Here is a 67,100-nt window from a genome sequence, read left to right on the forward strand (position 1 = left end):
TCTGAGTCCTGTTTCACAGTGAGGAACAGGAGGCCCCTAGAGCATGGCGTCATGTCTCAGGCTACCCATTGAGTTTGGCTGCGGGGGGGGGGAGTTGATTCAACTGGAGCTCACCACCACCTGGCCCCATGACAGCCCCGGGACGTCCCCTTGGCTGACTGGCTCAGAGATATTTTCCACCCTCGGGGTGGTGACGCACCTGCTGCTCCTGTCCCGGGCGGGGGCAGGAGGCAGGAAGCCCTGAGCCGAGGTGCAGGGTGCGGGGAGGGACCTGGGCTTGATTCCAGGAAACCAGGACGCAGCGAGGAACAGGCGGCCAGGACCCCGCATCCTGCACTCCTCTGTGCACCTGGCTGGCTGGGCCCTGGCGCTGCCCTGTCCACAGTCTCAGCCTCATGAGGGGAGGAAGTGACTGAGGGCGCTGCCTAGTGAGCAAGTGGACAGTCACAAACCCCCTCCGCTGTGTGACAGCAAACCAATGGGGTCCCGTCAGGATGAAGCTTTCTTAGCAAATTCTGTGTCCTTTGGACATTTTTAAAAATCTGCTTTGAGAATTTATTTTTGGACAGCACACTGGGAATCAGGTCACTGGGAATCAGGTCGCTTGGGTTCCAGTCCTAACCCTGCCTCGGCCTTGCTGAGTGACCTTGGGCAGGCCCCACCCCTCTCTGAGGTCAGGCTGAGGGACACAGGCAGAGTTTCATTCTGGGTCCCCTGGAGGATTGCGTCAGCACCTCTCCAACCTCTATCCCCCGATCAGCAGCTGCTGCCCTGACCACACAGCCTGGTCAGACAGAGGCCCGAGCCAAGACCCCCGAGTGGTGGCGTGGGATGGGGAAGGGACACAGAGACGGGAGAGCAACGGGCTGGTTAGTGGGGCCTCAGGGCCCTCAGGGACCATGAGTCCTGTGCAGATGGAGAAGGTGGCCTCCCTCCAGGTCTTCTTCCTGATCTGTCCCTCAGAGCAACCACAGAACGTCCCCAGGTTTTGCTGGGTCCCCTGCCGTCCGTGTCCAGTGTGGAGGCAGGGCCACCTGCATCTGTCCCCAGGCTCTGTGCTCCTCGGGGTGGGAGTGTGCCTTGCCCCTCAGTGGCCTGGGAGCTGCCCGGTGGGTGGCACCGCCTAGAGACTCAACACCTGTGGCATGGATGAGTAAGTGGGTCTCAATGGGTGCACCAGGCGCTGGACAGAGGTGACAGAGGTGGCCTCTGGGGACTTGGGGGAAAGGCACATCCAGGAAATGGCTCATTTCCCTTCCCGGTCGCAGCAGAGTGGCTCCCTCCCATGTCCCAGCGCTGGTCACACCTGCATTTCTGTGGGAGGGCTGTGGGGTGGCAGAGAGAGCAGGCTTCTGAAGTGACGAGGACCCAGGGTCCCAGGGGACCCCCAGAGCACCCAGCAGCCGCCGGCTCCTGTCCCCACCCTGCCTGTTACTGGGCTGAACCGTCCCCCAAAGTACACACAAGTCCTAACCCTCAGCCATGAGTGTGGCCTCATTTGGAAACGGTGTCTTTGCAAATGTGAGCAGGTTAAGATGGGGTCACCCTGGATGAGGGGCGACCCCGGGGCACCTTGACGGGGGAGAAGTTGGACAGGAGACGCTGCCTCCCAGGGAGAAGGCCATGTGACCGGAGCCACCAGGAACTGGGAAGAGACAAAGGGGGGCTTCAGAAGAACAACGGACGCTGCCAATTTGACTTCAGCTTCTGGCCTCCGGAACTTTGCGGAATAAACTGTGGCTCTTGTGGACACGCAGCTGGTGGCCGTTCGCAGGCCGCGGCAGCCCTAGGAGACAGCTCTGCTCCCACCCATGGGTAGAGGACCCACAGGTCAGCTTCTCCTAGAACCTCAGGCTCCTCTTCGGCTGAGTGGAGACGCCGTTCCCCTCCCGAGCCTGGCGGCCTGGCTGTGAGCTGTGCAGGGCGGCCCTAGGAGCTTCCTGCGTGTCCTCGAAGGAGTTGACAGCAAAGTCCTTCCTTCACTCCCCCATTGCTGGCCCCTCCCGGGTGCCAGGCGCTGTCCCCCTGCCTCCAGGGTGCCCGAGAGGCCACGAGTCCATCCCTGGCTTACGTCCTTACGCTGGAAGGCCCTGATGGAGAGGGTGCAGACTTCTCGGCTGTGCGCCCTCTTTGGTGGATGACAAGTATGCACCTGCTGTGTGCAGGGCTCCAGGGAGAAGCTGGGGTGTGGCATTGCCCAGCACCTGCTCATGCGGCCACGCGAGCGCTCACTCAGGCTGCAGAGAGGAGCGCCCGCAGGGTGGCCTGGCCAGCACAGCCTGGCCTCCAGTCCCGGAGCCTGGCAGCTTACGGGCCGGGGGCTCCTGCGGTGACTGTGAGCAAGCTCCTGTCCCAGGCCCCCTCCGGTGGCTCCTTGGCTCCGGAGCTGCTGCGCGAGCTGCCACCATCTTGACACGGCATCCTTGTGTGCAGGGTCCCAGGTCCAAGTCCCCATTTTATAAGAACACAAGTCCCAGTGGACTGAAGGTCCACGTTACACCCTCTGCCTCCAACCATCTGGCTGTCACCCCCTTCCTGAGGCCATGAGATGGCAGCCTGGGGAGGTGACATTTCTTGCTGGGTCACAGCCCGTGGAGGGACTGGGATGTCAGCCAGGTCCTCTGGCTCCCCAACCCTCAGATCTGTCACCTGAGTGTGGCACTACATCAGGTGGAGGCCTGTCCCTGTCCCATTAGGCCAGGCCTGCTGTGTCCCCTGCTGGCCACCAACCCACACTGACCAGGCCTCTAAGAAGCTTCTCTGGTCCTTGGGACAAGAGGGCTGCAGAGGCTGAGGGTCAGCATCCGTGTGAAACACAGGTGCCCAGGGAGCCGTGAGGCCTTCACCCCGCTGTGTGTGAGCGCGTCCCTCTGCTGTGGGGACAGCTGTCTGTCTAGACCCGTGGCAGCCCTTGTTGGGCAGGCTGCCCGAGCCCACGGCTCACTGGGACCCCTGGGCTGGGACCCCCGTGCTCCCCGAGCCTCCTCAGCATTTGCTGCCCTCCCCGGGGCCTGGCGCCACCCCTTCCCAGGCTGGGCGGGTCGATGGCTGGGCGGCCACCAGGCGCAGAGGACATCGATTGTGCAAGAGCTGCTTTCCAGACCGCCTAGCTGCCAGCCTGCGGGGCCAGGGGCCTGGGCCACTTGACCTTCTAGAGGACAGGGTGGACACACAGGCGGGGCTCGGGGTGTCCTGCAACCACACATGTCCCTGCTCCTGTCCCCTGGGAAGTCTGAGGTGGGGGCTGGGCCTGGGGAGGGGGTTTGCAGGGAGGAGGGAGAAACCCCCGGGCAGGGACGGTGGGGACAGTGAGGTAAGGCGAGGCAGGGCCTGGGCAGGAGTCAAGGGCGGTGCCCTCCCCATCCTGTGTCCGCCGGCCACGCCCACCTCACACTCCCGCCTCACGCTCCCCACAGCCACGCGAGCTCCACACTCACGCACGTGCCCCTTGCCCTCGCCCCTCACTCCGCACCCCAGATCCACCTTAATCCATGTGCCTTGCACACTCATTGTGCACCCCACAGCCTACACACCACCCACACGCACACCCCGCGCTGCACACGCACCCTGAGCCCATGTGTCCACAGCATGTGGGTCCCAGGTGGGGACGCCACATGCTTGGACACACCCGAAAGTCCTTGTGCACAGCCGGAGCCCTGGTGTCCACTCAAGGGACGCTCAGCTCTGCGGTGTCCCGTTCCCTGGAATCGCGAGTGAGCGGCACCTGGCATTTAAGTGTCCCCTGAAGTCACATTTAAAAGCACAGGTCCTTTGGATCAGACAGAGGGGAGTGGAGGGAGGGCAGGGGGCACAGGGGTAGGAAGGACAGCAGAACGGATGGGACGCCGTGACCCTGCGTGCGCCTGTGACTCGGCACCGGTGTGACTCAGGTCGCGTGCAGCCAGGAGGAGGCGCTGTGCCTTCTGCCGTCTGAGGTGCCCCGTGCCTCCTCCGCCGCGGGCCTCCTCCGATCGGAACAGAAGGACACAATGCAGGAAGGCAGGTGACACTGATTCAATAATAAATTTGATTTCTCCCGAGAGTGAGAATGTGATTTCAAGATGTGGTGGACAGACACTCGAGGGTGGGGCGTCGTCTTCTTTGTTATGCGTCTTGCAAATCTGGTGCCCGTCTTCTCCGTGAGCCCGTCTCAGTTCACACCGGCCACATCCCAGGCACTCCAGAGCCACATGTGGCCACCATCACGGACAGCGGGGCTCCCTAAATAATGTATTGATTCACAGAAAGCCCAGCTTGGCGGAGAGGGCATCCAGCCCACCCCTCCCTTCCTCCTCCCTGTGCCCGGGGCCGCGGGACCGGCCTCCTTTTCTGTTTGGCCGGTGGCTTCTCTGGTCTCACTGTCCAGGTGAGTGGACTGGTATGAACTCCTGTGCCTCCCTGCCTGGGTCTCTGCACAGCCCCCAGTCCTCAGCCCCCACCCCCATTCTTGCTCTTGGGGACAGGGCTGCAGGCAGGGAGGAGTGTCACCAGGCAACGGTCCCCGGGGAGAGCTCCGTCCCCTGCACCTGCCTGCCAGCCTCCGGGCGCCTGGGGGCGGGCCTGGGCGGCGGGGCGGGCGGTGTGTCTCCAGCCTGCTGCCTGATCACCTGTGCGCAGTCACGGCGCTGTCCCACACCAGCAGGAGCCCTATGGAGCCTGGGGCCACAGGCCACAGGGGACAAGGGCCAGGCACCCCAGCCATGGCTCGGGGCCATTGATCCACCCCAGGCTGGCCAGGAGGGGGAGGAGAGACCTTGGCCTGGACAAACAGAGGAGCCTGCGGCCTGAGTGCGGGCCCAGCACCCACCTGCCCCGCCTGAAGGTAAGGGGCCTCGGGCTGGGAGCCAGGATTCATGAATGGCCTGGGGAGCAGGTGCCCCCCGAGAGCCACGACCCGCTTCCCGGGGCTGGAGCCACGGCTCTGCTCCGAGGCTGGGCCTGCAGGGCCTCCGGGCTGCGGCGACCTGCGAGCAGAGGCCAGGGGTGCTCGGAGCTGGGCAGCCCGGGAAGCGAGCCCGGCGGGCGGAAGCCTCAGGGCCGTGCAGGCCCCAGGGCTGGCTGGCCCGGACCAGGTGGGCAGGGGCAGGGAGAGGCCCGACTTCTCGGGTGCCCACTCTCCCCACCCTGCCGTCTGCACACGCTGCCCCCTCCACGTCCGGCTGCCCTGGGGCTTTCCTGAGTGTCACCCGGATCCAGAGCCCTGCTGCCCCTGTGGCTGAGCACAGTCCAGGCCCTGCACGGCTCCAAGCTGGCCTCAGCCGCTGCGTGCGAGAGGCCAGGCTGCGCGTCTCAGTCTGCGTGCCGTGGACAGGTGGGGCCCGCGTGCCTCCACTGTGCCCGTGTGGGTGTGGGCGGCTGACGCGTGGCAGTGTGGCAGTCTGTGCCCTGCACGCAGCACAGGAGCTCCCGCAGGGGTTTCCTCCAGGCCCTGTGGCCCCGACCACGCCTCCTGGATGCAGGGCAGAGCGCCCGCTGGGCCCTTCTCTGTGCTGTCCTGGCTGGTGAGTCCACTCCCGTGCCTTGGTGTCCCCAGCCATCAAGTAGCGACAGCAGGCCACAGAGCTGGAACAGAGTGTGCCGGGTGACACACTGCTGGTGTGCAGTCAGCCCGCGGGTGGGGGTCGATCCAGGTCAGCCCCGCCTGCTGGGGGAGGCGCTGCCCCACCCCAGTGGGCACGGTGTCCAGTGGGCAGACAGTGGGCCTTCTCCTGGTCAGGAGGGAGGAGAGAGTGAGGAGCGGAGCCAGGGTGGGGTCCAGGTGCTCCTGCAGGGAGAAGGTTGCCATGGCAACCAGGATCCGGTCCCTCCTTCCAGTGTCAGGGGAAAGAGGGGCCCATCGGGTGACTGTGCAGGGAAGAGGTGGTTCCCCTCTTGTGATTCCTGGGGGAGCGGCCAGCAGGAGAGGCGGCCGGGTCGGCAGGTGGGGGCGCAGGCGGAAGGTGGAGGGAGAGGGCAGCTCAGCAGCAGAGGAGAAGTTTGGGGGCTGCAGAGCCACCCCTGGTCCTGCCCAGGGCTTGCCCCTCCTCGTCCATAAATACAATTCGTAAACAAGATAAGGCCGATGTCATGGGGATGGGAAGGTGGCAGGGAACAAGGAGGAGGGAGGAGTGGGCTGGCCACACGGCACCTGGGGGCTGTGTGGGAGGGAACTGGGATCCCACCTTCACTCCTTTGAAAACAACTGAGGCTGGGTGTGTTGGCGCATGACGTGGGAGGCTGAGGTAGGAGGATCGCAAGTTTGAGGCCAGCCTCAGCAACTTAGCAAGACTAAAACAAAAAAGGGTTTGGGGCATGGCTTAGTGATGGGGCGCCTGCCTAGCATGCACGAGGCCCTGGGTGCTGTCCCCAGGGCTGCAGAGCAAAACCAAACACCCACATTGAGTGTCCGCTCCCTGCCCAGTCCTGCATGGGACGGGCCATGCAGCTGGACCAAAGCCCTGCTCTTACGAAGCCTGCAGCCGGGATGGGACACGGGACACAGAGCCCACCCGCGATTCAGGTCTCAAGTGCTGTAACAGTCAGTGAGAGAAGGGAGTGGGCAGGGACGGTGGCCCTGGAGAGGTGGCCTTGAGCAAAGACCTGAGGAGGGAGAGTCGCGGCCCGGGCAGGCTGAGGGGAGAGGAGATGGCGGGGGCCAGGCCTGGGGCCGGGTGGCTGTGGCCGCTGCTGTGGGAACAGGAGGGAGGACAGGCAGGGCCCCCGCAGAACGTGCTCCGGGCGGGTGGGGGACGTGAGGCTCGTGAGCTTGGGTGTGTGGGGAGGACACTTTGGCGGTTTGTGTGAATTTGTGGTCAGGTAACTGGCTGCTATAGGAGTCATAGTGACAGATGAGGTGACCAGGGTGACATGAGGTGAAAGCCTAGTGGTCTGGACGGTCCATGAGGTGTCAGGGGAGGGTTCTGGGGGCATTTGGAAAGGTGAGCCATGGACTCTGCTGGTGGGTGGCCCCTGGGAACTGCGGGGTGCTGCTGTGTGACAGTGGGGGACTGCGTGGTCACCCTCCCAACTGACCGTCACCCCTGGAGCGTGGGGATGGGGTCTCCCTGTTCACCATGAGCCCCTGGTGCCCGGCACAGTCTGGCTCCAAGCAGGTGCTCAGTAAAACCCAAGTGACCAGGACTGAACCGAGGGCTGCGCAGACCAGCCTGTCCCCAGGCCTGGCTCGGAGCTGCCCCTGCCTGTTCCTGGCGCAGTGAGGTGCAGGGGCGCGCCCGGCGCTGGGCTGCTCCGTCCATTCTTCCTTCTGTCCATCCTCCACCCGGAGGCAGGCCCTGTGTGGGTTCCCCCGCGGTGACCGCGGTGACCGTGACCTAGGCCCTGCCTTTCTCTCTGAGGAGCTATGGGGGGAAGCAGGGCCTCACGCAGACCTGAGCCACCCCCACCTGTCCCTGCGTTCCTTCCCAGGGACGGGGCCGGCCCAAGCCTCACAGGCTGTTGGTCTGATCCAGGGCTGCCCAGGGAGGGGGTGCCCAAGGGAGCCAGGGCCCCGGAGCCCTGGGACATGGCCAGTGGGTGACCCAGGAAGGGCTCCCCAAGGTCCAGCACGGGGAGTGGTGGCACTAAGCCAGACTCCACGGCCCGAGAGGTGACGCATACGGTGGGCGTTTGGGCCGTGAGAGAGGAGGGCAGGAACCAGGCCCAGCGGGCCCTGGACGTCCCGGCGAGGGGGTGGATTGTAGGAGGTTGGGGGCCATGCAAGGGTCTGAGCAGGCGAGTGATTGTCACCTTGTCTGGTGACAAGGTGCAGGATGCGCTGGAGGACAGGCTGAGCGGCAGGGAGACCTCTGGGCCTCTCCAGGAGGCCGCTGCTGACCGGTGGGAGGTGACGGGAACGTGGGTGAGTCCACGCAGCCTCTGCCAACGCTGATTCTGAGGGTGCATTTGAAAGTCACAGTGGCATTTATGGGGCCCTAAGAGGAGACCCACGCTCCAGGGTCTGGCACTGATAGACGGCCAAGGGTCTTCGCTGGACCACAGGAAAACCTGCCTGGGAAGCCAAACAGTCAGCACTTTGCTTTGGAGCATCTGAAGATAGATAGAGCCGCAGCCTGGGGCACCGAGGGGCGACACACCATTGTTGATCATGATTCGTTGATTAACAGCTCATTTACAGAGTAGGGAAAGGAGCGGAGCGGTGGACACCTGGGCTCAACCCCTGCTTGCCTGCTGTGTGACTTTGGGCCATGGGCTCAGCCTCTCTGGGCTTTTTTTTCCCAAATGTCAGATATTCAAATCACAATGAGAAAACCCTGGACTGAATTGTTGACAGGTGACACTGGGTGTCAGTTTCCTCATCTGTACAATGGGTGCAGAATATCGAGTGTCATTTGGAGGTTTAAATGAGAAACCTATGTGAGAGGCCCATGCAGAGTGGGCCTGGTGGGGGGAGAGCACACCGGGACCACGGTCCCATATCCAAGGTGACCCCAGGATTAAGTGAGGTGACGGGAGATGTCTCCTGTGGACACTCGATGGGTTCTAGCTTTTGTTCCCTTCCTCGGCCCCGAGGCTGGGAGTGAGGGGACAGAGATGGTGCTCCCTGGAGGAGGTGGGTCCCCGTCCAGCACAGCGCTGGCTCGGGCTGCGGGGACCCCACTGCACGGGGGTTTTGGGGAGCTCTGCCGCAGGACCAGGAGGCAGGGAGCGCGTGGGTTCCCCTCTGGGGCACTGACACTTCCACCTCCGACCATCGGGACGCGGTGCGTTGCAAGGGTGGCTAGGCCAGGCCCAGTCCAGCTGTGCCACTCGTCCTCTGAGGCTCGCCTTCCTCCCGCGAGCTGCCCAGCACCCACCTTGGGTGACGGTCACAGGGAAACCTGGGGTCGTTTCCCTTCTGCTCAGGAGGCAGGGGCACCGCCCTTCTGGGGCTCCCTGGAGAATGCCAGTCTGTGTCCAGCTCTGCTCTGTCCCCTCAGGATGCCGGTGGCCGAGGCCCCCCAGGCAGCGGGTGGCCAGGGCGATGGAGGTGACGGTGAGGACGCGGAGCCAGAGGGGACGTTCCAGGGCCCTGAGGACTCCAAGAGGAAGGTCCGGGACTCCCTCCGCCTGGCGCCCCTGTGGCTGGCCCTGGTGGCGCTGGCCTCCGTGGGGGTGATGCTCTGGTATTTCCTAGGTAACGGCGTGGGCCCCGTGGGCGGCACACCCGGGAGGACGCGGGGTGGCCGGGGAGACCGCAGGACAGACCAGGGCTCCAGGCTCAGCAGTGCCACTCCCTGTGTGACCTTGGGCAGGCATTTCTCTCTGGATCCCCTGAGTCCTGCACGGGGGTCCTGCCGGCCGGCCCTTGGCTGGTCCTGGGGCTGGGTCTGCAGCCCCCTCCTACCAGCCGGGAAAGGGGGCTCCCCAGCTCCCGGTCCTTGGGAACCCGCAGACCTGGCTGTAAACACGCCTTCCCTTGCCCTGGCCTCCTGGGTGGCCCTGAGCCTGGCAGCCGGCCGGACTCCCAGTGCAGGAGGCCCAGAGGGGCTCGTGGTGGCTGCCACCAATTAGTGCCTCTGCTCACTTGAGCCCGGCCATGGTGTCCTTCAGGGAGGGGACCATGGTTCTGTGACCTCTGGGACTCCAGGCCCCAGCGTGTGGGTGCAGTGAGGGGGCAGCAGAGAGGCCAGGTTGGGGACGCCATCCTCATCCCTGCCTGACAGCGTGGCCCTCAGTCGTCCCCCCAGGAGCCTGGGGCCCTGCTCTGGGTGCAGCTCTCCACCCTCCACCACCACACGGTGCCCCTGAGCATCCTCCGGGTCTTTCCCTGAAACTGGTGGGGATCGAATCAGCTTCCAGCTCTTGACGGCAGGAAGAAGCCGGTTCGCTGCAGTCGAGCCGCTGGGCAGCCCCGGGACGCGCAGGAGACGCGTCCCCCCATCTACCCACTCAGTGAGGGCGCCTCCCTCGTGGGGGCTAGGGGCCAGCTTCTGGGGACAGATCTGGTGATCATGCTGTGGAGCCGATAGGACAGTGCAGGCAGCGTGTGCCAGGGTAGCGGAAGCTGGGGGGCCCAGAAGCCCTAGTAGAGGGGTCAGCCTGGCCTGCCTGAGTGACCATGACACAGTCCGCAGAGGTCGCATGGTGTGGCTGCATCCCAGGGTGGAATTTCAGGCCCATTGAGAGGAACTGGGCCCACTTTGGAGCAGCCGTCGGGGAGACGGGTATACCTGGGCCCTGCTCGGCGAGGCCTGGGTGACGGTGGTCTGGAACCAGCTCCCGGGGGGCCCTGCGTCCCTGGGTCTGACTCATAGATTCTGCTCAGAGCTGAGCAGCGGGAGGGAGCCTCAGGGTGGGCAGGAAGCCAGCGCCCCACAGAGCCCAGGGCTGGGAGGCCTCTTGGGCGGCGGGTAATTAGTCCTTGGGGTAAACCGGAGTCCGGGGCTGGGGACAGGAGCTCACCTGCCAGTCGTCCTCTCTGCAGAGGAGCCCATTCCTCCAGCCCCTGGTGCTGGCCGGGAGGACCCAGGGCTGAGAGGTGGAGTGGGAGGGTTAGGGTGCAGGAGCCGTTGGGGTGCTCCTCCCCTGGACCGGAGGCCCCACAGACAGGGCACCAGCCAGGGAGGTGGGTCACGGTGGTGCCCTGACATCTGGAAGTGGCCAGTGGCCAGGGACCCAGAGCAGGACCAGCTCTGAGGAGCCAAGGGCCGACCCAGAGCCAGGGGAGGCAGAGCTGGCTCCCGGGCTCCCCGCTGCCCCCGGGTCGCCTGGCTCTCAGCGCAGCAGCCCATTCCCCGGCCTCTCCCTCTCAGGGCAGCCCACGCCCGCTCCCCAGACACCGGCCCCAACTGCCCACCGGCCGCTGCTTTGGTGGGAGCACAAACCCCCAGAAGGGAAGCCCTCAGGTGACGGCGGCCCTCAGGTGACGGCGGCCCTCAGGTGACGGCGGCCCTGAGGGGACGGCGGCCCTCTGGCTGCAGGTGCTCTGCCTCCTCCTGGCCCTGCACCCAGAGGCCAACCCTCCCTGCCCTGTCCAAGGCCAGCTCTCCTAGGGGCCCCTGAGCCCACACAGTGGCCCCAGAGGAGGTCCACCAGAGCCCCCACCCCATTTCTCCACTCCCTCCAACCTCATTACGGCAAAGTCCTGGGAGGGGCTGCTGCGGGGCCCCGGGCTCCACTCCCCTCTATCTGGCTCCACCCTCCCCAGCTCCAACCACTGTCCCTGACAGAGTGTGGCCTCGGTGCCCTGGTTTATACCCCTATGCAGGGACTCCGGGAACGTTTACTGAGCACCTATTATGTGCAGAAATGGGTCTAAAGAGTTGCTAAATCCAGGGTCCAGGTCTCGGTCCTCGGTGTGCGTTGCTGTGCCCAAGGCTCATGCCCTCCTCTGGACCCGGCTCCTTCCCCTCAGCCCCCTCCTCTCTGGGCCCTCTGCTCTGGGGCCTCTCCTCCCACCCTCACCCACTTTCCCACTCTCGCCCCCTGTCCTGACCGTCAATGTCCTTCTTAACAGTGACCCCCGTTTGCCTGTGCAGGTCTCCTTTGGGCTTGACTCTTACGGGGGTCCTCGCCTCCTCCTGGAGGTCCAGGGGCCTCGCAGCCCCTCACTGCAGAATGCACACATTCCCCCAACCTGGTCCGCGTCCACCTGCCAGGTTCTGACTCTCCCCTCACCCCCCCCCCCCAGCACCAATGTCCCAGAAACCGGACAAGCCCCAAAACAAGCCCCCAGGCAGCCCATGTCCCACTCTCCACCGCCACAGCGGGGTCCAGCTGCCCTCACCTGGAGGACTCCCTCCTGGGCCCTCGGAGCGGCCTCTGGGGTCTCCCTGCTTGGCCGGCCACTCCACAGAGCCCCTCCCAACAGCAAAGCAGAGGGACCCTTGCAGATGGCAAATCAAATCACCTCACTTCTCTGCTTTACCCGCCTCGGCCCCCGCCCTACTCAGAGCCAAACCCAATCCTCCCGGGCTTGCAAGCCCTCGGTGCCTCTCCTCTCCCCAGCTCACCTCCTGCCCCGCCCTCAGTCCCTGGGAAGCTCCTGCCTCGGGGCCTTTGCACCTGCTGGCCCCTCTCTGGGCTGCTCTGGGCACATACGTGCATCCTGGCCCACCCTGCCAGCGTCTCCCCTGGTCTCTGCATTGCAACACGAGCCCCCGAGTGTTCTAGGTGGCTCATTGTCCTCATTGCCAGGTGACTCCTTCTTAGGGGCAGGATGTGTCCTTCATTGTTTTGTTAATTGTTATAGTGACATATTCACAAGTGCTTTAGGCCAGTTTCTAGTAGGTTCTCAGTAAATATTTGTTGAGCCAACGAACAGGAGTACAGACCAGGGCTGTGAACAGCACCCGACACCAGTCAAAACAGTCTGTGCAAAATGGAAACTTGCTGTCATCACCTTGATTGAAGGCTTTCATGGTTTCCTCTGTTTGTGGGCTGACTCCAGCCTGCCCGCTGACGGCGCAGCCTCCTGCTGATCTCCCCCCAATTGCTCAGCCAAAAGGGCTCTGAGCCTGGCCCTTACCGGGACCCTCTGCCTTAGGGCCTTTGCACATGCTGTGACCCCACCCCCGCCACGCTGTACTTCTTCCCAGTTCACGTTACCCAGTCCTCACAGCTCAGCCAGAGGGTCACTGTGGCCCTGTGTCACGTTGCCCATGTGCTTATTGGTGGGACACCGTTTTGGGCAGCTCCTGCCTGCTGGGCGGTCCTGGGGCCGTGTCTGTCTTTCCCAGAGCTGTCAGTCAGGGGAGGTGCGCCTGTCTGGGTTCCCCGAGTGCCCAGGAGGTGGGGGCTTAGCACAGACCTGCGGAATCCAGGACAGCTGGTGCGCGGAGGATGCCCAGGGGCGCTAAACATGACCTTGACCTCTTGCCCACGAGGGTTTCCTGGCCTTCTCGCTGTCCAGGGTCAGTCCCTGGGTCATCCTGTCATGGGGAGCCTTTGGGACAGCATCCGTCTGTGGGCCTTGTCCTCCCTGGCACCTGGGAGCTAGTTTGTCATCAGATAAGCTCTGGAGGACTGGGATGACAGTGATAAAGGCCACACTGATGATGCTGACGACATCTCAGACGGAGCCCAGGACCCTGGGGCTGGGCGGACAGGCCTCCGAGGTCACGCTGCTGGCTTCCCCGGGCAGGGTACCGGGCGGAGGTGACGGTCAGCCAGGTGTACTCGGGCAGCTTCCGCGTGCTCAATCGCCACTTCTCCCAGGACCTCGCCCGCAGGGAGTCCAGTGTCTTCCGCAGTGAGACCGCCAGAGCCCAGAGGATGGTAGGGAGGGCCGCGGGGGCTGTGGGCGCGGGTGGCGGGGCCTGGCCGGCTGGCGGACCACTCAGGGCACAGCCCCGGCCTGTGAGGGACCCGCTGCAGACGGGCGAGTTAGTGGCTCCTGGGTCAAATGCCCGAGGACTGGACCCTGACTGGGCCTCTTCCCAGGGTCGGTGGCTCTCACTGCCCCTGCCCAGCAGGGCTGTGGAGTGTGCCTGCCTCAGCCAGGACAGCTGGACGGGACGAGGGAGTCCCAGCGTCCTTGGCCTGGTGGGGACAGTCCCCAGGCTGCTCACACCATGTCCCATCATCCCTGGTGGGAGGGCCCAGGAGCCGAGGGGGCTTTTCAGTGTGGAGGGGTGGCTTGCAGAGGGGCAGAGGGTCCCTCGGTGCAGGTGGGGTGACAGCCGGGCGTGGGGAGGGCAGCAGGTGGAGCGTGGTGAGGTGGTGCCCGGGCAGGGCCCTGGCCGCTGTGTGATCACAGCAAAGTCCCTCCCGGAGGCCCCCAGGAAGCAGGGCTGGGAGGAGAAGGGGTGCCCAGGCTGTGTCTCCCCACAGCTCGCGGAGCTCATCACCAGCACCCAGCTGGGCGCCTACTACAACGCCAGCTCCGTCTACTCCTTTGGGTGAGTGGCCTCCGCCCCGCAGCCCCTGCCGGGACCTCAGACCCAAAGAATGGGCAGGAGCACCCCGGGTTTCTCATGCCTTTAATGGGGACACCAAGGCCCTGGGAACCCGGCCCCCTGCTCGCGACCCCCCTTCCCCCAGCGCATGACCCCAGCCCTGCCCACCTGGCTCCGTCCGGGGCTGCTGCCTGCCCCTGGTCTGTGCCATGCAGCTCAGCCCCCGCCCGTGTCCTCGCCTGCCGGGGGGTGGTGGCCGAGGACCTCCCTCACTGGCAGGTAGGTGGCTCCCAGGCGAGATCGGGAGGTAGCGGGCGCTCGGGGTCCCTGGGCCACCGCTGGCGCAGGGGGCTGGGGTCAGACCCGCCTCTCACGCCCGCCTCTCCTAGGGAGGGACCCCTCACCTGCTTCTTCTGGTTCATCCTCCAAGTCCCCGAGCGCCGCCGGCCGTCCCTGAGCCCCGAGGTGGTGCGGGCACTGCTGGTGGAGGAGCTGCTCTCCAATGGCTCGGCGCTGGCCCCCTACAGGGCGGAGTACGAGGTGGACCCCGAGGGCCTGGTCATCCTGGGTCAGTAGGGCAGGGGAGACGGGGGTCCAGGCGGGGCCCCGCTGAGGCTGGGCTGCTGTTGGCCGGGCCCCCGGGGGACCCGGGAGCCAGGACAGCGGGCGGGTAGGGCACTGAGGACACTCAGCAGAGGCACCAGCTGTCGTCCCCGGGCTGGTCCTGAACCCGCCGCGCTCTGCTTCACTCCCCCGCTGCTGACTGTCCATTTCCTTTAACAGAAGCCAGCGTGAAAGACGTGGTCGCCCTGAACGCCACGCTCGGTACGGCCTCTGCCCGTCGGTCCCTCCTGCTCTCCTGGGGACTCGGTTTTTCTTGGTCCAGTGCTGGGCACATGGCGTCTCTCGTGGGTGCAGGGAGCCCTGGCCTGGCCACCCAGGGTGCCGTGGGGGGAGGGAGGGTCCCCGCGTGGCCTGTGGGGAGGGGGCTCTGGCCGTGTGGGCAGTGCCACAGCTGCCTGCAGGGGGGCGCACAGTGCGTGACTCTGCTTCTCTGTCCCGGAGTTGGACCCACCGGCCGTGTTCCCAGGAGGCGGCTGTGCCAGGGCAGGGGCGTGGGGCTAAACTTGGTCTTCTGGAGGCAAGAGTTCTGCTGGGTCACCCTCCCCTCCCGTCCTGCCCGGTGCTGCGATGTCACAGTCGCCTGTCTCTCTCCCCCAGTCTTCCTGCCCAGTCCTGAGAAGCCCCGTGCCAGCTGGGCCACCCTGTGGCACAGGGCTGGGGCACTGTCCCCACTGTTGTCCGTGGACGGGTTGCTCCTGGGGTCGTGCAATGCACTACCTGGGCCACCGTACCCTGAATTCTCAGATTCCTCCTCCACTGTCCAGAGTGTCCACCAGCTCGGACGTCGAGGTGCGCGCCTCAGCCCCTTCTCAGAGAGGGAGCAGAGCTGAAATCCCAGTCACACCTTACCTGACCCTCCCTTGTCCTGCTGCTCAGCTGCTTAGTGGGTGGGCTGGAGGCCAAGCACGATTTTCAAAAAGTTTAAATTATGATTCCCACACGGAGACATAGTGAGCATGCATCTCATTAATAAGGCTCATTAATAAGGGATCAAGAAAGTGAAAGTGATCTGTCGTCCCTCTCTCTCTCCATCCACCCATCACCTCTCTGTCTCCCTCTGTGTTTACCCACCTCTCTCTCCACCTACCTGCCTACCATCATCTGTGAAAAGCTGGAATTCTGGGTCACCAGGTTAGACCAAGCCGGTTGCCGTCCATCAGGCAGTAGAACGGTCACCTCTGGGTTGAGTGCTTTGGCGGAACCCAAATCATTTGCAGCCTATCAGCCTTCCAGGGTCGTCCTGCAACCTCACGGGGGCTGGGACTGGGTCCTCACAGTCCTGGGAGGTCGGGCCCCCGGGACGGGGTGGGCGAGCCCCACCTGCTCGCCGACTGGGCCTGCTGCCGCCTGGAGTGTGGCCCGAGGGTGGGGAAGGATTTGTTTCCTGCAGGAACTTGCTTCTTTTCTCGTCCTGGAAGTACCTGCGGAGCAGCCTCTCAGCTCACTCTCTGGCCTCCACGGTCCCCCACCCAGGGCCGCGCCGGCCAAGCGTTTGCTCTCAGGACTGCTTCATGCTTTTAGAAATTATTGGGGACTGCAAAGGGCTCACATTTACATGGGTTGTGGGTGACAAATTATTAAAACAGTTTGTCACTTCATCTTAAATGCATTATATACAAAAGCCATTGATATCAACTGAATATTTTTTATGGAAGATAACTATTTTCCCCCAAGTGAATGTAACTGGGAGAGTGACCCAGGGGACTCTTGTGGCCTCCTGGTGTCCACTAGGGGAAGGCTGCCGGGTGTTCGCCTGGGAGGCTCCACTGTGATGTTCCGGACCCCGTGACCCCGGCAGCCTCCACTGCAGAGGACACCAGCAACCCCTTCCCCTAGAGTTATTCTGAAAAGGGCTTTGACCTTGACCCCAGAGGGACCCAGGGCTCCACTTCAGAAGCTCTGCTCTAGCGTGCTCTCAGGTGACTCTCAGTCCAATAGTCCTTTTGCTTTATTTCTGTGTTTGGTGACTTAGTTTCTGGTCAGGAAAAGGATGCTTTTACAACTCCACGCCAGTGCTTCTCAAACTCTGGGCTCTCTGGAACCCCTGCGGGCCCTCCTGGGTGGCGCCCACAGGTCTTGTCCGCAGCTCAGGAAGGTGTGTCACAATGAGCAGCCCCGGGGTGCTGATGCTCGTGGGGGGCCCTGCACCCCGAGATACACTGGAGACTGTGCAAACCTAGAAGCAGGTGGACGGCCCGAGGCTGCCCGTCCCCAGGGCTCGGGCTCGCAGCCTGTGGTCTAGAAGAAACCTCCTCTCTAAAGGGCTTCAGAGAAACCTTGGCCTTCTCAGGGCCCGGCTTTCGCAAGGGGAAACCTGAGGTTTCCGTCAGTTGTCTGTTTAAAGTGACCTCTTTTTAAGGTCACAGACAGCAAGCCCCTCTGTTGCTCCGTGCACTTGGGGTGACCCCCAGGGTAGCTGTCTGTGGGCGTCGGTTGGGGAAAGCGGGTGGGGGGACTGGAGAGAAGAACGATATGAACGACAAGGCCCACCGTCCCGGCCTGGCCCGGCCTCGAGTCTCTGCTCTGGGCCCTGCGTCCTGCGTGCCCAGGTGCCCGCGTGCCCAGGTGCCCGCGTGCCAGCACACACTGCCTGGCGCGCTCACCCTGGCACTGTACTCCGTGCTGGGTTCAGGGCACACTGAATTATTAGCCTTAAATTAAAAGGAATTATTAAAATAGCAAGAGCAAAGCATCGGGTGGGAGCAGGACTTAAAGGGCACAGAGTCTAGGAGCCGCCAGGGGCCTTGCGCCAGCTGGGGAGGCAGAGGGCCGAGGCCTGTTGCTCCCCAGGCTGATATCCGAGCTCTTTGTCTGGGGAGGTCAGGGCGGCAGGGGTTGGGGACAGCGAGCTGAGCCACCGGCTGCATCCTCGGAGCAGAGCACTGGCCTCCGTTCCCCTCTGGGTCCTCAGAGCCACCAGGGAAGGAGGCGTGACAGGGATTATGATTGGGTCCTTTTACCAGGACACAAGTGGCTAAGCCACTGGCCCAGAGTCACCAGGGTTCATTCCTCAGTCCCTCCACTTCCTGGCAGAGCCCCCCGCTCCCTGCCTGTGAGGCTCATGGAGGTTTAAATGAGATAGTGTGTGCCCCGTGGGGGACGATGACGGAGCACTTGGATGACGGTGGGAGGAGGTGCCAGGTCCCGCTCGGCCAGCTCTGGAGTCACAGCAGAGGTCGTGGATGAGGGCAGAGGCCTGTTGCTCCCCCAGGCTGAGCTCGTGGAAGAAATGTCAGCCAAGAGGCCCTGGGGTGGGCGAGTGGGCGCAGGAAGACAGGGTGACGGGGGGGGGGGGGGGGGGCACCTGAGGGCGACAGGTCACAGGACTTCTCCTCACTGCCACCTCCTCCCCTCCCCGACACCCATCTGCCTTTATTGGGCACCTACTGTGTGCATGGCGCCCAACATCCTCTTGAGCCCGGGAAGTCCCTGCAGGCGGCATTGTCCTCTGTCTCCCGATGGCGACACGGAGGCCCAGGGACTTGGGCAGTGAGCAGAGGACCCCAGACCTAGGGCTCCGTGAGCTGATGTGGCAGGAGCTGCCCTCCCCTGGCCGGCAGCCCAGCAGGCCGCGTGAAGGACGGTGACGGGGAGGCAGTGGGGGGACTGCAGAGGGGAGCGGCAGGAGCCGGGCACAGGGACTGGCCGGCCAGGCCAGCCCACCCAGCTCCTCCCCACCCCAGGCAGCTGGGGGCCTGCTGGCTGACAGGGGCCAGGGCCCTCCCCTCTCCCCCTCCAGGTTGTTACCGCTACAGCTACGTGGGCCGGGGCCAGGCCCTGCGGCTGAAGGGGCCCGACCACCTGGCCTCCAGCTGCCTGTGGCACCTGCAGGGCCCCGAAGACCTCATGCTCAAACTGCGGCTCGAGTGGACCCTGCCTGAGTGCCGCGACAGGCTGGCCATGTACGACGCGCCTGGGCCCCTGGAGAAGAGGCTCATCACCTCGTGAGTCCCCGGGGGGGGGGGGGTGGTGGTGGTGTGGTGGTGTGTGGGTGTGTGTGTGTGTGTAAAGGTCAAGGGTCAGGCTCAGCTGAGTCGGGGGCTGCTGTGACCTTGGGAAAGCAAGACTAGACGCAGGGGTGGGGAGGAAGGAGAGGCAGTGGGCAGTCCCCTCCCCCTCCCAGAGCCTCAGTTTCCCCATCTGTAACAAAACAGTTGTTCTAGGTGACCCCTAAGGTCCGCTCTGAAAGGCCACATGGCTTGTTAGAAGATTTCAGTCTGGCAGCAGCCTGGACTTCCAACACCCCCACTCTGCTGTTTCCTTGCTGTGTGCCCTAAGGCAAGTTAAGTTGCCTCTCTGAGACTCAGTTGTCTCACCTGTACAAAGAGAGTACAAACATGCTTATCTTTCAGAATGTTTATGAGAATTTAAATCAGACAATCTGATCCTCACGCAGCCAGTGGCCCCCAAATGCACGCCATCATCACGTTCTGCATGGTCTATTCTAGTAGTGATATTATATTATTAGAGATTACGTTCTATACAGTCTGGGGGGACCCACCTGTTAAGGTCACTGAGTCCCAGACCAGTCTGGACTTTAATATTTGATAAGTAGGAGCTACTGCAAGTTCTTGAGCAGAGGTCTTAGGACATGGGCACAGCAGAGGGCAGGGCTAGTGCAGGGAGGAGGACTGGAAGTGGCCTTGGCCTCCAGGGGTCTGGTGACCACCGCCAGGAGAACAGGGGTGTGTGGGTGTACGAGGCTCTGCAGGAGGTGGGTCACTGGCTGGGCAGCTGGGCCACTGAGTTGTGCCAGACCCAGGCTGGGGCCGTTTCTGTGTCTCCCGGGCAGCGCCAGCTTCTCAGCGGATGAGGGACCTGGTGCTCAGCTCTAGGGCGGGCCTTGGGTGAGCTGGGCGCCGCCCCTCCCCAGGGCCAACGAGTCTCCAGCCCCGAGGCTGCACCCTCCCGCGCCTGCAGTGGTGACCTCAATCTGGGTGTGCGTGGGCTGGTTCCTGCAGGGCTCTGGGGAGTGCAGAGGAGCCAGACACCATCTGACTTCCAGGTCCAGGGTGGGGATCATGGGCTTCCCCTGGGGTTCTCTGGGTGTCCCCCTCCCCCAGGCGGCTCCTGGGGAGGAGGCCTGGCTGCCGGCTCAGCCCTGTCCCCATCTGGGATCCTGGGGGAAGATCTCAGTGACCCGGGTCCTCAATCTTCCACCCCAGGGCTGAGCTGGGGGGCGGGGCGGGGGGACCTTGGCGGTGACAGATGGCGGGTGGGACTCCTCCAGTTTGACCACAGGCTTGTTTCTGACTTTCATGGTTTATTTATAAGAGGCAGAAAGTTAGTCAAGTAACCCTGGCCATGAAAGGTGGGTGGGCGGGGACAGGGAGGCACAAAAGGCCACCACCCAGGAAGGGGGCAGGGAGGAGCTGCCCGTCCCCTGCAAGAGCCGCGGCAGGGCCAGGGGAACCCACCCCCTGGGCCCTGGGCTCACTGGGCGGGCGGCCTGGGCTCATTCCTCCTGCCCCCGGCCAGCTGCAGGCTGAAGCTGCCCGTGCTGGCCGCTTGGCAGACTCCCTTCCCAGGAGCTGCCACGCCCGGACCACGCCCCATCTCCACGAGGCCATGTGGCTGCACACAGTAGGCATGCAGTCAGTACCTTGCACACAGTAGGCATGAGCCAGTGCCTGGGGGGACATCGGGAGGCAAGTGATCAGCTTCCTGGGACTTGGTCCATGGGGTAGCGAGGACTCTAGAGGCTGGTGAGCTGGGGACACCCCTGTCTGAGAAGGGCGTGACGGGGGCACCAACGTCCTGGGAAGGGCCCGCTGTCACAGCTACGCCGAGGGCCTGCCTGTCCCTGCCATCGCGGTGGGGCCTCAGTTCCCCTCTGGAAGCAGGCAGTGGCCCCGGCAGCCCCCGAAGCACCGTCAGGGCTGACATTCTAGGCTTCTGAAGCTGTGACTCTAAGACGCCGTGATCTGCCCGAGTCTTCAGGCAGCAGGCTCTGGGGGACGCCTGAGGTGCCCCAGAATCCCCGGAGCACACACTCACCTCCTGCCCGGCCCAGAGCAAGGCCAGGAGGCAGGGTGTGGGGGGGTCTCAGGTGCCCGCTGGCCGCTGTCAGTCTCACCCGGGTATCACGGGGATTCCGAGGCGGTGGCCCGGGCTGCTGGACCTGGGGTGCTCTCAGGGAGGAGCCGTAAGCATCGTCTGGGGAACCCCTGCCTCTCTTACCCCAGACACTGGCCTGACTTGCAGGGCCTCTGGTCAGCCCCCCGAGCCCAGAGAGGGACAGGCACCTGACCATGTGCACACAGCAGCGATCACAACCTGGGCCTGGAACCACTGCCCAGACCCCTGTGCACCCTCCTCTAGCCTCCAGCAGCCGCCTGCAGGCCCCCTGGCCCCCGTGCCCTCGACCCTGGCCCGCCATGGCCACCCTTCTCTCCGCAGGGCCTATGGCTGCAGCCGCCAGGAGCCCGTGCTGGAGGTCCTGGCGTCAGGCGCCATCATGGCGGTGGTCTGGAAGAAGGGCATGCACAGCTACTACGACCCCTTCCTGCTCTCGGTGCAGCCAGTGGCCTTCCAGGGTGAGAGGCCAGGACAGAAGCCCAGGGCCCTCCCTGTGGCCTCTTCACCTTAGTGGGGCTGGGTCGGGGGAGGAAGGTTCTGGAAGCCCCTCTGCTCCCCACCTCCTCTCCCCCTTCATTTCCCCTCTTTTACGGCCCGTCCCTCCCCAGCCCAGCGCCCTCTGCCCTCTGGCTCCCTCCGCCCTCTGCTCACTGTGGACCAGGTCTGTTTCCAGCAAGGCCGAGCCTGGCCATCCCGGCCCACAGCAGGGCGACTGCTCAGGCCGCCCCAGGTGCCCACTGACCCTCCCCAGCACCTCCCCCCTGCCCTGGCTCTCCCTCCCCACCCAACCCCATGGCTGTCCCCTGGCGGGCAGAGCCCACTGCCCCACTCCCATGGCTGGGGATGGGAGGCCAGCAGAGAGGGGGCCACTTGCCCATGACTGCTTCTCCCTACCTGTCCCCGCTCTGCTCCTTCCCACTCAGTGTCCCCTGCCTCTCCTGGTCAACTTCGGGGTCTCTGACAGTGACCTGGGTCCCCAGCTGGCCCTGTGGGGGTGTGAGAGCTGGCTGGGCTTTCTTGGGAGCCTCTGGCACAGTGTGGGGGGGAACTGGGGGGTTAGAAACTGGCCCCCAGGAGACATGGCCAGGGCAGCTGAGCCCTCTGGCCCTGCTCCCGAGCCCTGGCCCTCAGCCTCTCACAGAGGGGCTCCAACAGGCAGCTGCTGTCCTGTGAACCTCTTCCTTCATATTTTGAGAAGCTGGGAATGAAACGCAGGGCTTCCTGCATGCTAGGCAAGGATCTCTCACTGAGCTACACCCAGCCCCTCTGGACCTCACCTCTGAAGAGGGGAAAGTGCCCCTCACATCATAACCGAGAGGCTGGCGCAGTCGTGAACACATTCTGTGAACTGTTGAGTGCTGGGTACTGATGTCAGTAACTAACGTTTACTGAGCACTTACTACGTGCCAGGCTGTTTGGGCATTTCCTGTCTATGTGATCTACCCAGTTGCCCTATGAGCTATGAACTATGATTGCCCTCGCTTTACAGACGAGGAGTCTGAGGCTCAGGCTCATGTAAGCACAAGGGTGGGGGCTAGGTGTGGGTTGCAAGCTGCCCCCTCCCAATGGGAAGTGCAGGGGTTCCTGGCCAGGGATTCTGCCTAATAGCTGTTTTCCTGCCCAGCCTGCCAGGTCAACGTCACGCTGGAGGGCCGTCTGGACACGCAGGGCGTGCTGAGCACACCCTACTTCCCCAGCTACTACTCTCCCAGCACCCACTGCTCCTGGCACATCACGGTGAGCCCTGCCCCCACTGCCGCCCACCCTCTGTCCAGAGCACTCCACAGGCCTCTGGGACACAGGACAGGAAGGGGCAGTGTCTGGTCCTGCTGAAGGCCCACAGGTTGAAGTCTGGGTACCAATCCTACCAGGGTGGGGTGTGGCATAGCCAGGGTCTCCCTGATGGTCACCGGGATGTCTATCTGTTGAGTGACTGCCTGTGGCTGGGACTGCCAGTGGCCGGCTGTCTGGGGAGCTGGTGGTCCCGGCGTGGTCCCTCCCACGGGTCGCGTGATGACCCACTCCTTCCTCCCAGGTGCCCTCTCTGGACTACGGCCTGGCCCTCTGGTTTGATGCCTACGCGCTTCGGAGGCAGAAGTACGACCTGCCATGTACCCAGGGCCAGTGGACGATCCAGAACCGGAGGTACGGCCTCCCAGGACTCTCCCCCTCCCCCCAGGTACCCCTCTGGGAGTCCAAGTTCGAGCCTCAAGGGGCAGTTGAGGGAAGCCAGTGGAGGCTGGAGCTGGTGCAGGCCAGAGCTGGTTCTGGACCTTGTCCCGCCCCGCCCCTCCATGGCCCCGCCCCGGCCCCGCCCCGGCCCCGCCCTGGCCCTACCAGGCCCCGCCCCAGACACGCCCCGCCCCAGCCCCGCCCTGGGCCCCACCTCTCCTGCTGCGGGGTCTCAGTCATATACTTGTCCTCAGAAGCCGCAGGGTGCATTTCCGCGGGTGCTGTAGTCCTGTGTCGGGCACCTTGAGTTCATCGCTGGGATGAGGCGGGATACAGGACCCCAGACACTCAGGGGCCCCTAGACCCACACAAGTGCCTGCGAGGCACCTCATCCCTCTCCCCGACTCCCCAGGCACAGCCAAAGACAGACACTATCTCTGGTATGACTGCTCCCAGAGAGACCCGGGTCACTCAGGGACGCCCTCAACTCGTGGGTCCCCTGCAAGACACCTGTTCTTTGCTTCCACCCTTGGCCCCTCTTTTAGTAAGGAAGCAGCCAGCCTCTGGGGAGGGGACAGTTAACAGAGGGATCTGGCTAAGAGAGGGGTGACACCAGCGTCAGAGTGGCTGGGGTTTAGCAGAATGACAGGTCAGTGCTCCCTGGGGTAGCCACCCAGGGCCCCTGCTGGTGGGTGGGGCAGGCGATGGGAGGCAGGGAGCCCAAGAACGTTCCCCTTCATCTGGGAGAGGAGGGAACAGGAACTCCAAAGGGACAATCCAGAGGGTGGGGACTCAGCGTCTAAACACGGCCATGGGGAACATCCTGTCCAGGGAGGGAAGCAAGGTCCAGGCTGGGGGAAGGGCCGGGAGGGGAGGGAGCCCACTGGAAGGAAGGAGGCCCTCCCTGGCTCCTCTGTTGGAGAGAAAAGGTCCGGGAGGAAGGAGGGACCTTGAAGCAGCCTTTGCAGAGCCCTGGATGCTTCCCCTCCCTGTGAGAAGGGTCACTGTGTCAGGGACATTGACGAGAAGACTCTACATCTAATAGCAGGGGGCCTCTGCCTTCCCATCCCACTCTGGGACTCTGGGGATCTAACAGGTTGGGATTTTTTTAGGATGCAATTCTAGAATTCTTTTTTTTTTTTTAAATTTTTAGTTGTAAATGGACATAATACGTTTATTTTATATTTATTTTTATGTGGTACTGAGGATCGAACCCAGTGCCTCACATGCACAAGGCAAGTGCTCTGCCACTGAGCCACAGCCCCAATTCTAGAATTCTTGATTTCTGGGCTTCACAGAATTTGAGCACCTGATATTCCACTATTCCACTTGGAAGTTTCTAGAATGCTAGGATTCTTGGGTTCTGCAGTTGGTGTCCCCATGGCCAACGCTTGCACTCTGCTTGTTGGTTGATCCCATCAGACAGGACCGTCCTGACAAAAGTGACGGGATTGACAATGCTCAAGGGACATGACGTTCCTGTCCAGGCTTTTTGCAGTTTATCAGGGACCATGACTAAAAGACAGGGCAAGAAATGCCCGTGGTGTGAGCAGGGCCAGGGCTGTCTGGGGAGCAGAGGCACCTCCTAGCAAGGGGACCGGGGGTGTTCCTAGGCATGGCTGCCCGGCTCCTTCACGGAGCTCCCCCAGGGGCCCTCCTTCCTCACTCAAGCTGATAAGGGGGAGGTCACCACCAGTGTCCCCAGAGTCACCGTAAGATTGGCCTATGATTCACAGTTCTGTGAATGAAGGTGACGTGTTTTCCTGCCACTAGAGCTGACTCTGGTATCTCAGGAGGCCTGGGAAGGAGGGCAGATGGACTTGGTCCACTCCCCAGGTCCACTCCCTAGCCCCACCCCAGGGCAGCTCCACCCGCCAGGCACCAGGACCAGCACAGGTGCTCGGTGCTCAGCACAGGGCGAGTCCTTTGGCCCCACACCCGGGGGATGGCACTGCTCTGTCTCCCAGAGCCAGGGGAGTCTCAGCAGGATTAGGTGGCACCCAGAGGGGTCCAGTCAGGCCTCCCCCCACCCAGCCCAGGCCACGAACAGTGGGATGCAGGATGGAGGTGCACACCCTGCCCCTGTGGGGGCCTGCTTCCTGCGCCCGAGCAGGCAGGCAGAGGGCTGGCTGCTGGGGGGCCCAGAACTCTCGAGCTTCCGTGGTAACGGGGGGTGTGGAGTGGGAACAGAGATGGGGAAGTCGGTTTGAAATGGACGATGCTCTAATGGCCCAGCTGTGGGCAGCAGGACAGACGCAGTGGGATGGGAGGGGCCCTGCGGAGTTCTGGAGACCCACTGAACTGGGGACGTGTGGGCTGGACGGGTGGTTGAGTCAACCCTCCCCTCTGTGCAGTGGAGACACTGAGGTCAGGAGGCTCAGGACTCGGCCTGTCCTCTGCTGCTCCGTGTTGGGAGGGACTTTGGGGTGTGGCCAAGTGGGGGCTGGTAGGAGGGTGAAGCTTGGCAGGTCCCCACACCCTCACTCCCAGCTCCCGGGCCTCCTGTGGGTGGAAGGTGCTGGAACTCTGGATCTCCCGTCCTCACCTGGGAAGCACAAGGGTCGGGCAGCCCAGGCCCCGACTTCAGGTGTTCGCCCAGCAGAAAGCCGTCTCCTGCACAAGCTGAGCTCGAGCCCCCAAGGAACCTCATTCCGGCCGGGGCCGTGAGGTGGAAGGGGCTGGAGTGGGAGGCCGGCCGGCAGGGGCCCTCTGCTTTCTGTTTGGGTGAGGTCTTTCCTCTCAGCACTCAGAACTCATCTCAAAAATGTGCCCCAAGCTGGGGGTGTGGCTGGGTGGCAGAGCATTTGACCGGTTTGCATGAGGCTCACATTCTATCCCCAGCACTGCCTATAAAAGAGTGGGGATGTGAAACAGATCCCCCTGTGCTGAAGATTAAATGAGATAATGCATAGAGAATGTTGGCACACACAGGTCTCGGTAATGAAGCATCGTGTGACACCAACCATTCGTTAATACCTGGCTCTCACTGTACGAGTTGGGCACTGAGGCTTATAAGGGTCATGGTACTGTCTTCTTCGGTCCCAACAACCCAATGAGAAAGTAGGTGCTTATACCAGTGTCCTAGTCTGTTTTCTCTGACTGTAACAAAATACCTGAGACAGGATAATTCCTAAAGAAAAAAAGGTTTATTTGGCTCACAGTTCTGGATGCTGGAAGTCCCAGAGCATGGCACCAGCACCTGGTGAGGGCCTCGTGTGACATCATAACATGGTGGAGGGTGTCACATGGAGACAACTGCTCTCAAGGTGACCCATTAAACCATTAATTAATTAATCTGTGAATCCATTCATGAGAATGGAACCCGCTTTACCCAATCACCTCCTGAAGGTCCCACCTCCAAATACCATTAACACATGAATTCCAGGAACACACCCCAAACCACAGAGAGGCAAAGTCATTAGTGCAAAAACACCCAGCTTGTAAAGCCAGAGTTGAGCGCAGGCAGCCTGCTGCAGAGCGTGTGGGCACAGGTCTGCGTATCTGCGTAGCCCCGTGCCACCTGCCTCCCCCTCGGCTGAGCTGTCCCCCATGCTCTGTGCTGGTGGGAGCCGTGGCAGTGCCAGAGTCCCTCTTGTCCTTTCCTCTGAGAGCAACCCTGGGGTGCCACAGCCCTGTCTTCCAGACCGTTACTCAGGGCCAGGGTCTCCCAGTGGAACCTCGCCCCCTCGCCCGGCTCCTGCACGCCCATGGGCAAGGGGGGGCAGAGGGGGTCGCTGCCTCCCAGCAGCCTGGCAGCTGCCCTGGTCGTCCCTGGGCCTTGGTTTTGTTCTGAGGCTCTGGGATGGATGGGCCCCGCGTGCTGGGGAGTGCTGTGCCCCGGCTGAGTCGGTGCTGATAACGATCGCTCTCGCTCGCTCTTGGCTGATGCTGGGAAACTCTGTGCGTGAGCGTTTGTTGGGAAACCTGGCGTGGCCTGGGGTGGGTGGAGAGGCGGGCGGGCTTGGGGCGCGGGGGAGTAGGTGGGGATAGGCCTTTGGCTTATTGATGAGGAGGCAAGGGGTGGTCAGGGGAGAGGGTGCCTGAGCCCTCAGGGCAAGTGGACAGGAAATGTCCAGAGGCTGGGCACGCTGGTGCCCATCACCGGCTGCCCCGAGCCTGTCCTGTCACCTGTGACCTCTCTAGACCCAGTGTCTCTGCTGCTGTGATCCACTGAGCCCCCATCCTGTTGGTGGCCTGGGGGCAGTGGAGGGACCCGTCCTCCTGAGGTGCAGCCGCAGCCTGCTTGGTTTCGCAGAAGCCACCTCACTGGGTGCCACCGCAGTGCAGGCTTCCCCCTTTCCGGGAACCTGTCCCTCACTGGCTTCCTCTCCTGTGATGTCACTTCTCCTATGACCTGCAAAGCCGTTTCCACTCGCTCCCAGCCCTGGAGGCCAGGCCGGGGTCAGGCGGCTGAGCTCGTGGGGCCCCTGTGGTCACCCTGTGCTGGTGCTGGCCGTGGTGGAGGCTGGGTCCCATGTTCCCAGATGGCCACAGCCTGCCTGTCAGCCCGGTGCTGTCGCAGAGTCATTTCCCAGGTGCTCCTAAAACATGGCACGTGGGGTTCTGTCGCCCGGTTTGCTGACGAGACCTAAAGCTGTCTGAGGCAGGATCCTGTCCCCAAGGCCACACAGGCCATCAGGTGCCAAACCTCGAACTCGGTTCTGCAAGGCCAGATCCAGGGCTCTGGCCACCATGCGGGACACTGCCGTCCCCGCGTTAGTGCCTGTCTTCCTGTCCCTCTTTCCCTTTAGCCTGTCCTTAGGAAGGACGGGACCAGTGCTCCCCTCCTCTCCACCCACCCGGGAGTCTCCCATTCCTGCGGTTGCCGGCAGGCAAGGTTGACAGGGTCCCTGCTCACCATCTGGTGAGGCAAGGACAGAATCCCCCAAGCCAGAGAGGCAGGACAGCAGGGCACAGGGCAGCAGCGCCTCCCTCACCCAGCGCCCAGCCCCCGGGGGCACAGGGTGCGCAGCCGCAGCTCTCTCTGGGTGCTCCTGGGCGGCCTTGGTGGGTGGGAGGAAGGGGCGAGTCAGAGGCCAGGCGTCCCCCAGGAGCCTCCGCGGCAGGAGCCAGATGAGCCACTGGCCAGGCGGGGACCAGGCTCCAGGAGGCAGGCTGCTTGGGGAGAAGAGGGCCCAGGCTCACGGGGTCACACCAGCCAGTGTTTCAGGGTCTCTTACCGTTATCATGTGAAGTAGCTGCTAACTTAAACTAACTGTAGCCCTGCACAGGCGGGGTAGGCTGTGTCCAGGGTGCACCACTCAGAGCCGTGGACAGGGCTTCTTGGATGCTTGTCTGGCCCCCGGTAAGGACCCCACCCCAGCCCCTGCTCCACCGCCAGCACCAAAGGCTGCCGTGATGGACAGGTTCCTGTGGGGTGCAGGAACCCGGGGGAAGGGAGCGCGGCCATGGCCCATGGCCAGCAGAGGGGACACCCTGCTTGTGGCACTGGTGCCTCAGGCCCTGCCCACGGCCCAGGCAACCTCGCAGCTTCTCTAGGTTGAAATGCTCCGTTCCCTTCAACCGGGCTGTTTTCTCCCTGTGTCGCACAGCTTCTCCATGGGATCGATGACCTGACATCCCCCAGCGTACGTTTCTTAGGGATCCATTTGGCTCCTTGTTCCCCTGCCCTGATTCCAGCCCCTAGTGTCTCTGTCCACTTCCTGGGCAGCCTCAGGGGTAACAACCCGTGGTAGCCCGCTGGTCCCACTAGAAACCACGGACCCCTTGGTGTCTTAGCATGAAAAGGGCTGGGCTTGCTCCTGGGCGCCCCCTGGTGGTGCCTGGTGCCCTCAGGTGCAGCTGGGGCTGGGGGGGCATCTAGGTGCAAGACCTTGGTGGTCAGCGTTTTCTATCTTGGGACCCCTTTACTCCAGTTAAAATTACGGAGCACCCTGCAGAGGTCTTGCATGTGAAGGTCATACAGCTATATCTACAATGCTAGAAATTCACCCCAGATCATTTAAAATAGTTATTACATTTGTTTCCTCTTGCTCATAGGTTCAGCCACCCACTGTCACAAGGTCTGAAAATATCAAGTGGAAAATTCCAGAAATAATTCCTGAGCTTTAAGTAACTTAATTTTAGCATATTGATGCGACTTTTCTAGTTTATTATTAGTTATTGTTAATCTTTCACTGTGCCTAATTTATAGATTTGACTTCATCTAAGTATGAACAGGGAGGAAGGGCACCGAGGGCTTGGTACTATCTATGATTTTAGGTACCCGTGGGGTCCTGGAAGGGACCTTTGGTGACAGGAGAAGAGTCATTTACACATTTTGCAACTTTCTTTAATAAGTGGCCTAAGAGCCCACACTGACCCTGGCGTCTGCTTCTGCACCCACTAGATAATGATATGATGTCTCACGTGGCGTATCACTGTGACAGAAGCCAACAACAGGGCCTCACTATGAAAATGGCTTTGGATCCTCAGGGGTCCCCGGATGGCACCCTGAGGACTGCTCGTGGGTGCAAGGTCAAGAACAAGGCCGTGGGTCTGGAGACGGACTCTCAGGAGATCTGAGTCTAGGCCAGGCCCCTGGAGGGGCATTCGAGGGGCTCGGTCCCTAGAGCTCATGGTGGGGGATGAGCCAGGGGGCTCCATGCCCAGCAGGCCAGGGCGTCCGCCGGGTCCTGAGCAGCAGGGCTCTGCTCCACCTCAACAGCGCCCTGTGGGAAAGTGGGCTGAGAGCAGTCCTCCCGGCCAGGTGGGTGCGGGGAGGCCGGGGCCTGCTGCCCTGGAGGCTCGTTGGTGGTTGGTTGGTGGTTGATTAACTGATTGCTGTTGAGTGTCCGGTGTTCCAGAAGTTCCGGCCCTGGGCATGAGGTGGCCAGCTGGCGGGGGCGTGTGTGTTGTGGGGTGTCCCCCCATACTTTGGGGCTGTCCCTGGCCTCTGGTCTCCACTATTCTCCCGGCTGGAGCATTTCATCCCTCTCTGGAGGTCTCGGGCCTGGGTTCCTTGCGGGACCCCCGCTGCAAACAGATTTCTTCTCTCTGTGCCTGTTGGGGAATCCCGTGAGCGGACAAGCTGTGCCCATTTGTATTGTGAGGGTATCCCACCGGGGATGGAGGGATCCCCACTGCTCTGGGGAGGGCCCCATCTCCCAGGGGCGCTTGCACCTGCTCTGTGAGGGGAGGTGTGAGGCCTGTTCTCTGGGGCCGGCTCCACCTCCCGTGGTGGCTGTCCCACCTGGCCTTCCAACCGAGCATCTTCCTGATGGGGAGGGCCTCCGGGAGGACGTGAGGGAGCACCTGGGCAGGTGTGTTCCCACCTGAGTGTGGCTGTGCCTGGAGAAGTGTCCATCAGCTCCGGACTAGGAGTCCTAGTGGAAGGACCGTCCTTCCATCAAGCCCAGAGGGCCCGGGGGAGCCTGCCAGCAGCCCCAGCAGGCGGACAAGGTGGAATGGGGAACCCTGCCTCTCACGCCATTCCAGGCACCAGGGGAGTGACCTCCCCTGTCAGAGACTGGTCAGCCAAGACCGTTGCCCCTGCTGGCACACAGGAGCCTTTTGTCAGATCCAAGGTCAGCAGGAATCATTTATAATAAGGAAGGAAAGCGAGACTCCGGGAAGGACCCTGACTGGCCAGAGCCTCAGAGCTCCTGGGTGCCTGGGAGAATCTAGACTTTGACTTTTATTCCGTAGGCAATAGGGAGCCATTGAACGTTCTGGAGCAGGGGAGGAACATAGCTGGCTGCTTTCTAGAGGTGACTTGAGGGTGAACAGACACCCCCAGAAGGAATCAAGACAGGATCTGGGGCTGGTGCAGCTCCTGTCCCTGCTGGCAGCCTCGTCCTTGCCCTGTCTGTGCACAGGGGCCCAGGCTGTGCCTTCCCTTGAACTGGGAAACCAGCCGTGTGTCCCTGAGTTGTGTCTGGTCCCCCCAGGTTGTGTGGCTTGCGCACCCTGCAGCCCTATGCCGAGAGGATCCCCGTGGTGACCACGGCTGGCGTCACCATCAACTTCACCTCCCAGATCTCGCTCACGGGCCCCGGGGTGCGGGTGCACTACGGCTTGTACAACCAGTCAGACCGTGAGTGCGGCCAGCAGCGCGCAGCAGGGGACCCGGGACCCGTGCACCTCCCTGCTGCTTACGAGGCTGCCGACTGTGCGTGCGTGTGCATGTAGCTTGCGTGCCCGTGCTTGGCTGCTACACGTCCTCAGGCACATGCATGCTCACGCCTACCCACACGTGTGCGCCTGCGCGTGTCTGGGTACGGACACCGGCCTGTACCTGTTCATGCACGTGTATGCACACGCGTGTGGGCGCATCCTTGTCCTAACGGTGCCCTCCTTGCTTCCGTGGCCTCCTGTGGCCCAGCCTGCCCTGGAGAGTTCCTCTGCTCTGTGAATGGCCTCTGTGTCCCGGCCTGTGACGGGATCAAGGACTGCCCCACCGGCCTGGACGAGAGGAACTGTGGTGAGCCTCCGTCCGCCCTCGGTCGCCTGCCCGCCCCGCGTGGCGCCAGCTGAGGCCCCGACACCTGGCACCTGCAGTTCCCCTGTTGGCATCTGAGTCGGGGCTCTCACTGAGCTGAGATGGCAGGAGCCTCACCAGGGCCACCCTGTGGGGCCATGGCAGGGACAACTTGGGACTCGGGTCTCCCAATTCTCAACTCAGGGCTTCTGACCACCAGGCCAACACCCAGCTGTCGGTCTGGCCAGATGTCCAGGAAGGATCAGAGAGGGCGGGGGGCATCAGGAAGGGCAGGCACTGTCAGGGCAGCCTGGGGACAAGTCTTCACCACTCTCAGATGGAGTCCTCGTCCCTTTTCTCCAGGGCCCAGGCTGCCAGCTCTTGTGCCCAGCCCGGGGAGGACTCCTGGTGGTCCCCTAGGCCAGGGCTCTCTTGGAAAAACACCTGAGCCCTGAATCCTGCTGCTGGGCCCGAGAGCCGCGGTCCAGGCAGCCAGGCCGATGTCCCCCTCCACTGCCATCAGAGTTTCCAGTCGGAGGGGGAGAGGAGCAGGAGGAGGCGGAGAAGCTCCCCTGTAGGCTGACCCGGCCGCGATGCTGGGGAGGGGCTTCCTCCCTGAACACTGACCATCCAGGTTCCAGTTCTAGCTCAGCCAGGGGACGCTGGGCAAGTCACCTCATTCTGTTTGTACCAATGAAATGGGGTGTCTCACGGGGTTATGGTGACACTCAAGCGCACAGAAGCTGGGAAAGAGCTGTGACGTCTCCCAGGACACACATGCTCCCTGGGCACCATGGCCAAGTCCCAGCCTGGTCCTCGGGTGTCCTCCCACTGGCCCTTCTGTGTCCCCTCAGTGTGCAGAGCCACATTCCAGTGCCAAGAGGACAGCACATGTGTCTCACTGTCCAGGGTCTGTGATCGGCAGCCCGACTGTCTCAACGGCAGTGACGAAGAGCAGTGCCAAGAAGGTAGGCGGGGCCCACGGGGATCTGGAGGGAGACCAAGGGGCAGCCAGGCTCCCAGCCCTCAGCACACGTCCCCAGCAAGGGCTTCTGTTCTCAGGACCAAACAATCAATCAACTTTCTGTACCTGTGCTAGTTCATCCATCAGTGTGTCTGTGCACTCACCCGCCCATCCTGTCCAACTGTCCATCCGTCCGTCCGTCCGTCCGCCCATCCATCCATCCATCCATCTTCTGGTCTCCCACATCACCATGTTTATCCATTGATTGATAAAATCATTCATTTATCCACTGAGTCATCCAACCATCTCTCCCCCTATCCACTGAACTACGCATTTATTGGTTTTCCCAATGACTGTTCTGGGAGTCCACTGTTGAATCCATCCATCTACCCACCCACCTACCCATCCATCCATCATCCACCCATTCATCCATCCATCATCCACCCACCCACCCATCCATCCACCAACTTACCCATCCATCCATCCACCCATCCACCCACCCATCCATCCACCCATCCACCCACCCATCCATCCACCCGTTCATCCTCCACCCCATCCATCCATCCATCCACTCACCCATCCATCCACCCACCCACCCACCCACCCATCCATCATCCACCCATTCATCCTCCACCCACCCACCTACCCATTCACCCATCCACCCACCCACCCATCCATCCATCCACCAACTTACCCATCCATCATCCCCCACCCATCCACACACCCATCCATCATCCCCCACCCATCCACACACCCATCCATCATCCACCCATTCATCCTCCACCTACCCACCCACCCATCCATCCTTCCATTCATCATCTATCCACAACTTACCCATCCATCCATCCATCCATCATCCAGCCATCCATCCACCCATCCACTTACCCACCTATCCATCTGCCAATCCGTCCACCCACCCATTTATCCACCCATCCTTGTAACTGACCAGCCAATCAACCTTACAGCCTGCCCAGTGACAGACAAGGTGGGGCTTAGGGGAGTGGGAATAAAAATCACTGGGGACATGGCCCCCGCCCTCCAGGGGCACCTGTTAGTAGGAGGACATGACTGGTGACTCCTTTGACCAGAACCTGGACATGGTGTCCGTCCAGTGATGTGGGAAGCCTGGGGCAGGCAGGTCCCTAGGGCAGGCAGGCTCCGGGCCTTGGGGAGGGCTGGAGTTTAAACAGGGAGAGGCGGCGGGGGGCGGGGCAGGCAGTGGGAGCCGCGGGCCCTGAGGTGAAGTGCAGCCAGGAGCAGGTGGGCGCCGGGCAGGGACAGGGCAGGGACAGGGAGCCTTCACGGGTCGGCCAAGGCTGGCCCTGCTCTGGGGACCCTAGTCTAAAAGTGGAGCCCAGTTCCACCTTCAGGGTCCACACAGGAGGAGGGGCGCCACGCTGTGGCCAGGGGCTCCGTTCCTAGAGGAGACACAGCCCTGTTCTGGGCAGACCAGTCAGAGTTGGTGGGGGGCTGCTGGAGGGTGCAGCCTTTTGGAGGAGTCCTCAGGGGGAGGCAGGGGACCCTCAGTCCACATACCCACCTCCCAAGCTCCTCCTGGCTCTCCCCACACCGTCCTCCTGGACCCACTCTGGGAGGTCCCTTGGGGCTCCAAGACATACCCTCCTTGGCCTCCCCTGTCCCCCGCCAGGAGTGCCATGTGGGACATTCACCTTCCGGTGTGAGGACGGGAGCTGCGTGAAGAAGCCCAACCCTCAGTGTGACGGGCGGCCCGACTGCAGGGACGGCTCGGATGAGCGCCACTGCGGTGAGCTGCCCACCAGCACCTGCGCACGGACGGGGCCTCAGGGAGGCTGGAGGCCCCGTGGGGAGGCTGGGAGGGACTCCCGCCCTTGTGTCTCTTCCTCCATCCCGTCTCACCGGCTCCCCACCCCCTCCAGACTGTGGCCTCCAGGGCCCCTCCAGCCGCATTGTGGGTGGGGCCGTGTCCTCCGAGGGTGAGTGGCCGTGGCAGGCCAGCCTCCAGGTTCGGGGTCGACACATCTGCGGGGGGGCCCTCATCGCTGACCGCTGGGTGGTCACAGCTGCGCACTGCTTCCAGGAAGACAGGTGAGGAGGCCACACGGGCTAGACCACAAGAGCTGTGGGGCGGGAAGGCCGAGTGGGAGCTGGACACAGAGGCTGTTGTGACCCTTGCGACCTGGCTCTGGCTCCACCAGGAACCCCTGGTTGCTGGGTACCTGGCTCAAGTCCCGTGCTCCCCTTTGGTGTCTTTAAGTTGGGTCTGTGAGTCATTCACTCACTTAGCAACGTTTGCTGTGCTCCTACTACGTGCCAGGGACTGAGCTGGAGGCTGGGGATTGAGCAGAGGATGGGGCGGCCTGAGCTGGGCATCAGCCTTGACACCCTGGCCACAATCTGAGCTGGGAAGGGGGTGGTAGGCAGGGCAGGAAGCCCCGCATCACTTTCCCCAGCCCCTCTGCCCTCTTTCCCGTCTGTGTGGCAGGTGGAACCCTCCACCCCAGGTCCGGGCTCTAGGCCCCGCAGGCCCCTTGAGCTGCAGAGGCCTGCTCTCTTGTCCTCTGCTGGGCATGGAGGTACCCTCTCTGGGTGCACTCTGACCACCAGGCTCCCTTGAGCCCCTCCCAGGCGCCTCACTGCACTCAGGGTGAAGGAAGGCTGTGGACCTACCCTTCAGGGGGCCTGGCACCGCCTTGCTGATTCCTCGCACAGATCCACCCCTCCCCACAAGCAGGCCCAGTTCCCAGCGGCCCCTCTGCAAAGTGGGCACACGCGAAAAAGGAAATATTGTCCAGTGCTTAGCTAATACTTCACCTGCATTCTCCTGGGGACATGAGAGTGGAAAAAGCCATTCCCATCTCACAGATGAGGGCGTGACGCCTGGACAGGCGCGCACTTGTCCAGGGAGGGAAGAGGCTGGGGCTGGAGCCCAGGCCAGGGCAGCGCAGGCCAGCGCTCAGCTCCGACCACCACCGACCAGGCTGGGAGGGCAGGGAGGGCGGGCGTGGGCCAGGCGTCCCAGGTGGGAAGCTGCTGCCTCAGGGCTCTCTGATGCGAGGCAGCGCTGAGCCACACCTTCCCCACCCGCCCTGAAGCATGGCCTCCCCGGCGCTGTGGACCGTGTTCCTGGGCAAGGTGCGGCAGAACTCGCGCTGGCCGGGCGAGGTGTCCTTCAAGGTGAGCCGCCTGGTCCTGCATCCGTACCACGAGGAGGACAGCCACGACTACGACGTGGCCCTGCTGCAGCTCGACCACCCGGTGGTGCGCTCCGCCACCGTGCGCCCCGTCTGCCTGCCCGCGCGCTCCCACTTCTTCGAGCCCGGCCTGCACTGCTGGATCACCGGCTGGGGTGCCCTGCGCGAGGGGGGTGAGCAGGGACCCGCGGTGGGCGGGGCACGGGGTGAGGGTAGGTCTCCCGCCCCATTGGGGCCTGAAGGAGGGCGGAGCAGGTGCCCCAGGGCCCCGCCCCCAGGCCTCCAGGTCTGGGGTTCAGCCAGGCTGGATTTTCATCATTTAATATGACGGGGCCTTGCCCTTCCCTTTGGAAAGGCTTTTAAGGAAAAGCTAGGTCACGGGCGTCTGTGTGGGCGAAGGAGTAGGCCGGGATGCCACGCCTCCTGCGCAAATCCTGGGGGCAGGGCATGTCGGGGAGGTTCTTAATGTTTAGCATTTCCCACTTGTAGACTGAATTTGGGGGGCGTGTGATTTCATACAGTCCACCCCATTCAGGGGAGGGTGCAATGGCTCCATTTTAGGAATGAGGAAACTGAGGCCCAGAGTCACTTAGCAGTTGCTCGAAATCACCTGGCCAGAGGGGATTGCAGATTAGAACCCAGGACTGCCCGCCTCCAGGGCCCTGGTTCTTCCTGCCGCTCTCGGAAGTGGGCTTCTCCCCTCCCGACCTCAGTGAGGGGAGCTGGCCCCCTCTGGAGCCCCTCGGTTTTGTGTACAGAGGCTCAGCGGGCATAGCCACAGCCTTGCCCTCATTTGGTGGTGCTGGCTGCAAAATGTCTACAATGATTGACGGCATGGAGGCAGGAGGGAGGGAGGGTGCCCCCGCCCCCGCCCCCGCCCCCGCGGTGCTAGGGATGGAACCCAGGGCCTCACACATTCTAGGCAAGAGTTCTACCACGAAGCCACATCCCCGGGCCCCTAGAAATATTTTAAAGATGAGGAAACTGAGGCTCAGGTGAAAAGTCACGTGTCCAAGCTGCTCACAGAACAGTGGCAAAGTTAGGCTTGGTTCACTGATTTGTTCAAGCAACGACATAGATGAGCACCTACTACACACCAGGCATCAAGCTGGGCACAGGGGTCGAAACTGAAAGCACGTTCTTGGAGGAGGGGTGGTGTGGCTGACATGGACCTGGAGGTGCAGGGTGGGAGGGCTGGGGCCTGGAGGAGTGGTCAGCAGCGTCCAGGGGAACTGGAGGTGTTCTCAGTGAAGGCGCAGGTGTCAGGCTGCAAGACTGTGGGACAGACCAGTAACCAGCCAGGGGGATGGGGTGGGGGGCAGGCAGTGTGACCGGGCAAGGGCTGTGGGGGGACAGCCGGGGTTTGCAGGCCACTGTGGGAATCTTGGGCCACTGGCTCCTCAAATGCATTTCACAACCACCTGGGGGCGTCAAAACCCCAACACTTGGGCCCTGCCCTAGACGAATGAGACCAAGTCGCTGAGGACTCCAGTGCTTGTCAGGGATCCCAGGAGATCGGGACAGCCCTCCTGGAGAGGTTCTGGGCTGGGAAGGGCTCGCCTGGGTGGGTGCTTAGAAGCCCCACCAGGGGGCGCAACAGAGCAGGGCCAGGAGGCACTTGATGGGGGTGGGGGGGACGGGAAGCTGGGGAAGACACTAGTCCAGACAGGCTTGGGGGCTTAGCCCCGCAGAGGAGCTAGAACGAGGGGACGGCAGAGCAGCTGGGTGCAAGGAGATGGTCGAAGGTGAATGGGGCTTCTGGGCACTCACATCTCTCCCCCACCCTTGGCCCCTTGGCAGGCCCCACCAGCAACGTCCTGCAGAAGGTGGACGTGCAGCTGGTCCCGCAGGACCTGTGCGGCGAGGCCTACCACTACCAGGTGACACCCCGCATGCTGTGCGCCGGCTACCGCAAAGGCCAGAAGGACGCCTGCCAGGTGACTCCCGGCCCGTGGGCAAGAGGCAGGAGGGTGATGCTCATGTCACCCGCCATTTGCCACCTGCCACCCAGGTCATGGCCCTTCACGCACATCAGCCTGCTGGGGCCTCAGAGCCTCCCAGCAAAGATGGCTGTCCCCACCTCATAGATGAGACCGAGGCCCAGGAGGCTGCCCCTGCCCGCCAAAAGGCTGGGGCCCGGGTGGTACAGTGGACACTAGGAGGCTGGGAGGGTGGGGTGAGGGATGAGGACTCAGCCACATTCCCACGACAGGCAGGACCCCACGGAGGCCAGGCAGGGCCGGACTGTCCCCAACAGTTTCCAAAGGAATGTGACTTCCTATCACCTAGCAAATCCTTACCCTGATGCAGCCTGCCTCCTCTCTCCCCCTCAGGGTGACTCTGGTGGTCCCCTGGTTTGCAAGGAGCTCAGTGGCCGCTGGTTCCTGGCAGGACTGGTCAGCTGGGGCCTGGGCTGTGGCCGGCCCAACTACTTCGGCGTCTACACTCGGATCACAGGAGTGATTGGCTGGATCCAGCAGGCACTGGCCTGAGGGGCTGCTGTGTGCCCAGTGGGGGCCATCTCCTGCCTAGGACAGTACCCAGGGCGCCCCCTGGACAAGGTGACGAGTATTCTGGGGGTGAAGAGATGGCCTCCTGCCCCCTTGTGGAGGGCCCAGGCCCTTCACTTTGATCCGTGTCCTCTCCTCACTGTGGACTTGGCGGGGAGGGGCTCAGCAGCCAAGATCTGGCTCCTAGGTCCCTGGTAGGAGTATGAGACCCCACCCCACCCCAGGCAGAGGCCACCTGGGCGACACTGGTTCCACAGGACAGATTCAGCTGAGAAGCTTCTGGTGTCCCTTGGGGGTGAGGGTAGAAAGTGCCTGGTTGGAGGGGGCCCTCAGAGACTGGGAGACTGCCAAGTGGGACAGCAGCCACCATAAGCCAAAGGGTGGGGCAGCCCCAGCTGCAGGGCCCTGAGCCACCTGCCTGCCACTGGGGCTTCCCAGCCAGACCCAACCCCCTGCGAATAAAGCACTGGCTGGCCTCTCGGCCGACTGTCGGAGTCCTGCTTCCTGTGCAGCCTGCCTGTCAGGTGTCCAGAGGGCCACCGGGGGGACAGTGGAGGCCACCTGCCCAAGCCCTGCGAGAAACCCCCGGGGAGCCAATCGGAGGCTGGATAAGGACAGAAGGGCTCCTTCTAGAACCTGAGGGGAAAATCAAAAGACCAGGGGGGAGAGGACGTCCCCACTACAGGGCGGAGCGGAGCCTGGAGCCTGTCCTCGGCCTGCCCCTCCCTGCGGCCCTGAGGACACCTGTCACGTGTTCCTCCTGCGTCAGGCTCCTCCTGAGACCACAGATCCCCTCACAGTGGGGACGGAGTGTGGCAGGGGAAGCTGGGACTCTGGAGGCCAGGCAGCTGGCCTGAGGGGGTGAGGAGCGGGGCTCTGGGGCTCCGAGTGGCCAGGGCAGGGCTGGGCCTCCCAGGGCAGGGAGGGGCACCGGGCAGGGCCAATGCGCCAGGGAAGGGAAGCTGTGGGCCAGCCGGGCTGAGGGGAGCCCGAAGGGGTCAGAAGCGAAGGGCTGGCCCAGGAAGCACTGACCGGGGCCTGACCTGCCCCCTCAGAACTGGTCAGCAGAGCAGCGGGAGGCTCCAGGGCAGGAGACACCATAAGGCAGAACCTCCAGAGGAGCCCAGGGTGGAAAGCAGGGGCCGGGATGGGCAGGGCAGTGGGGATGGGTGCGGGTCACTGGTGTGCCCTGGGGCAGTAGTCAGGAGCCCAGAGGCCGGCTGGGGCTGTGTCAGCACAGAGAACTCTCCGGAAGCTTGGAACTAGAAGGGGAAGTGGGGGGGTGTCCATGGTGGGCGAGGCCACGGGAGGGGGTCGTCGTGCGGAGCCTCTGCTGGGTGGGTGTGCAGGGGCCAAGCCTCTCCGGCTCTGGGGTGAACAGGACAGCAGGACTCTCCACGGGTGCTCTGCTAAAAGGCCAGTTCCTGGTTGGCCACTGTCTCAATCCAAAGCCCAGGGCGAGGAGGGCCTGATGCTCTTTGAAAAGCCCCCACGTGACTCTCAAAAACTGGACACAAAAAGGGAGCTCACCTTCAGAAGTGTGTGTCCCTGGGGGACGTGTTGACATCCTCCAGCCTGTGGAGCCCTGGCCTGGAATGGCCTCTGCCCAGGGGTCACTGCTCTACAAGGGGCGGGGACTTGGCAGGATGAGGGAGTGGAAGAAGCTGGCGGGCAGGAGAGGAGCCGAGGGCCAGAGCCTCGAGGAGGTGGGCAGCAGGCCCGGTGTCCACGCTTCCCAGGGCCTTGGGGTCAGGGCTGGTGGCAGCAAGGAGGGGGCCCAAAGGTGGCAGGCCAGGGGAGTCAGGGGCAGAGGGGCTGCCTGGGGACCTGTGTGCGCGTGGGGCATGGGAGGTGTTGAAGGCCCTGGGCAGAGGACCTTGCCGTCCCCCACCCGTCCTCCACCACACAGTGAGTGACAGAGGGGTGGGCCTGGCCTTTCGGGAAAGCCTTTTCCTCTCAGTTGGTCCACAGCTCCTGAGTTCAGCCCCATCCCCAAAAGTGGCCCAAGGGAAAGGGAGCCACAGGCCGGGCTGTTTCTTCAGGTTTTATTCCACGGCGGCGGCGGGCGCAGCTGAGGCCAGTGCCCATCCCAGGCAGTCACAGTGCAGAGGGGCCCCTCGCTCAGCCCCATCACACCCAGACCCTGCCTTGGGCAGAGGGAGGAACGTCCCCCTTCCCTTCTCCCTGCGTAGCCACTTGGGCCCCGTGCAGGACAGGGCCCTGCAGCAGCACACGGTGGGCGCGACATGGCCCAGGCGAAGGCCAAACTGCCTGCCCCTTCCTTCTGACAGGGCCAACCCCGCACCCGTCACCCTCACTACCTGAATCTCCATGGTGCATGTCATGCTTGGGGCTGGCCAGGCCCTCCCAGCCAAGGGGGTGAGGGAGAGCGGCCCTGGCTCTTAGGGTCCCCGGGGACCTTGTCCTCTCTGCACCCCACAACCACCCTGTGTGGGAGGTTCCCCACTGGGCCCCCAGGAGGCTGCGGCTCAAGGAGGTGATGTGATGGGGCCAGGAGGGAGCACAGTCACCGTGCCACAGGGGCCCCTGGAGGAGGAGGGGACAGAGGGTGCTGGGAGACACAGCTGGGCAGCGCCACACCGAGGCCATGGGCAGGTGGCTCTACCCAGGGGTCCCAGGACCCACCTCAGGCCTTGGGAAGTCCCAGTGGGTCCCTGCCTGGGCCCTGGAGGCAGAGGGAAGTCACAGCCCCGGAGGTGCAGGCAGAAGTGGCAGGGGACAGAGTGCGTCTTCCTTCCCGGGCCCGGGGCCCACCCCATGGTACAAAAATAAAGGATTTCAGATGGGAACCCCAAGTCCCTGCAGGTGATCTGGGGCCTCACATCCGGGTGTCTCTGGCTTGTAATAGCTAGAAAATAAGAGGGGGGAGGGCAGGAGGATGGGAGGTGGGGGCAAAAACCAGGGTGGGGTGGGGGTGCGAGGAGGGGTGCGCAGACAGGGAGAGGGCGAGAGGGAGGCGGGGTGGGGAAGGGGGGAGAGAGAGAGGCGAGTGAGTGGTGGCTGCTTCTGGAAGAGAGGAGGCCAAGGCCCAGAGTGAGTCAGAACCGGGAGGAAGCAGGGAGGGCGGAGCGGGGCCAGGTGGGGCTGCGTGGTGGCTGCTGGGGGGGCCAGGCTGAGGGCGGGGACGGGGCGGGGCTGGGAGGCACAGGTCACTGCTGTCCCAGGTGAAAGGAGGAGGAGGGAGCAGCCGCCTGTCCCCATTTTATAAGCCCAGAGAGGGACAGCAACTTGCCCAGGTCACAAGCACACAGATGAGACTACGTGGGGACAGCGACCCCTGACCAGGGTGTGGCTGCCAGGCTCTGCTGCCTCTGCTGGCTCCTCATTGGCCAAGTGCCGCATACGGCCTGGCTTCTGTCCCCACCCCAGAAACGGGACGCTGTGCTACACGGTGACGCCGGAGCTCCTGGCCATGTGGGGGCGAGGCCCAGGCCTGTGGCTTCAGCTGTCCTTCCCTCCCCAGCCTGGCCTGGTGCTGCCCACAGGAGGGTGGGCGGTCCCCACACCCTAACCTCCTCCTGCTCTGGAGCCTCACCCAAGGCTGGGGCAGGCTGGGAAGCTGGTGGGTGGGGAAGGTCAGCAGAAAGCTCGGCTCAAGTCCAAGGACAGGACAGGAGGCCCTCCTAGCTTCCACCCCTCCCTCCAGCTCCGCCAAGCTACAAACCAGGGATGGCAGCTCTGGGGGCGGGCGAGGGGCCAAGGAGAAGCCCTCACTGCCAGCTCAGCCTCGGGTCTGAGGGGGCGCAGACGGGAACCTGCAAGGAGGAAACGTGAGGGGCGAGGAAGCGGCAGGGCAGGGCCGGGCAGGGCCGGGCCTGCGCCAGCCTCAGAGGTGCCCAGCGGGGCCGGCCGGCACAGAGGCAGCCACGCTGCGCCCCTCCTCCCCAGGCTGGGGGGCAGGAGGTGCCAGGAGGGGCGAGGGGGACGGCAGGCAGGACGCTCTGGGACGCAGGGCCAGGGGACCCGGGGGGAGGGCACGGGAGGCCGGGGCCAGGTCGGCCCCAGGGTGGAGGCGCGAGCAGGCGGAGAGGAGACCCGCGCAGGGGCAGAGGGGGAGGAGGCAGGGAGCAGATGAGATCCAGGAGGAGGAGGTGGATGGAGATGAGGCAGGACCTCCAGTGGGAAGCAGAGGAGGAGGCGGCGGTGAGAGGGAGGGAAGGTGAGCGGGATCCTGGGGTGACTGGGCTGCAGAGAGAGCGAGAGAAGGGCGTCACGGCCAGGCCAGCAGCTGAGCTAACCCTGCGCCCGGCCGCCCGGCAGCGGCTGGAGGGAGGGCGGAGGCTCCCAGGTCTGGTTAGCGGCCATCCTCCTGGGGGCGGGCTGCACCTTTCTCCTGTGTATCTGCCTCCACCTGCACCTGGGCCACCTGCACCTCCTCCACCTCCTCCTCCTGCTGCCGCTGCTCCTCCAGCTGCTCCTCCGCGCTCTGTGAACCAGCCGGTGACCCAGGGAAGAAAGAGCGTAGACACTAACGAGGGGGCCAGGTGGGCTGCAGCTGTCCCCGTGGACCCCTACCTCGGGCGGAGGGTGGGCAGAGTGAGGGGCATCTCAGGAGAGAGGGCTGCAGCCACAGAGGCTGCGCCATCGTCTCCAGTCCCCCGGGAAGCGTGGGGTCGGCCTGGCTGCTGGCTCCGAGTGTGGCTGGGACGCGGGCAGTGGGGACCCGTGGGTGGGAGCGGGGTGTCTGCAGGGTGCCTGGAAAAGCCTTGCTTAGGAGGGGACCAGAGTAGGAGGCCTGGGAGGCCCCTGGGCAGCACCGACCAGATCAGGGAGGCCAGCAACTACTGGTGGCACCCCAGGCCCGGGGCGCCAGCCTGTGGGTGGGTGAGGTGGGCAGAGGAGTCACAGCAGGACAGGGCGGCAGACAGACAGACAAGAAGCCAGAGCTCAGTCTCCACTGCACAGGACAGGTCCCAGAAGGAACGCTCCCTCCTCCTTCCCGGCCTGGCTTGTGTCGGCTCTGCCAGCCCCACCAGGGCCCGTGGGATTTCCCACCAGCTTGGCTCCGGGCCCGGGACCCCCACTCCAGCCCTCCCCACACAGCACCAGGCTGCCAGGTGCGCCTGCGGAAGGCCACCTCCTGCCAGGGTGGAGCAGGGCTGGTGCCCATGGGGCTCCCAGAGCCCCTGGTGCAGAGCGCCCAGCAGGAGGCCTTGGTGAGGGCAGGGCTGTTGGACTTGGCTCCCCTGTCCTGGCCTAGGCTGGCTGGACATCAGCCCTGGGCAATAAGCTGGCCATCTGGGTTCCCAGGAGTTCCAAGCATGAGGCAGCGAGAGCAAGTGGCCTGTCCCTCACCTCACAGAGAACACAGCAAAGGTGCTGAGAGGGGACGGCTCTTCTCCAAGGTTGCACGGACACATACCATGCCCTGAGCCCTTGGTTCAACTCTGCCTCACGCCCCAACACCTGTGGCATCGTGTCGCCCTGGCTGTGCCCTTGGACGGTCCCTTTGCACTACTCCCAGCCTGGGCCTGGGTAACGGGTGTGAGCAGACGTGTCCATGGCATGGGATGGATGGCATGGGCTGGACCATGGGGTTATGGAAGTGCAGCAGGAGGCAGGGAGCAGCAGGGATGGCGGGAGGGCGGGGGCAGGAGGCGCCACCTTGGTGCAGGGCCGCGGCTCACCTTCGCTTTACGGCTGGCCTCGGAGCCCGGGCCATGCGGGGAGCTGTGCAGCTCCTTGGACACCACGCACAGGAACTCGGCCTGGTCCTCGCTGCCGTAGTTGTAGGAGGAGCCGATGTTCACCAGCTGCCGGGAAGAGCGGCGTGGGTCGCACCCCCAGGCCCCACCTCAGCCTCCTTGCCAGCCTGGCTTTCCAGAGGGACCTGGGCAGGAAGCTGGGGATCTCCTCCCACCTGTGCCCCTCCCGACTTGGCTGAACCTGACCCTGGAGGAGGGTGGTGGTGTCACCCCACCCCCAGCCCAGCCCACATCCAGGCATCCAGTTCCAAAAGCAGGTGGAGGCCTGTGAAGCATGCTGTCCCCCGATCCCAGAGTGGCTGCAGCAGCCCCAGGACGAGGCTGGGTGGGACCCGCACAGCAAGCGCCACAGAACAGCCCCTTCCCTCTTGGAAGTCCCGAGAACCTGCGCAGCTGCCAGGCTCTTGGAGGCTGCCTTGGCTTAGGGTCCCTAGAATCCACACACCCCCTTCTGGCCGACGAAGTCCTTGCACTGACGGGTCTCCTTCAGCTCTCGGGGACCCCCATTCAGAAGGCAGAGAAACTTATCAGCCCACCCACGGCTGGGAAGGGGTGGGGCAGGGTTAGGACCTGGGGCCCCCTGGCATCCTGTCTTGGGGCCCAACAGAACTAAGCAGCATCCTTCTAGCAGCTGGCGTGATGCCAGAGCCTATGGGAGGTCCCGGCCAGGGCCAGGAACCTTACTGGTGGCCTAATTTTCACGACAGTTCTGAGAAGGAGGAGCCATTTGCCCACCTCCCCGAGGACACTGAGGAGAGGAGCTAGGCGTGGCCAGGGTCAGAGCGTGTCATGGCGGGAGGACAGGGGGGAGCCAGCGTGGCTCCTGGGCTGGGGTCGTTCCTCACTGTCCAGCCTTCCTGGTCTTCGGTCTCGGGCAGCGCTGCTCTGGGGGTGTGGGCATGGGATGGATGGCATGGGCCGGACCATGGGGTTATGGAAGTGCAGAGGAGGGAGGGAGCCCCTAGAGCAATCACTTTCTGGACTCTGTTCTCTGAAGACCCGAGCGGTGGACGCCAGCCGCTCGTCTTACCAGAGCACACTGCTGGGGACAAAATCTCCCCACTGGATGGGAGGCATCAGAGGCACCATGACTATCCCTGGGGACCCCCCGTGGGGCTTCCCTGAAGGGAGTGACGCCTGTGACCCGGCCTGTCCCCTACAGGGCCCTGGAATCTGTGCCTGTGGATCTGTCCCAGGAGGTGTGGCCAGGCTCCCTGCACCGGAGCTGCAGCTCGGGCCACAGACTTGCTCACACTGCGGCTCGGCCATCACCTGCTGCCCCAGGACTGATATGGACACCTAGGGGGGCTGAGGCAGTGCCTCCCGCCCGCCCCTCGGCCACTCTGGGCCCTGGGCAGCTTTTCCTAGTCTTGTTGACTTCGAAGATCCCCAGGTGGGGCTGAGGCGGGGGACACAGGGCTGGCTGTAGGAAGAGAGGGCCCCTCGCTGGCAGCCGGGGGCTCCTGCTGCCCCCACCCGGCACCCATGCACCCTGCCCACCTGCTCAAAGCGCCAGCCGTCAGACATGGTGGACACCATCTGCGTGAGCTCCTCCTCCTGGCACTGCAGCACGCGGTACACGTGCTTGGGCGGCACCTGTGGGCAGAGACCCCATGGACGGCACCTGGGGACGCACCCCCACGCCCCCCAGGCATGTGCCCTTGAAGGCAGGTGGGGGAGGAGAGGTGGAGGGAGCCGCACCTGGGCACCTGCTGTGTGCCAGGGGCTCAACATGCGTGATCTCGCCCACTCTTCTGCCACCCCCTGCTCAGTCCCAGGTCACCTGACTCGAGGGTGGCAGAGCCAGCACTTGAGCACAGAGATCACGAGAGGGAAGGCGGGCAGCGCATGGGGGACATTCTGGGTCATCAAATGAGCCAGACCCCCTAGGACACACAGCCTCCCCACCTCAGTCTCTGGGGCTGGGAGGTGGCCCCTCGCCACAACTCCTGCAGACCAGTTACTGGGGCCTGGGGTCCAAGCTCAGAAATGCCAGCCCCAGCAGCCAGGATGTGTTCACGGAGGACCGCCTGACCCAAGTGGCACGGGCTGACCTGCCTGGCCCCCTGCAGGCCCCAGACCTTCACATCAAGTCCCCTCTACCTGTGGGGACAACACTTGGCGCTAAATTCCACAGGAGGAAATTAAGGCCCAGAGAGGGATGTGACTGGCCTAAGGTCACACAGAAAAAAAGCCAAGCAAGGCAGGGACAGAACCCAGCCTGGGGCTGTGTCTGTCCCCCACCCAGGCTGCTCTGCCTCTCCCAGCCCCTCCTCCACCCAGCCCTGCTTCCCACCTGGGTCACGGTGTAGTCCTTCTCCTCCATCCGGTCCTTGATGATGCGGATGAGCGGGCCGATGTTGTAGAACTCCGCCTCCTCCAGCACGCCTGGCAAGAGCAGCGGTCACTCCTGCTGCCCACGCCCCGTCCTCCCTCGTCCCCCCGCCCCAAACCCACCTCCTGCTCTGGGCACACTCCCTGCTAGGTGGGCCACACATGCTAGGGCCAGGCCCTGTGCTCAGGTGACATCCTTCACGGCACTGAAGTCTCAGACCAGAAGTGAGTACTCATCGCCTCCACTGAGCACAGGGGAAACTGAGGCTCCCAAACAGGAGCGACTTGTCAAGGCCACAGCCAGTGAGCTCGGTCCCTCCAGCGCTCAGCCCCGAGGGCTCTGTCCACACTGTAAGGGAGCGTGCTTCTATAAGTGCCCCCAACTGCCATCCTTCACAGTCTGCAAAGCCCCCATGTGCACCTCGCAGTGCTGGGGACATGAGAAAAGCAGGCACCACTGTCCCCACTTTACAGTTAAGGTACTTGGAGGGACTACGCAAGCCACTCCCCACCCGGCCCAGGGAAGTTGACGGAGCGCCCAGGGGCTGGACCTCCCTAAGGTCCTGCAGAGCAGGTCACCTCTGGTCCTTTCTTTGGCCTCTGGGATCCCTGGGGACAGACAAGAAGTCGGCTATCTGCAACCTGGAAGAGGGCCCTCGACAGACCCCGACACGATGGCACCCCGATTAAAAAATCCCAGCCTCTGGAACTGTGAGGAATGCGTGTCTGCGATTTAGGAGCACCAGGCCTCAGCACCCAGGCCTCAGTACCAGGCCTCAGCACCCAGGCTCAGTACCAGGCCTCAGCACCCAGGCTCAGCACTCAACATGCAATTCCAAATGCCCAACCCACCCTGCTGTCTCCAGGCCCTAACAGAGACGTGGTCAGTAACTGTTGTGTGACAGTCCCCCAGCCATGTCCTGGTGGGGCAGACATCTGACCCTGCATTGCGCAGCCTCAAGGCCAGCTGCTGCGCCCCCTCTACCACGGCCCGAAGAGGCCAATGTGGCTGCGGCCCCCTCTCACCAGTGGGGGCGCGGAGGCACAGGGAGCTCAGTGAGGTTCCCAAGGTCACAAAGCTAGACAGTTCTCTCAGATCCATCCCCAGCCCCTGTCTGAAGGTGCTGGAACCACACAGCTCAAAGAACCCAGGAACCTGTCAATAGGTGCTGGCTGTGACGCAGCTGTAGCGCTCACCTCCCCTCTCTGGGGACAGGCCACGCCCAGGGTGTCTGCTCCCCGGGGCTGGGGCTGGGGCCAGGTCCCTGCAGCAGTTCTGAGGCTGAAGCCCTGCTCTGTGGGAGCCATTAGCCTGCAGATCACTGGATGCCACAGGGGTCAGCAAGGGGAGATGGTGGCCCAAAGTGGAGAGGGACGGGCTGACCCAGGGCCCACAGGTATAGGACTCATGGCAACCAAAGCCCAATACCGCTCTCCAGAATATAGGTCACCATCCTTATTTTAGAGACACCCATGGAGAAGGGGGCCCAGCTGGTGAGCTGGCCAGAGCTACACCCTGTGCCCCAAGGAAAGTGGACCTGGCACCGACCGCAGCTGCTGCTCCTGGCTAGCACCTTCTAAGTGACCATTCTCCAGACACGGCTTCCCCACTGTCTGTTAGGCCCCGACGTGGGCCTGTATAGGGGCCTGCTGCCAAGCCCTGGGAGGGGCCAAGCCCTGCCTCCACCCACAGCCGGCTCTGTGCTGCAGAGGCTGCAGGTTTGGGGAACAGTCCCTGCCCCACCCACCTGCCGGCTCCAGTCCTCACCAGGCCCACCCGGCGATGGCGACACCCGATGCCCAGCCAAAGAAGGCGCAGCTCTTCCCATTGCCATCCCCACCCTTCCCCCACCCCAGACTCTGCCCACACCTGGCTTCCCAGGAGGCCAGGGCGGAAGGGCACCCCTGCCAGGAAACAGGCCTCCGGCCTCACGGGCCTCCTCTATCTCCTGAGTGTGTCTCCATCACTCCCTGGCGTCACCCAGGAAAGCGTCACCCGGGAAAGCCCGGGCCCATCAGCCTGAGGGAGACCCTGGGAACCAGCCTGGGAACACAGCAGGAGGCAGGTGCCCACTGCAGCTGGAAAACAGGGCTTTGGGCCTCTGCGGAGGCCATGGCAGGCAGGCTGCAGAGGGCAGGGCCAGGACATGGGCCCCAGGCCAGTCCCCTGGACCAACTCACCCTCCTCTGCCATGTCCTTGTCCAGCACCAGCTTGCCATGCCGGAGGAAGTTCAGGATGGGCCCAAAGTAGGTGGGGTCACGGTCAATGAGGTAGGCCCCCGTCTCATCCTGTGGAGGAGAAGGCACAGAGTGAGAAGAGTGAGGCTGTCCCCTGCCCATCTGGCACATCAGCTCTCACTAAAGGCCAGGGAAAGGACTGCGGGGAGCAGGAGAGAGAGTGATATGATGTGTAATAAAGCCTGAGGGTCAGACGGACCTGGGTTCAAATCCTGCCTCTGCCTTTTCCAGACTGTGTGACCTTGGACCAACAATTTGACCTCTCTGAGCCTCTTTACCCTACCCCGTAACTATGGGTCACCATGAGCACACAGGGAGAGAGGTCTGAGTGGCACCTGGCCCAGTGAATGTCTTTCTTAGAGGGCCCCCTGAGGCCGGCCCCCTGTTCACCAGGTCCCTTGTCTTTCAGGGGATGTTTACAAGTTCCTAAAGGAGCGGCCCTCCCATTGGACACTTGCAGCCTGCAGGGAGGCAGGACGGGCATCAGGACAACTCTAGAGAGGTTAGGGGACTGGCCCAAGGTCACAGCATCAGAGTGTCACAGAACCGGGACAGGGAACCTGAGAGATCATCTCCAGACCAGCACCTCTGGTTACAGAGGAGGGGGCCGAGCCCAGAACATGGAAGGGTCTCGCCCAAGGTCATGTTGGCGGTTTGCAGCAGAGCTCAGTGGGAGCCCAGGCATGGTGCCCTCTGGGCCAGCCTCCTCCCAGCTGAGAAAGCACCCCAGGACTCCTGTGCCGGGCTCCCGGACCCCCCGCCCCCGCGCCACCCACACCGGGAAGGAAGGTGTGGGCAACTCCGCGCCCAGTGCGGGAGCCCTGCATGGAGAGCAGCCCTCCCTGCCGGCGCCTCCCCGCACCCCCGAGGGGACAGCCCCCACCCAGGGCCGAGCTCCAGGCTCCAAATGGCCGCGGCCTGCGTCGTCCCGTTGCCACGGCAATGGGCACACCGCTCGCTCTCGGCTCCACTTCCTCCCCACGGCTGCCAGTCCCTCCCGCCTCCAGCTCCGCGGAAAGCAGCCCATCCGGGCCCCACGCTGGCGGCCGGGTCGGGTCGGAAAGCGGGTGCGGGTGCGGGTGCGGGGAGCGGGGACGGGGAGCGGGGACCCAGCCCGCCCGCGCGCGGGCTCACCCGGTCCGACTGCAGCTCTTCGCCCTGGCACAGGCGGCTGAGGAAGGACTTCTGCTCGCGGCACAGCGTCTGCCGGGTGGTCAGGAACACCGTGCCCCCCACGTTGAGCCGCACCCACTTGCCCCAGCCGCCCGCGGCGCGACCGCCCGCCCCCGCCGCCGCCGCCTCCCGGGCCTCCATCCTCATCGCTCGCCGCGGTCTGCAGCCTCCGCTCGGCGCCAGCGGCCCCGCGCAGAGCTTGCCGGGAGTTGTAGTCCGCGCCGCCGGGCCGCCGCGCCCCGCCCACAGGCCCGCCGCGCCCCGCCCACAGGCCCCGGGAAGTCCTTGGACCACATTTCTGTTTAGGGATGTCAGGTCCTGGACCCTGGGGAAAAATTGACACCCCAAGCAAACAACCTCCCATTTGTTCCCCTTTTTATTGCCTTTTTCTTTGTGCAGTCCCGGCTCTCAAAGAGCTGACAGAAGAAACTTCTCCCTGGAATTCCTGTGACATTTACCGTATTTCCTAATATGTGTGTGTAGGGGGAACACTGGGGTGGGACCCAGGGTCCCCCACGTGCTAAGCAAGGCCCTTCAACGGAGCCGCACCCCCAGCCCAGTTCCAGTAGTGGAGGGTGGGCTCTTCCCTCCGCAGAAGCTCTTCAAGCTCAGCATAGTTGGACTTGAGGTTGGTCGAGCGCCTTCTGTTCGCCAGGTGCTTTGGGTGCACATATGTATCATTCATTAATCTCTTGATCACTATGCTCATTTTACACATGGGGCCACAGAGGTGAAGTGACCGTGGACTCACGCAGCTCGTGAGTGGCAGGCCAGCCCAGCCCGGTGGGTTCCAGGTGCATGGCCACCACTGAGAACCCCCTCTCCTGTGTGTCTGCTGTGAGTGGCAGTGATCTCTGGAAAAGATTCCCAGGGAGGAGGAGTAGAGCTCTATCTAGATCAAAGCCAGTTTGAATTCTGGCTTTTGTAGGCTGCCTTGGGAGAGGTCCCAGCGGTGGATGAAGAGAAGTTGAACTGAGTGCCCTCGTTCTGGTCTGGAGCCAGGTCAAGGTGACTCCAGGAAGGAGGAAGGCAGGATAGGGGGAGAGAGAGGTTTGGGGAGCCAGCAGGGGGAGGAGGAGGTGCTGGCCACTGTTCCTGATTGATGCTCAGAAGAGCAGCTTGGGCTATTGAGAACAGGGGACTGTCTGCAGCCTTGGGAGTGGAGGAGACCCCTTCCCCAAAGAGCATGTGAAAAGTCCCAGAGAGAGGGGCCCAGGGAAGGGCTCAGGGGTCGGGAAGGGGGGTCCAGTGGGGGAAGAGAAAAGAGCAACGTCTGGAGGAGGGGGAACCAGAGCACTCCAAGAGACCAGTGGTGGGTCAGTGTGAAACAGTCCACTGGAGGCGTGAAAGTTGGGAAGGTCAAGTTCAGGGTCCCAGGGCCATAGGAAGCCAGGCTTGTCTACTGAAGGCTCCTCCCACTCCCCTCCTTCCCTCAGGGGCCCACCTCTCCCTGGCCCCAGCAGGCACAGGAAAACCTGCCTCCCCTCTGAAAGGACCTCATAGCCAAGAACCAGGTGCAAGACACCAGAGCCCTAAACAGAGCTGGCAGCTGCCACCACAGCCCTGCTCCTGTGGGGGCATTGCCTGGGGGAGGTTGTGTGTGTGGAGGTTGGGAGGGGCTGCAGCCCCCTGTGGAAAAGGACCCCTCCCTTCCCTCCTACTGATTCTGCTTTCAGCCATTGCTGTGTTTGCTGAGCCCCAAATAGGTGCCAGACACTGAAACCTGGGGCTGGAGATGCCAGAGGCTGTCACTGTCCCCAGGAGGGTTTGGTTCAGGAGATGGTTTGAGAGGGCTGGGTGGAACATGGTCTCCAGGTAGCCCTGTCTGTGACCATGCACTGTCACGCTCCATCATTTTTCATATGCACCCCCCACCACACATTTTCTAGGGTGAGGGGCACAGCTCCCAGACTAGGATGCCACCCAGTAGCCCAGCTTTCTGGCTTCCTAGCTGAGTAGCCTTGGGAAAGTCACTTACCCTCTCTGAACCTCCGTTTCCCCATCTGTAAGTTGGGAACAATAACAGTACCTGTTCGTACCCAAGCCTGCCTCGAGTACAGGGTTTTAGAGTTTCAGATATGAGGGCATGTGGCAGGGACCTGCCACACTGCTGGTGTCAAGACCAGTGCCTGAGCTGGAGGCTGCCCCACGGGCCAGGGGTGAGCCAACTCTACCACCTCCTCCTTCCTGGGATGGGAGGGGAGGGCAGGGAGAAAGTTCCCCTCAAATGACCCAGGCTCCAAGGTGGATGACTGCCACTTCCTCACGCTAAGCCCCCGTGACCTAAAATGATCTGCAAGTCACTCTGCTTCCAAATAGAGCCGAAAGAACACAGAATGTATCCAGCGCATCGGGAACGCCACCCGAGCCCACGGCTGCTCGTCCTGGTTTGAACCTCCCGATCCTCTCGGCTGCATCGCCACATCTAAGTGGCTGGCGTCACACCTGCTGGCAGTTCCCTGGCTGAGATGTCACTCATCCCTGCTGGCTTTGCTCTCAGCTCTCTGGCCCGAGTTCAGGATGTCAGAACATTCAGGTTCCCCTCCACTTCTTGTTTTGCTCCTCAAGTCACATCCATCCTCGTCCCTGCCTGGGGGCTGGTGTGGGTGTTGCTGGTTTGGAACAGGCACCTCTTCGGGTCACCTGAGGGGAGAGCGGTGTATCCAAAGAGCATGCGTTTGACCTGCCTCAGACATTGCTGCCTAACAGCAGCCTTTCAGAACTCCGTGGGCCGGGGTTTGAGTCTCTGCTCCATAACTTCCTGCAACACCGGGTTAGTTAGGACTCAGCTTGGTCGAACCTCACTGTACGGCATCTGCAGTACTTAGATCATCAATACTTAGAGCCATTACATGTAGTCAATGCAACCTATTAGGACTGTGCACCTACTGTGTGCAGGCTCTGGACTTAGAAGCATCATTTGCAGTGAGGACAAACTCTGGTTTATTCACTTGAGTGTTTGTAACAAGATCTTTCGATGCTCTTACCTAGCACTTCCTCCAAGTGTTAAGGGACGTTCCCAAGCCTGCCTCGAGTACAGGGCTTTAGAGTTTCCGATATGAATGAGACCCAGGCCCTCTTGAGCTCTTTTAAAGAGGATCCACAGCGTCTGCACACTCCATTGATGTGGCGTTCACATCACCAAATGGTGCCTTTTCCCATCTGCGTAAGCTACAGCAGCCCAGGCCGCAGTGGTGCTGGGTCTGCTGGGCCGGGCTGGACCACCGGAGCCCGGGTGCTGCTCGCTTCAACCAGCAGAGGGCGCCCAATGGGCTCCCCCACCGGTCTCCACCGGGCCACGAGTGTGGGAACCACAGAGCTTGGCCAGCAGGGGGCGCACCGGCCTGTCCCTCGCCTAGTGGAGACGCTGGAGGGGCAGCAGCAGCCGCCTATCCACCAGCCCAGATGGTCTTACTTGCGCCTGTTGATTCCCTTTTCAGGACTGGGGCGGTGACAACTGGCCTCTTATCAACCTCTCCCGACACCCACTGTCTCTCTGGCTCCAGTGAACGCAATTCCACAGCTTGATCGCACGACACCCAGAATCTAAGGTCTGTCCAGCTGGATTCCAGCTCCTGCTGCCAGACATTCACTAGCTCTGCATCAGGCGGAGCTTCACCAAGCAGTTCCCAGGGTGATTTCTTTAATCCTAACTCCCCAGGGTGTCCTAGCTCTCCACTTCCACCTTCCACAGCCTCAACTCCCCCCTTGCAGGATTTGGGATGAGGGTAGGAGAAAAGGGAAGGGCCGAAAAATTTTTCCCTGCCCGGCATCCTTGGTTCTCTGGAGTGACTTTGCCGATGATTTAAGATGGCTCTTTTTAATTTTTTGTACCAGGGATGGAACCCAGGGGTGCTTAACCACTGAACCACATTCCCAGCCCTTTTTATTGTCTACTTTGAAATAGGGTCTTGCTAAGTTGCTTAGGGCCTTGCCAAATTGCTGAGGCTGGCTTTAAACTTATGATCCTCCCGACTCAGCCTCCCCAACTCCTGGGATTACAGGTGTGTGCCACCACACTCAGCTGGCCTGCAGGCATGGGGCCCATCCAGCCTCTGAGTCCCCAGAGTCCAGGACTCACATGTCCCTGTCTGCAGATGGCTCCTTGAAGCCCCTGTCATCAGCCTGTGGGTTGAGGAGGCTCTCCAACCATGTCTCCCCTGGGGGCAGCCTCCAACAACTGCCTCCGTGGAAAGCCCTCTGCCCCCAGCTGCTTCTGGGGACACCTCTCTTGTGCTGCCGAGAACAGGAGGCACAAGCTTCCTCAGTGTTCCGAGAGGACTCCTTAACTACTTCATTTGTAAGAACTGTTTTAGATGGTCTAGCACCTTATTTTAGAATGTGGACACAGCGAGCATTTTCATTTCTGGCTGAAATGAAACCAGAAAAATCTGCCTCAAAACAATGACAAAATCTTTTTTTAAATTTTGAAAATAATTTTAGGCTTAGAGAAAAGTTGCCAAAATGATCCAAAAAATTCCCCGAATGTTATTTTTTCATTCTCTCTCCCTGAAACTTTCCTGATTTTCTGAACTGGTTTTTAGTAAAACCACAGAATTAATGACCTTTTGTTCCCAAACCCTTCAGCCTGGTTTCTGAAAAACAAGGACTCTCTTCCATAACTCTGTAGTGCATTGATAAAAGCCAGGAAATTAATGTCGATACAGTCCCTTTAGCTCATCTATAGATTTCTTCAGATCCGCATTCGTCTGGTTAAAGTCCTTTGCAGCGAGAGAAGAAAAGACTAGAAGCAGCGAGGATCCAACCAGGACCCAAGCACTCAGCTGTCCGGTCCTTCATCTGGAACACCTTCTCTTTCTTTCTCTTTCATCTTCAAAGAGTACACGTGTTTCGTTTTGTAGACAATCCCCTCAACATGGGATTGCCTGATATGTCCTCAGAACTAGATTCCTGACATGCCACAGAAGTGGTGCTGTGTTCTCAGTGCACCATATTGGGAAGAACCTGATGTCAGCTGGTCCCATTATTTGTGAGGTGAAGGCGGATTGCCCAGGTGAGGTGCTGTCTGTACGATGTGCTGTCTGAGCTGTACGATGATTCTTTTCCCCTTTGAATTAATCAGTATCCTGTGAAAAGGGGCAGTGAGACTACGTTAATATTCTGTTTCTCATCAAACTAATTTATCTCCTCGTTAATTTCAGTATTCGTTGACTATTCATGCCTGAAATAACCATGACTATGCAGAATGCCAAACGGTGATTTCCTGTTTCCACCATTCCTTCTGCATTTATCTGGTGGAGGCTGTGGAAGGAAGGCATTTCCTTTCTCATTCATTCATTCATTTATATCAATATGGACTCTTGGGTTCTTATTAATTTTATGAGCTGCAATCTGTTATTATTTATTTTGATACTCAGTCACCTAAGATTTGGTCAGTGGAAGTGCTCCAAGGTGGCTTCTGTTGATTGATGGCCCTGCTGGGAAATCAAACCCAGGGCTTGTGCCTGCTGGGCAAGTGCTCCACCACTGAGATATGTCCCCAGCCCTGATTTCCTTTTTAAAAATAAATTATTAAATAAAATACTTTATATTTTTTAAAAATTGTGGTAAATAAAATACATACCACATGGCACTGCCACCTCTGTCCTTTTAGCAGCCTGAAGTTCATTCGTAATGTTTCAGTAGTGTCACCTGCGACATCCACGTCCTCTCCCAGACTGAAACCCTGGGGGGGCCCATCCCACCCGGGCACTTCCTCATGTTCTGGTCCTGCAGGGCCCTGGGTTCCATCCCTGGCACCACACACACACACACACACACACACACACACACAGAGACACACACACACAGATACACAGATACACACACAGACACACACACAGACACACACACACACAGACACACGCTTCTCCTGGAGGATGACGACTTAAAACGAACACCTGAGCCCCAGGCAGCGCTGGGCTGGGTTGTGGTTGCTTCGGGGCACTCCGGGGGAACAGGGTGGAGTTAGGAAAGGGACACACACACACACACACACACACACACACACACCTGTTTCTCCATCTACCCCAGAGATCCCGAGCTCCCTGACCCCTCTGACTCCCACCCAGCACCGAGTCCTTGCAGGCATGGTCTCCACCAGGGAGCGTTGGTCCCAGTGGCCTTGATATATTGGTGACCCTATCGCTGCAGCAAACCTTCTCCACAGAGCTCCAGATTTATTTTCCGAGGTTTGTTTGTTTGTTTGTTTTGTCTTTGGCCTGAAGATACCACCCCAAACATCAGAATTCCACGTTCGAGGCTGACTTGGATGGGGAGATGGTGGGGGTGGGGTTAAGGGTGAATTGGTCTCCTCTATTCAGAGGAGTTTGCAATCCAACCCCAAGAAGTCAGTTCACTTGGTTCTGTTTATATTATACTCGATTGCATCCCTTTCATCAGTGTTGATGGATTCTTTTTAAATTTTTTTAACTTTTAGATCACATGACAGTAGATATGGAGTCACGCTGGTGGTGTATTCACATATGAACACAGAAAAGTGACATTCATTCATTCCACTGTCTTTCCTATTCCCTTCCCCCCTTCCTTCCCCTTTGTCTAATCTAAGGAACTTCTATGCTTTCTCTGCCCCCCAGCCCCAGCTGTTGTGGGTCAGCATCCACACACCAGAGAGAACATTCAGCCTTTGGTTTTTGGGGGCCTGGCTTATTTCACTTAGCACAATAGTCTCCAGTTCCATCCATTTACTGGCAAATGCCATAATTTCATTCTTCTTTATGGCTGAGTGCTATTCCATTCTGTCTGTATATCCCATTTTCTTTATCCATTCATCTGTTGAAGGGCACTTATGTTGGTTCCAATAGTCTATTGGGAATTGAGCTGCTGTGAACATTGATGTGGCTGTGTCACTGTAATATGCTGATTTTTAAGTCCTTTGGGTATAAACTGAGGAGTGAGACAGCTGGGTCCAATGGTGGATCCATCCCAAGTTTTCTGAGGAATCTGCATCCTGCTTTCCAGAGTGGTTGCACCAATTTGCAGTCCCACCAGCAACGTGAAAGTGAACCTTTCCCCCCATATCCTTGCCAACAATTAAGCATGAGTATTCTCAACTGACGGAGGCAAAGTCTTAGGAGAGGGCGTTGCTGGTTCAAAAGGTGCGCACGTGCATGGTTTCACCATACTGGCCAAATTTCCCTCCAAAAGATGGAACCCACCTGTGTGCTCACCGGCAAATAGGAGCAGGCCTGTGTCCCCAAACCTCAGCAACGCGGAGCGAGTTTCCAGGTGTTCATTTCCGCCATCCTGATAGGTGAGGAATGCTATTTAAATATGCTTTTCTCTGGTGCTGAACAGCCTCTTGTTTGTTTAAGGGCTGGCTGCTTTAAGCATCTGTGTGTGTGTGTGTGTGTGTGTGTGTGTGTGTGTGTGTGTGATGTTTGTTCACAGGTAATGAAGCCATTATTCAATAAGATTTTTAAAATCTTTTATTATCTCAGTTTTTAAGACATTTGAGTTGTAGGTGGACACAATACCTTTGTTTTTTATTTTTATTTATTTTTACGTGGTGCTGAAGATCAAATCTAGGCGAGCCCTCCACCACTGAGCCCCAACTGCAGCCCTACTGCCTCAGTTCTTGAGTGTTTGATTGGTCGGGACATTATTTCTTTGACTGTGATACAGGTGCAAATATTTTCTCCCGTATCATTAGTTCTTTTTTTTTCCTTTGGATAACAGGGGTTTTTGTTTACTGTTTGTGTTGCAGTGGTGTCAGTTGGTGCACAGTTTATTTTGTTGTATTTGGGTTTGGAGTCAGTTATAAAGCCTTCCACCCACAGAGAGGCTCGCCCGTGTTTCCTTTTGGTACTTGGTTGGGTTCATTTTTTTACATTTAGATTCCTGCTCTATTTGGATTCTGTCCTACAAAGTGTGACACGTGGATTCAAACCTCTTTCTGGAAGCCAATCAGTTATCCCAGCACCTTTAGGAACAAGTTCCTTGGTCCCAAGGCTTGGGCAGGCACCTGTCTCTGAGAGCCAAGGTCCCTCCCTTGCACACACTCGGGAAACAGCCCCAGGTTCCCTGAGCCTGCCACACAACCTGACTTGCTTTTCCAATGGGCTTGTGGTGGGTTTCCAGCTGTTCAGGGTTCAGAGACAGGGAAGGGCTGGGAGTGGAGGCTGGTGGGGGAGGAAGGCTGAGGACTCCAGGAGGCCCCCCCAGGAGGCCTGGTGCCAGCTCCCCTGGGGCCTCCCAGAGGCCCGCCCACCTCATTCTGGGGCTCCCCACTCTGCAGTCTGTGGCATGCTGGGCTGATTATGGAGCCTGGTGGGGCCTGCCTCCCTCCTCGCATTCTTTGAAGAGAAGGACGGCAGCTTTCACACAGAGTCCCTGGGAACCCTACCCAGGAGTGCACACCTGGCCAGGCGAGGGCATCGGCCCTGGGAGCCTAACTCCTCACCCGTGACAAAGGTGTGCACGTGTGTGCCTGTGTTTGTAGGGGACAGGCTAATGCAGACTTTGATTTACCGGGAGCTTGCTGTGCGGTTTCTGACCCAGCCTTCTGCCTGTAGCAGAGCATCCGTCTTCCTGGCCACCCCACAGATCGCCCTCCTGCACAGACAGGAAATCGAGGCACCTGCCCACACCCACAGCCAGGGAGCGGAGGCTGCTCTTTGGATTGCTGTCCCCTGCCACCTCTCCTCCTGGAGTCGGGGACACAGGGAATTCACACAAGGGATAACTGCCCCATACGGAGGTGCCTCCTCTCAGACCCTGAAGCACCTCCCCCCCGGTGCTCAGTGTCCATCTCTCACACACCGTTCAGCACATGGTCACCGGGGTCTGTGTGATGCCACCTCTTGGGGGGCTGTCCTCCTCCTCCTCGGTGCCCCCAGATCCTGGAGGTGGGGGTGAAGCTGGACGTGTTTCAAGTGTCTGGAGTGTACGCTGGGGGGACCTGGACCAAGGTGGAGGTGGGAATCGACGGGCCCCGTGTTGATGGGGGAGGAGGGCAGAGCCACTGCCAGGTCTGGGCATGGTGACTTGTTGGTGGCAGTTGTGCACACTGAGATGGAGATGACAGGCAGAGGGAAGAGCAGGGTCAGAGGCCTGGGTGCAGGGCTCTGGGTTCGGGAGGCAGTGCGTGGCTGCCAGCCCAGGCCAGTCACTGGCTGGCTCACCAGGGAGCGCTGGCCGCTGAGAAGCAGGGGGTTGGCCGGGCGGCCCCCCAAGAACACAGACCATAAGTGGGAAGGGCAAGCAGCGAGCAGGCTCCGGGCGCTGAGGACCCCAGTGCCTCTGCCGGCACCCCACCTCCATTGGGGCCCCTTGGTTCAGGACAGAGCAGCCCCGTGCAATAATAAAGTCCTGAAAGGAAGCCACGGGGTTCAGGGAGCCCACCCCTGGGGGGATGATAGGTTACTTTTTGGTGCTTAAAATAATAAAGCTTTCCCTTGACCCGAAACTTCTGCCCTCCGGGAACGACTCATTCTCCAGGAGCTCCAGATGATAGAGCTTCCTGGTGCTGCTATAGCTGGGGTCCTTCCTGCAGGAGACACATGTCTAGGGCTTCACTGTCACACCCCCAGCCTCTGGAGGCAGCTGCGAAGCTGATTCCACAGCTGCGGGACCAGCTCTCCTGGTCCACTGGCTACTCCGCCTGCTGCGTGGCAGGGGCTTTGGACCCTGATCCCCTCCTGGAGGCGGAGATCCAGGGAGGGCAGCGTCCAGCGCAGCTGGGGAGACAAGGTCGGAAAACGCACTTCCAGGTGTCCCTGACGCAGACGGGAGCTCAGCAAATATTTGCCAACTGGACAAAAATGTCCTCATCCCCTTTGCCTTTTTGCCAGTTTCTGCCTAGACAACACTGGGGGTGGGGCTGTAGGGGGGTTCATTATTCCAGGAGTTCAGGGCGCAGGCGGCAGGACTGAGCTCGGGGCCCTGGGGCACTGCCAGAAAACTGCCAGTTTCGCTGCAGCTCTGTGCACCCCAGAACAGCGCGGCCAGCTGCCTTAGCCCAGCCTCTGAGCAGGTCCCCCCTGAGCTGTTCAGACCCATCCGGGACCTTCCCAGGAGAGAGGAGCCCCTGCTGGGATCAGCTTTGGTTTCCTTGGACCCGGTGAGGGGAAGGAGCCTAACCCACACCCCTTGCCTTAACACCACTGTTCAAGGCTCCCCCCTGGAGCTGGGGGAGCACCCACTTCTTCCATGGGCTTCTAGATCCCCCAATGTGGAAAGCCACCAGAATTGCAGCTCTACTCGGGCCGCTTTGAACCGTGTGCTCCTGGTCAAATCACCCAACCTCTTGGAGCTTGTTTTCTCTCCTGTAAAATTAGCCTGTTGTAAATAAAACATTCCACAGGGCTCCCATTTCTCTTGGAAATGTGACACAAGGCACTGGTCTCTCCAGTGGGTTTGGAGACTTCGTGAAGGCGGGGAATCAGTTCTAGCACTCACTGGTCTCTCCCCCCAGCGCCAGTTCTTGTCCGGATTCCCTTCTTGTGAGGTAGACATTATGCCATTATCCCCCACCTTTTTTATTTTTATTTTTCAGTCCTAGGGATTGAATTTGGTGGTTCTGCATCACTGAACTACAACACCAGCTATTTGAGTTCTTGAGACAGGGTCTCACTAAGTTGTCAAGGCCAACCTTGAACTTGTGATCCTCCTGCCTCATCCTCTCAGGTGTGTATCATTTTCCCCATTTACAGACGAAGAGACTGAGGTTCAGAGAGGCAGGACCTCCTTTGAATGTCTCAGTCATAGAACCAAGCTTCTGTGCTGTTGGCTCAGCGCCTCTCTGTCCCTGTGAACTTGGGAACTGATTCAGCACCAGAGGGAAGTTGAAGGGAGGGTGAAGTCAGGCAAAAGATGAATGCACTCGGAGCCAGGAGCCCCAGACCTGGCCCAGGCTCTCTTGGAAATGCGTCTTGGGAAGGCAGTGCCTCTCTCTGGTTTTGTTTCCGCAGAAAGAAACAGACAAGGTCACTTCCAAGGTTTCCCTAGGAATGACTGACATGGCCTGTGTTTTGCTACTGAGATGCCATCTGGGGCCTGGGAAGATGGGGAGAGGGGGCCCAGGTCCTGGCAGGGGGACGGGGGTCTTCTCAGATGCCTGCACCCCGCTCTACACAGAGATTAAACCCAGAGGGCGGAGCCTGGAGCAGCGGGCAGCAGAGTCTCCCAGGGCAAAAAGGACGCCCTCTCCTCTGGCTGCCCCACCCACCTAGTCCCCACCCAGGGACCAGCCTGCAAGAGCCACTCCCCAGAGTTTGTACCAGGTTCCCCACTGGCCAAACTCAGCCTCTCCCCAGAACATTCCGGCTGGGCTGGGACAGCCTCCTGCTGAGCTGTGGACACCTCTCTCTGTTGAGTCAGGTGCCCTGTATACCTGAGCACGGGGGGGCTTGGGTGGGACCCCAACATGTCACAACGAAATTCACCTTAAACAGTCCAAAAGTCAGAGAGAGACCCCCAGGACCATTGGGCTGCAGGAGTGTTTGCCAGGGGGCATTCTGGTCACAGGAATGGAGAGCTCTGAAGTCCCAGCATGGATCACAGGCAGGACCCGGAGACCCTGGGGCCCTGTGGAGCGACCTTTGCTGAGCATGCGGGACACGGCACCCAGGCAGCCCCAAGCGACAGTGCTTGGCTGTTTTATTTCCTCAATAGTAAGACAGAAGGGAGGCGGGGCCCAGCTCAGCACCAGGGTGGGGCGGCGGTTCGGGGTTCTGGCCCCCTCCCCATGCCTCTGCCGGCACCCCCACCTCCATTGGGAGCCCTTGAGTCAATGGAATTCCTGGTCTCCGATGTCACCCTGAATGCCACCTGAGCTGGATGAGGAAACACTGTTTCAGGCAAAGCAGAGTCAGAGCAATCGGGCTGGGCACTGCTGGTGGTCAGGCGTCGCCTGAGCTGGCCGGTGTCCATCCTGCCCAGCCTCAGTGGGTCTTCCCCTGGCCCTCGGAGATGATTTCTTCTGGCTGGGCACGCATGTACCACTCCACCCAGGAGCCATCGTAGATGGGCACATCGGGCTTGCCACAGAGGTAGGCCCCCAGTGCCACATGGCAGGCCGTGACGCCAGAGCCACAGGTGGCCACCAGTGGTTTGGAAAGGTCCACCTTTTTCTCTTGGAACAGGCGGCTGATCTCCTCGGGGCTCTTCTCCAGGCCCTCCTGAGTCAGGAATTCCGTGAAGGGGATGTTCGCCGTGCCGGGGATGTGGCCGGGCTCGATGCCTGTGGCAGGAGAGCGGGGAGGAGAGAAGAGATGGAAGGTGGTGTGAACGGCACCCCGTGTGTAAGGCTGCACATCGGGGCTCCCAGGCAAGCAGATGCCAAGCCCTGTCCTGTACCATCTCACGGGATCCTCACAACACGCAGCTCAGCACCCAAGAGTTTGCCCCATTCTGCAGACAGTGACGCTGGGGATCAATGCATCTAGCAAACTGCTGTCTGGAGTTTGACCCTTAAAAATGGGCTCCCCCCAGGGCCACAGCGAGCCCCAGGCTTCCTGATGTGCACCTGGGAGCCCCAGAGCCCTCAGTGTGACCTCTGTCCAGCTAGAACCTGTAGCACTTGCAGGCGAGGGGTCTGGATCTGGCAGGACAGACAGGCAACAGCTGGGCAGCTGGGCATCATGACAAGTCCTACAGCGGCGTGGGGGGCGCCAGAGTGGACATTGCTGAACGCTGTCTCGGGAGCCCCTCATGGCATTATTCCCTTAATCCTCCATGGAAACCAACCGTCACCTCCCCTTTTGTAAAGGAGGAGAATAAGGCACAAAGTCTCGCCTGCCCTGGCTCGTCACTGTCATGGGCAGAGAAGGCTTAAGCCGGTGCCATCCAGAGCTGGGGCTACTGAGCAGCAGCCACACTGCCCAGAGGGAGGCTGGAAGCTCGCAAAGGGAGCAGGGCTCAGCCAGGAATGGGGGCTGGGTGGTGGGGCTCACAACAAAAGGGACCCGCACAGCCAGTGCTCAATCTGGGCAGTTCAGACTCCAGGGCAAAGCTCTGGGGCAGCTTCTGTGTCACGCAGGGGTAACAACCTAGGGGGAGCTGCTGACCTACCCCTGTCCCGATCCCTGGAAGGGACCATGCATCCCTAGTGAACAGATGCAGACGCGGGGCTCAGTCAGGGGCATCACCCAGCCAGCCCAGAGGGGCGAAGAGCAGGCTGTCGAGCCAGGGTGCCAACCACAGTCAGGGCTTCCCACACCCAGCAGGCCACCCAGCAAAGAGCACCCGCCCTGCTGGACTGATGTGGAGACTACAGGTGCACTTGGCCCGACCTGGGCCCTTCAGCAGGGATGGCATGGCAGGGACAGTCCCCACTGATTTGGACAGGAGCCGGCTTCACACCTGTTAGCTTGACTCAGCCGTCAACAAGCCCACCAAGTGTGTACAGTTAGCTGTCACCCATGGATGGGCGGATGGATGAGGGATATGCTAACCACTCTGAAAAACACCATGGCGGGGCTGGGGATGTGGCTCAAGTGGTAGCGCGCTCACATGGCATGTGCAGGGTGCTGGGTTCGATCCTCAGCACCACATAAAAAATAAATGAAATAAAAAGATGTGTCCACCGAAAAATAAAAAATATTTTAAAATCCCCTCCCCTCTCTCTCTCTCTCTTTAAAAAACAACAGCAACAACAACAATAACAACAACAAAAAACACTATGGCCAGACAAGTACACGTTAATCACATCACTTCCTGTCCCCTGCAGCTTATCTGGGTGTGCAAATCAGAGCAGAGGGCTTTACACACTTGCTCTCTTTAGACTCTCACTGCACTCTTTATGTCCCCAGTTACGGCTCACAGTGCACACGAGCAGGGGCTGAGGTTCAGAGAGATTGGGTGACCTGCGGATGTCACACAGCCAGGGCAATCTGAGGTGGGCTCTGAATCCAGGTGGGCTGGGGATGCAGCAGGACCCAGGTGGTGCCCTTCTCAGGTGAACCATATGAAACTGGCATTCATGTAGGTTCAAAAATGGTGCCCTGGGAAATCCAGCTGACAGCCACCCTGTTGGTGTCCTCTCCACGGCCCTTCTGCAAGCATCATCCCTCTGGGAGAAGCCCTTCCTGCTCTGGCCCGACTTCCTCCTCCATCCATCATCGCAGGGGCTGCGGGAAGGACCTGACGGGGACTCATCCCTCGGTTTCTTTACCAAACTGGGGACTGTCCCCCACTCCCCCCACTGATGCCACACACAGCACTGGGGTGGGAGCGCTGGGGTTCTCACCCTGGGTCCCCACGTCCTTGGGGTGGCCATTGCCCGATGCCCAGGAGGGGACAGTGAGGCTTAGAGAGGAAGGTGCCCTCAGCCCGAAAGGGAGGGCAGGGCCAGGAAGCGCCAGGGCGCAGGCCAGCCCTGCCCCAGCCCCAGGACACCTCCCGGCCCCTTTAAGTTACCGTCTCGGGGCTCAGGCTCGGTTCCGCGGAAGCGGCCGGCGGCGCGGGCGTCCACCACCTGGAAGTGCCGGGACTCCAGGTTGTCCTTGATGTCCTCGTAGGTCTTGACGAAGGCGGGGTCGAGCTGGGCATGGAACTCGGCGGGCGCGGGGCGGCTCTTGCCCGAGCTGAGAGGGAGGCTCTGGCGCAGCCAGTTTCGGAGGCCGCCGTCCAGCAGCGACACGGTGCGGTGGCCGAAGGCGCGGAACATCCACCAGACGCGCGGCGCCGCGTAAAGGCCCTGGTCGCTGGCGTCGTAGACCACGACGTGCGTGGCGGCGCCCACGCCCAGGCTGCCCGCGTACTCGGCGAACTGCGCGGCGCTGGGCAGCATGTGGTCGTAGGGCGACGTGCGGTCGCTGCACTGGTCGAGGTCAAAGAAGGCCGCGCCTGGGATGTGGCGCTCCTCGAACTCGCGGCGCGCGTCGCGGCCCAGCTTGGGCAGGTACCAGGAGGCATCCAGCAGCTGCAAGGGCTGCCCGGCCCGCGGGGCCCTCAGCGCCTCGGCGACCCACTGCGCGGACACCAGCGCGCGGAAGAGCTGCGGACCGGCCATGGCGGTGGCGACACTGGGGCTGCAGGCCTGCGCGACAGGGAAGATGTCAGGAGGGAAGGGAGGCAGAGGCGGGCCCCAGGGCGCGGAATGATTGCACCGCTGGGCTGGAGCAGGGGCTGGGACCTGGTGGGTGGGGGCGTGGAGCCCGCTCAGGGCAGAGTCCAGGAATGCAGACGGCACTGGGGGGAGCCCAAGCAGCCTGGTCACCCTGGGCCTCCCTCTGCGGGGCCTTGGATGTGTACACAGCTCCAAGTGACCGAATGACCAGGAACCCCAGGAGAGGGTCAGGCAGACCCCTCTGTGCAGCTCGCTGGGCAGGCCCTTAGAGGGGTGGGAGCAGGGGCAGGAAGGCTCACTGACACTTTAAAGCAATCAAGGCCAAAGTCTCAGCCCCTCCCTTAGAGTCACCTCTGCCTCCTTTCCCACCTGGCAAGCCCTGCTGGAACGCCTTCACTGGGTCACCAGGCATTTCAGTAAGATGCCCAAGAGGAATGGGGAGCCGGGAGTCACTGTCTGCCCGGTATCACTTACTGCTCACAATACCCCAGAAAAGCCCCAGACATAGCAGACTGTCAATTACTTGTCCATCGAGGGACCTTAGAGGTTTGATATTGTCACCATTTCACAGAAGGGGAGATAGAGGTTCACAGAAGGGCACTAAAGTGTCCTGGTGGCAACAGGCTCCACCTTAGGCAGCCTGGTCCAGACCGACTGCCCAGCCTGGGGCTGGCTCTGGGAGTTCAGGAAGGCCAGTTTGTGCCCAGCCTGTTTTCTCTCTGGCCTTTCTTTAGCAGCACCGACAGTGACAGCCCCTTTGCAGGACAGGGCTGTCAGGGAATCAGCTCACTAGCCCAGGGACTTGGCAGTCCCTACATTCCAGGGCAGGCTCCCCAAATACTTCAAGTCCATTTATGACGGCTGGTGCCCTGCTCCATAGAGGGCCTCCGTGCAGGTTACAGAAAAGGGCCCCTCCTGCCAGGCAGAGGCAGGGCCCTACCAGGGAGGTGGCTGGGCATGTGGCCCTCTCAGGTGGACCCTAGGCAGGGCCCAGACCTTACATCCACACAAGGTAGTCCTATCAGTGACACGAAGCAGGTAGAGAGCAGTGCTCATGGAATGTCCCTGGAGGCTAGACCACATGCTAGGGCCACAGCCTCAGTGGTGGCAGAAGGCCTGTCTTCTGAGTGAGCCAACCGGCAGCTGAGGATTAAGTGCACCGCCCTGGGTCACAGAGCTGACCCGGGGCAGCCTCAGGATCAGAAACCAGAATTCAATCCTGAGGCTAGGCTTCTTCCCCAGCCCCAGGTGTCACGGTGACCAGAGCCTGTGAGTGCCCCCACCCCAGTCTCATCACAGCTGGCTGTCAGGAACCGACTTCACCCACAGGGTCAGGCCCTGTGCTGGATTCCGAGCAACTCCTGACTTGGCCAGGCCCAGGGGAGAGACAGGCTGCAGCCTTCTCTAGCAACTGAGGACAGCCTGGAGCTCAATGCGGACAGGAGGACGGCTACCTCGGTCGGGGGCGGGAGGCTTCCTGGAGGAAGTGGCCGTCCAAAAGGGGACCTTCCACTTGACTTTGGGGATAAGCAGGGTGCCAGGGGCTTTGGTTAAAGGGTGATCCCAGTACCCACGGGGTGTGCCACAGTTACGTAATACTGGGGTGCTGCTGGTCTCACTTGCGAACCATACAAGCTCCTGGAGCCCCATCATCCTTGGGAGACCCTTGCTTTTTTCTCCCCAAAGATTCAATCAGAGTGAAAAGCACCATGGTTTGGGAGTCAGAGAGCCCCACCCCCAGAGTCATTGCAAGGACCACACACTACTGCCTAACTGCTTGTGTGATGGTGGGCACATCTGGGCCATGCAAGGGGGCAGCCAACCTCCACTCTTACAGAGAAGATTAAATAATAAACGGAAAAGAGCCACCGTCATACACTACCCATGGGGTTTTAATAATCATTAAAAACGGCCTAATGAAATCTCATTATTTCTTCCAGTTTTCTCTCAGGTGGCCTTGAACCTGAACCCATGGCAGCAAATCGAGAATCTTAGAATTTTAGAACTTGACCTGGGGCAGTGGTGCATGCCTGTAATCCCAGCCACTCAGGAGGCTGAGGAAGGAGGCCAGCCTCAGCAACTTGTGAGACCCTCAGAAACTTAGGGAGATACTGTGTCAAAATAAAAAGGACTCAAGATATAGCTAAAAGGTTAAGTGCCCCTGGGTTTAATACTTAGTACCAAAAATAAATAAATAAATACCCCCTCCCCCCCCACACACAATAATTTTAGGATTGGGTGGGACTTCAGAGGTCTGTCATCCTGTCCTGCACCCTCTGCTTGATTTACAGGCAGTTCTCACAAAGGATTTTGGGCTATGGGGGAGGGTCTGAAAGGGCAGGCAGTGGTGTTCCTGAAGGGCGGGGACCAGGAGAAGGGGTGCGGTCCCTGTGTGTACAGTGGGCCAAGATCATTGTAAGGGGACCTGGGGGGGTGACGAACCCCAGGATGTACAGGGTAGCCCCAGGCCCATCTCAGGGGTGCACACTAAGTCAAGTGTGGGCTCTGCCAATCCCATCTAGGTGGGCACTCAGGGGTCCCCTGGCCACCGCTGGTACCTCCCTCACCACCATTAAGCCCAAGGCAGAGAGGATTCCCTGATTAAATGTTTATCAAAATTTGAATTTTTGCAAGAGGCTGTGAGAAATTAGGTCCGGACAATTTTTAAAAAGCGGGGAGGGGGTCCTGAGGAAAACACTCTAGGGCTAGGAACAGCCCATAACATTGGCCTCCTCCCAGTTTGCCAGACAGAGCCAAGGCTAAATTTCAGGGATTTTTGCCAACTGGTTATTAAACAACCACTGTTAAAATTCAACTTTTATAAATTTAGAATTAACTAGGTT

The 67,100-nt window shown here is 61.3% G+C and overlaps 3 protein-coding genes across 12 annotated transcripts in view; 1 reads left to right on the forward strand and 2 right to left on the reverse strand.

Moving 5' to 3' along the window:
- The first annotated feature begins 4,744 nt into the window (after positions 1-4,744).
- Positions 4,745-37,817, forward strand: Tmprss6 (transmembrane serine protease 6). The gene is made up of 18 exons (XM_027936819.3): positions 4,745-4,822; positions 8,916-9,112; positions 13,061-13,194; positions 13,750-13,817; positions 14,204-14,382; positions 14,598-14,639; positions 18,178-18,382; positions 20,838-20,974; positions 22,141-22,253; positions 22,552-22,661; positions 30,578-30,723; positions 31,012-31,110; positions 31,962-32,075; positions 33,720-33,836; positions 33,970-34,138; positions 35,146-35,417; positions 37,045-37,181; positions 37,578-37,817. The coding sequence occupies exons 2-18, from the start codon at positions 8,917-8,919 to the stop codon at positions 37,734-37,736; spliced, it is 2,397 nt and encodes a 798-aa protein (XP_027792620.2). The 5' UTR covers positions 4,745-4,822; position 8,916; the 3' UTR covers positions 37,737-37,817.
- A 1,964-nt stretch (positions 37,818-39,781) lies between these two features.
- On the reverse strand, positions 39,782-49,407 carry Kctd17 (potassium channel tetramerization domain containing 17). 9 transcript variants are annotated; one of them, XM_027937228.2, is made up of 9 exons: positions 49,188-49,407; positions 47,996-48,104; positions 45,777-45,868; positions 44,981-45,076; positions 43,403-43,528; positions 42,102-42,201; positions 41,889-41,960; positions 41,440-41,530; positions 40,491-40,623 (listed from the first exon to the last, which is right to left on the reverse strand). In XM_027937228.2, the coding sequence occupies exons 1-9, from the start codon at positions 49,371-49,373 to the stop codon at positions 40,554-40,556; spliced, it is 942 nt and encodes a 313-aa protein (XP_027793029.1). In that variant the 5' UTR covers positions 49,374-49,407; the 3' UTR covers positions 40,491-40,553. The 9 variants fall into 9 exon arrangements, with proteins under 9 accessions (XP_027793496.2, XP_027793029.1, XP_027793191.1 ...); XM_027937390.2 differs by lacking the exon at positions 41,889-41,960; XM_027937138.2 differs by having other exon boundaries at positions 40,491-41,530.
- An 11,421-nt stretch (positions 49,408-60,828) lies between these two features.
- Positions 60,829-67,100, reverse strand: part of Mpst (mercaptopyruvate sulfurtransferase) — a 6,958-nt gene continuing 686 nt past the window's right edge. For both annotated transcript variants that reach the window (XM_027937845.2, XM_027937770.2), the window contains exons 2-3: positions 63,606-64,227; positions 60,829-61,428 (exon numbers count right to left, since the gene is read on the reverse strand). In XM_027937845.2, coding sequence (XP_027793646.2) covers positions 61,130-61,428; positions 63,606-64,200 — 894 coding nt within the window. In that variant the 5' untranslated portion in view covers positions 64,201-64,227 and the 3' untranslated portion in view covers positions 60,829-61,129. The remainder of the gene's footprint in view (positions 61,429-63,605; positions 64,228-67,100) is intronic.

The sequence above is a fragment of the Marmota flaviventris genome, chromosome 3 (genome assembly GCF_047511675.1).
Source record: "Marmota flaviventris isolate mMarFla1 chromosome 3, mMarFla1.hap1, whole genome shotgun sequence".
Taxonomy (NCBI): Eukaryota; Metazoa; Chordata; class Mammalia; order Rodentia; family Sciuridae; genus Marmota; species Marmota flaviventris.

Coding starts and splice junctions, on each gene's coding strand:
- Tmprss6 (XM_027936819.3), top strand. CDS start 8,917: ATGCCGGTGGCCGAGGCCCCCCAGGCAGCGGGTGGCCAGGGCGATGGA. Junction 14,383..14,597: donor CGAGGGCCTGGTCATCCTGG/GTCAGTAGGGCA, acceptor TTCCTTTAACAG/AAGCCAGCGTGAAAGACGTG. Junction 35,418..37,044: donor GGGTGCCCTGCGCGAGGGGG/GTGAGCAGGGAC, acceptor GCCCCTTGGCAG/GCCCCACCAGCAACGTCCTG.
- Kctd17 (XM_071609508.1), bottom strand. CDS start 49,373: ATGAGGATGGAGGCCCGGGAGGCGGCGGCGGCGGGGGCGGGCGGTCGC. Junction 45,077..45,776: donor AGGACTACACCGTGACCCAG/GTGGGAAGCAGG, acceptor CTCTGCCCACAG/GTGCCGCCCAAGCACGTGTA. Junction 41,961..43,402: donor AGGCCAGCCGTAAAGCGAAG/GTGAGCCGCGGC, acceptor CTCTCTCTGCAG/CCCAGTCACCCCAGGATCCC.